General features: G+C 36.9%; 1 long non-coding RNA gene across 1 annotated transcript; it reads right to left on the bottom strand.

Annotated features, from left to right (window-relative positions):
- Window positions 1–22413: 22413 nt before the first annotated feature.
- On the bottom strand, window positions 22414–47963 carry LOC145667877 (uncharacterized). Its single transcript, XR_014127921.1, has 3 exons — window positions 47807–47963; window positions 33099–33261; window positions 22414–23289 (listed from the first exon to the last, which is right to left on the bottom strand). It is a non-coding gene; the product is annotated as an uncharacterized LOC145667877 (long non-coding RNA).
- Window positions 47964–72089: the final 24126 nt, after the last annotated feature.

The following is a 72089-nucleotide window of genomic DNA, read 5'->3' as shown; positions in this document are numbered from 1 at the left end:
AGTGCAGAAAATACTGTTCATGATCCTTTTCTAAGTTCAAAGACGAAAGAAAAATAACGAAACGTGGTCAGCATTGCAACCAGTTTAAAATTAGACATACCTCCCTCCTATACATATTCGTCTATATCAACCGATCCTCGTAACATTTTATTTTAAGACCTCACTTCCCGATTTTATTAAACTAAGCTGTTAACAATTTACACATTACTCATAGTAACAAGGAATAAATTCAAATAATTAGTTATGAATTAATTGCCTACGCCATCACTTTACAACGATAATGTATATTTTTGTATGTACTTACTAAGTATTGTTAATATTTACGGGCAAAAGTGTTATTTTAAAGGCACAAGCACTTAAGAAGAAGAAAAATAATATAAAGAAATAATTTAAATATTTGTATCATATCAAGATATTTTTTAATTTCGTTGCTATGGCTACTTGTTTATCTGTTTGATGTTGTTACGGTAACTAAGAAATATATATACGAAGAACCATATTGTTAGAATTAGATGTATATTATTTTAATGTGGCAAGTACGGTATATGTTGAAAAATATAGAATCTAAAAGTGAATAACTGTGTTATGTAATTCATGATAATCTCGTGAACTGTATAAATGTTCAATATATACATTTGGAATCAGGGAATGTAGCGTAGCAGAAGAAATAACGTTACAACTTGCAAACCAAGCCCATAGCCAAAATATTAAGACAAGGTGGCTGAGACAATTTCAGGGGGGAGGCTTGATTAATACATAATTAGGAACAAACAACCGAAGGTTTCCTGGAGGGGAGGTGGTATTGAAGTTGGTCGCAAGAGGGCTTTACTTCCCTGGCCACCTTTTAGCTACGGTCCTGTTGTAAACCTATTTTTCTCTTTCAACAACAACAACAACAACAAAAAAGTGATTGTTCTAAAAGTTTTATATTTTAAAAAAATGCAAAATTGTTATTATTAAAGAAAGAAAGGAAATAGAACAAATAATGTGCATCATTTTGAACCTTGAAAATGGAAAATGTGGCATATTTCTGTTTCCACCAGAATTTAAAGAATGCCTCCAAGGTGCAGGGTCCAAATACACGTGGGGTAAAACCAGTTTCGCTGCCACTGTTTGTATACACGACTCCAAAAGTGCATTACCACCTGCAATTCTCCTTTTCCTGCAATAGCAGGCAACCCAAAAATCTCGGCGGTTGGGTTGGTTGCGAATTCGAAAGGCGTCGGACAAAACCTCAATTTTGTCACAAATATATCAGTGTGGCAAACTGCAAATAAGGGAATAAAACAAATTGTTAAGAATGACAATTTTATTATTGTGATGGAGTTGGATGACATCAAAAGTTACAAAATGACTTACTTAAGCAGTTCAAACAAGATGAATGGTAAGAAACAGATAGAAGAAAGCATTTCTCTCTTTCCCCCCGCCCCACCCAAAAAAAGAAACTCATAAAAAGAAAAAGTTACATAATATAAAAGTTTCATACGAAAGCCTAACAGCACAAAAACAAATATCTACACGAAACGAAAAAGAGACAAACACAGGATAGGGGACACCAGTGGCGTAGCAGACTTGCGGCCTTCCCATGCAAGATAAAGAGACAAGACCCTAGTTGTAAACCCCATTGTTATAATAATAATAATAATAATAATAATAATTATTATTATTATTATTATTATTATTAAAAAGTCGTTTCCTTTTCTAAATCTCTGACTCTGCCTCAGAGCATAAATGCATATAGCGATCATGTGTGCACCTTTTGTCAATTAGCGGTTCCAAAGGCCAAAAGGGATGGAAATCTCCAAGGAAGAGAAACAAAAAACTTTCTTACGGTAAATTCTAGTTCAAAGTTCGAAGTACTTGCTTTTGCACGTGATTTTTTGTTTCTTTCTTCAGGGAACAAAGAAGTTCTAGCGCCTAAGAAATTACATCATATAATATTGCAAATTTGCAAGTGGATGTATTTACATTGCAATGTTTGGTAATAAAGATAATCCGCCTTATGCAGAGTAGTTTTGATGTATGATTAGCATCATACTAAAGGCCTGACTACTGCAGGAAACATATGTTAGTCGAACTCTTTAGTACGGCACTAATCAAGCGTCAAAACGACTCTGCATAAGGCCCATTATAATTAGAAAACAATCTTGCAAAAAGTAAGTTTAATTTCTTCATCCATCGCAAGTCTTAGGGGACCTTTATACCTCGCATCCCCACTCCCCGAATATCGATATCGAAAATTTAGAATGATTATATTCATGTCCATATATTTGCGATATCGAATGTTGATATATATGATAATATAGATATCGATGATAGCGATATATCGACATATCACAGGCCCAGATTCCGAGAAGTGATGCTTGAAATATACTGGAATCAACAATCAAATTCTAAATAAGTTTTTAATTTCCGTATCCAATGTTGAGGGGGAAAGGTGGGAGTCTACTTAGCTACAGAGGCCATATCAATTGTGTTCTCAAACCAACCATTACACCAGCTATTATCAAAGTGTTAAGTCAGCCATTGTCTGCGAGTTACCCCAGTTCCATTTGAAGTTTGAATTGAAAACCTGAATTACAAAACATCCCAAGTCCACTCTTTTTCTTCGTATTTTTCGTTTTCTGTTTTTTTTGTTAGCATCTATGTTTCAGGGCTATTCACTTGCATAATACGTAAGTCCAAGTCAAAACTTAAAAAAAAATCAAAATAATTTCAGCTAAACAGAATAGCATTCCAAGTATAATCTTCTTGTCTTTCTTCTAAAAACAAAAAAGTACTCCGGTGGACTGCAATTCAGATCTTCAATTTTATTTACGGTCTTTAACCATCTTTAAGTCGCAGGCTCCTTGCTTTCATAAAAAGCATTTGTTGTGTAGATTAAAATAAAAAATGAATTAATCTATATTCTTGGGAACTTATTGTTGCACCAACACATATATACAGGGTGTAACAAAAAGGTACGGCAAAATTTCAGAGGTGGATTCCTTATGGGTAGACAAGCAAAATCGTTCATATGACCATATGTCGGGAAATGTATCATTACAGAGTTAAGGCCATTGAGCCGATTAATGGTGGAAATAGTCATATCCTGGTCACTCCTTAATGTGACTCAATTTAAACCTCAATAACTCAGACCCTAATTAACCTAGGAAGATATTTTTGATATCTATGTATTTCTAAAGGACGATGCTTTCCGCCTATATATATATGGTGAGTCAAAAGTCTTGGACACCTGCATAAGTTTTAAAATCGACGGGAAAAGTAAAAAGTGATGATGGGAAAAGAGGTTTGATGAGGGGCTGCAACTTTTGGAGTGTATGTCATTCATGGCCTCCATCTCGAAATCCGCCATTCTGGATTCAAGTCTTTTTTTTAAATAGGAAAGTGTATGTCACATCAAATAACACTAGCTTGAGCTCAGAAATTTAGTGGTGTAATTTGTTTTTTTCTATCTTGTACAGTTTAGAAGTTATTAATGTTCAAAAGTGGGAAATTACCTTGATACTGACCCAGTTCTCTCTGTTCCAGGTGATCTAAAATAGGTCTGACACGTGAACAGAAGATCAAAATCATCCTTATATCAGTGGAGCGCAGCTACCGAACAATAGCAGCTGACTACAACCAACGGCACTCAGACAGAGAACCGGTATCGCACAGTACGGTGGCTCACTTGATCACCAAATTCCGAGAGACGGGCTCTGTTCAAGATAGGGCACGTAGTGGGCGACCAAAGACTGCCACCAATGACGAAACTGCAACGGCGGTTGTTGCGTCGTTTGTGAAAAGTTTTACACGAAGTACCCGTCGTGTGTCCCTAGCATGTCCAATAAGCCAATCCTTCGTTATCCGGATATTGCACACCAATCAGTGGCATCCTTACAAGCTGCACATGCAACATAAACTGAACGAGGATGACCCTGATCGCCGGTTGGAGTTCTGCATGTGGGCTACTGAACAACACAAACTGGATCCTGCGTTTGTCAAAAGCATACTGTTCAGTGATGAGGCGTATCTCACTTTGAATGGGGAGGTTAATCGACATAATTGTCGACACTGGTGTGACGCAAATCCGATCTGGGTTGACGCGAGTCGATAACATAGTCCAGCGAAGGTGATGGTTTGGTGTGGCATATGGGACACCCGCATCATTGGGCCATTTTTCAGTTACAACACCTTAACTGCACCACAGTATCTGCTGCTGTTGCAGGACTTTGTGTTCCCTGCCACACTGAACGCTGACGGCATTTTCCCATCTTATTTTCAGCACGATGGACCCCTCCACACTATAGACTTGGTGTCCGTCAATGGTTGGATGAACAACTGCCACGGAAGTGAATTGGTCGCTGTGGTCCCGTGGAGTGGCTGCCCAGATCCCCTGACTTAACGCCCCTTGATTTTTATCTATGGGGACATCTTAAGCAGATAGTGTATGCTGAGACAATCAGTGATTTGAGACACCTGGAGGAACACATCCAACAAGCCTGTGACCAAACTTCAGGAGACATCTCCTCCGTGTGAGACTCCAGTCAGAGTGGTTGCAGGGATTACAGTTGTGCATTGCACGAAATGGACAACACGTAGAACATGTGTTGTAGCATTCAGTATCAAGGTAATTTCCCACCTTTGAACATTAATAACTTTTAAACTGTACTAGATAGGAAAAACAAATTACACCACTTAATTCCTGAGCTCAAGCTAGTGTTATTTGATGGGTCATACACCCCCTTCCCATTTAAAAAAATGACGTGAATCCAAAATGGCGGATTTCAAGATGACATACACTTCAAAAGTTGCGGCCCCTCATCAAACCTCTGTTCCCATCATTACTTTTTACTTTTCCCGTCGGTTTTCACTTATGCAGGTGTCCAAGGACTTTTGACTCACCCTGTATATTTTATGTATGGGTGGGAGTACCACGGTGGACATGGGAGGGTAATTACTTGTTTTTTTGTTTGATTTTTGCATCATCATTTTGGAGATGGCATTCCTTGGGGATACACTCATAAAATGCATATCAGCGGAAAGCTTAATTTTTGCAGAACACGTTGCTACTAAATTTACCTTCCTATCTTAATCAGAGTTTGATATATTGAGGTTTAAATTGAGACACATTAAGGAGCGACCAGAATGTGACTATTTCACACCAGTAGTCGGCTCAAAGGCCGTAATTCTGGAACGATGCATTTCCCGACATATGGTCATCGAAACGTTTTTGCTTGTCTACCAATAAGGAATCCACCCGTGAAGTTTTGTCGTACCTTTTAGTTACACCCTCTATATACAAGATCCGTTTTGTTGATTTACGAAATCACTCTTTTTTCCTCAAACAATTTACAAAAAGGGTCTTCAATGAGGTGGTCGCACTAGTAATGACATCCCGTAGCGTCGTTACGTAACACACACAGTATAAATAAAGCTTCAAAACCACAAATTGCAAGTTCTGCCGCAGATAATTCGGTAAGGTGTCTGCTTGTTGAGTGGGCAACCCAGATTCATATCACGGCTAGTACGGTTTGCTTTTTTTCCCTTTCAAAATACGTTTCTATATGTTTATATTCCTTCTTAATAATTACTTTCTTGCAATCTTAAATTAGTCGGGGTTAAGTAGTCAGAAGATTAAAATACATGTATGACTACTTTATCCGTGTGTGTGTACTCATATATGTATCTTTACATATTTGTTTCTTTCTTGGGGCCGCGGCGGCTCAGTGGTAGAGCGTTCAACTTTGGTGCTTGGGGTCCGGGTTCGATCCCAGTCCCCGACAAGTGAACTTTGTGGTGGACAAACACCGTGTGCGTGGGTTTTCTCGGGGTTCTCCCGTTTTCCCGCTTTGTTCATTCCACCATTTCATTCATTACTCATCATCACCGTTTCCTTTAGCCTAACCGGCATAACCGTGGGACGTAAAACCCAAAAATTTCATTAGTTTCTTTCTTTCAACTAGTGTTGCCACGAAACCAGACAGAAACCTTTGATACGAGACACGAGACGAGACAGACTACTTGTCCCGTCTCGTTTCCGAGACGAGACGAGACGTCTCTTCAAATTCCTCGTATCGTCTCATATCTCAAAAATGAAAAGACAGTTTTTGAAATTGTTTAAAAATTTATTAACTCGGAATAAATTATTGCCTTCGAAAGTATACCAGCGTTTATTATTTCAAATGAGGACTATCCTAAAAGAACAAGGAAGACCTAAAGTTATTTTTTAAATGATTCTTACAAACAGCTTTCATTTCTATTTTCCAACCGATTCAAGTTTAAATATTTAGTGATACTCTTCCAGATTCAAGTAAAATGTTAAACCATTCTTTGAGATCAGTGTTTCAGAATATTTCATTCCGAGGGCTGGTGGTTATATCTATGTATAAAAATCCTTTATAAAAATACAAGTTCTCTTAATGCCAGTTTCATCAGCAACTAACCATTGTTCATGAGTTTTCTCGTTCCGAACAAAGACAGAAACGTGTTGGCCTTTTCCTGTACTGAGTTTGAAAGGATGCTGGTTTGACAATAAAATTTAGTTTCGTTTTATTGTTTTATGATGTTATTCGAACCAAAGTCATTTTTGAAATCAGAAAATCACATGGGCCTTCTTATATTTTGAAGTGGCGCCAGAGGTTTTGAAAAAAGGACTTCAGAATAAGTGGGGAAGGCTTGCCTTTCGACTGTACCGACGATATTGACAAATATTCCTGTCGTAATAATTCATTACTGGAAACCCTTGGCGCCCGAAGAATTTTTAAGGGAGTCATCTCCTTGATTGCTATATTACGCCTGATATTTAATATACGTAGTTTGCTATATTACACATATATTTTCGTGAGCAAGGGCGGCTGGGCCCCTTCCCCCTCCCTTCGGGCGCCCGTGGTCGAAACTAAGTAGTCGTTGTTTTAAGCAGTGTTTCTTCCAGACATGTTTTTGGGGTGCTGCCCCCAGAAACTCTAAGAGTACCCCCCACGGGGAGACCAAAATAATACATCTATAATAGAATAATACCAGCAGTACCCCCGGAATCCTAAATATACCCTCCCAGGAACATTTTTCTGAAAGAAACACTGATTGGAAGATTGTAGTCGTGTTGTGTGTTGTGCTGATAACCAAACAAAAGTGGTTAAAAGCTGTAATTTTAACCACTTTGTATAACAGCTCCTTTTTGTGGGCCTCATCCGCTCGTGTTGCCACGAGATGAGACATTTCTCGTGTCTCGTCTCACGAGACTAGACAGCTTGAAGTCTTCTCTCGTCTCATCTCGTGGAAACACTACTTTAGACCATGTGGGTTACTGCCTCGATCTTGGAAATGTCCTCGAAGGGATTGTTCTATGAATAACAGATTTTATTCGAACTAATTGACTGACTCCGATGCAACATTGTTCCAATTTCGCCTATTCGCAATGTAATGGAATAGACAAACATACGTTTATATGGTTACATGAAGGCGGTCCCGTGTTCGATTCCTGGTGGGGGCACTCGGTCGAAAAATTTAAAAGTTTTTCAGGCCAGTCACCTTGAATGAGATTTTTTTTGGTTTTCCACATTCACACCAGGAAGATGCCAGGGTGATACCTTAGGTTTCAGATCACTTCCTTTCTTCCCCGATCCTTTCTTCCTTCCCTTTCCCCGGAAAGTGTGTTCGCCTAGAGATGTCATCCCTCGAACGTGACGGGTTAAATGGTCTCAGATGCCGAAAGCCCAGAAATCTAAATCCTAAATCCTAAATTTACAAAGTTACTTCTGGGAAACATTGTTCTTTCATATTTCAATATATATTTCTATATATTGATATTTATTATTATTAATTGCTTTCTTGCATCTTTCCTACATTATTCTAGATTAGTTACCATCGGTTAGTTTAGTCACATTATCTATAGTTAAATACGGTTACGTATGTTTACCGTTTCTTTTCTTTTTTTCAAAATACATTCCTATCTGATTACATGTATTTTAATAATTTATTTGTTGCATTTTTTAATAATTTATTTCATACACACAACAAATAAAACAACTCATACATTTTAATTACACAGCACATAGTTCTTTGACATGGAGGGAAATCTCCTTTGGCTATAGGAGCATATAGTATTACCAATGGGGATTTCTCTCATCCCCCTTGTAATTCGCAGATCGTCAACAGATATAGAACATTGTTGAACATTTCTTGAACCATTTCATCACACCTTGGCCTTGTGACATGGTGCATATTTTGTCGAAAAATGCCACTACCGTTGGGAAACATGGTCGTCATCAAGGGGTGTACGTAGTCTGCAAGCAGTGTGCGATACGCGTCGGTCGTCTTGTGTCTTGCTCGAGCTATATTAGATACATGGTCACGTGTATGTCCCCCAGAGCATTATTATTATTATTATTATTATTATTATTATTATTATTATTATTATTATTATTATTATATTTGAAGTACAATCAAATATCACGACATTAATTATTAGTTTTAATTAACGGAATTGAGCTGAAAATTAAATCTTGATTTCGAAAGATTAACCATTAAGTTTATGCGTTCGGTACCTTTCTAAAGTAATAAATACTGGAATTGTTTATTTTTTAATAGTGTCAAGCGAGAAATATTTATTTTATTATGTTTATTATGTTTCGAAACTAAAAATCTTGCCTGCAGCGCCCTGACAAGATTATTTGTGTGAGTGCTTTAACCAGGGAACACCAAGGAGGCGGCACACATAGACAGAACAACCCCTAGCATTTCTTACACAGTACAACGTTGTTTGGCATATAACGTTGCTCCTGTACTAGTGAGTTCCAGCTAGTTAAGCCTTTTATTAACAGCCGGAGGCAGCATTCTGTTATATCGTTGTAGTGAGTGGCGTGTTAAAATACTCCTAGTATCAGTTTTTTCATTGTTCGATTGACCTTGAAGGACCAACAAATGCCTTTCGAGGAATACAAGTTCCCTTTAATTCATGAAGTTAATATAGAAATGACCTTCAAACCTATGCTGTGCATAAATGCTGGAAGTCTTATAAAACGGTTTTATCCGTGTGTCTGTAGACCAGAGCCCTGCAAAGCCAGGCCCGTAGACGGCCCGGATGGATCTGTATTCTGTGTCCGTCTCGACCCGATCCGGCCCGAATCTCGAGCCGGGCAGAGAATGGGCCGGACTCTAAACTGGCCGGGCACAAAGGAGTCGGGCTCTAAACGGGCCGGGCGTAACCGGCCTGAGAACAACCAAGTTGATAAATCAAGTCAATCCTTCAATATGTAATGGAAAATGAGAAATATGTCGTCATAATATTGCACTGTCTATTTGTCCTTCTCAAATAGGAAAATCGTGTGAAAAGTTACCCAAGGTTTGTTTTCTATATCTCTATACTGTCTGTCTATTTGTTATTTGTGCTTGCTCTGTCCAGCCATGTTTGTTTATTATACAATAATACAGCTCATGGACGTAAAAGTCTTATACTACACTCATTAATGCATTACAAGTAACAGAGAAGATATGTAAAACTTCTACACCGTATGTGATACTAATACTACAACTACTACTGCTAATACTATTATTACTATTGCGATTACGAATGCTATTGCTAATTCCACTATTGCCGCCACTGCTACTACTGTTACTATTACAACTACTGCTACTACTTATTACTATACTAATACGACAGCGAATACCACTACTGCTATTACTAGTAATACGAAAACAAAACAATGCAAATGAAATCTTCGAGTTTTACGTCCCACAGTTATGCCGGCTAGGCTAAAGGAGACGGTGATGATGGTGGAATAAATGAAATGAAATGGTGGAATTGATAAAGTGAGAGGAAACGGGAGAACGTCGAGAACCCCCACACACCGTGTTTGTCCACCACAAATTTCATTTGGCGAGACCTGGGATCGAACCAGGGACCCCATCCACCAGTGGTGAACGCTCAATCACTGAGCCACCGTTCCAGGAACACCTAATCCGCCCTGGCGTCTTGGTGATTTATTTTATCATAATATTTTGTTACATTTGTAGTATCATACTATGATATAAAGAATACAGGAACATGTAACATCATTTGGTATTTGGCTTGCTAATTGAACATAACTACAAATTACACTGATCTTATGAGCACGCCAGTTCACGGTTTTGGCCTCCGTGGTCTAAAGGTAGCGTACCAAATTCTACTTAGTAGGTCAAATACTTAACTTTATCATACGTTCTTTAGGTAACTACGGCTCAGGCTATATGGATGATGGGATGAATTGGTGGAATGAAAACAGTGGGAGGAAGCGGGACCACCCCGGAAACTCCCACGCACACGGTATTTGTCCACCACAAAGCTCACATAGCATCTGGGTGGTAGTTCTGTACGGATCCAATGAACTACGGAATAACGTAGCAGAAACTTCCTACTCTGTAAATATATACTGCTAATATTCGTAAGTTTCAAGCTTGTAAAAGAACGTAGCTGTTTTGTCTTTCTATTAAGGTTTACGATATTTCTATCGTATCTTGTCTGAGCTGCAAAACGAGAGTTAATACGTTTATCGATTTATGGTTAGGGATTGGTCCTTTAAAACATTTAATTAAATCGAGACGTGATAGAAACATACTATCCCGCGAGAAACGTACATTTTCTTTTGTGACAGATGATAACACTACTTCAAGTTTCACTATTGAATTCATATTGTTTGGAAATCTTCGTTTCATACTGTGAAACGATACTCACTTCTTTTAGTTTGGTATTGGTACTGGTAACTCCTCTAATATATGCAACAAGTTGAAACTCTTAGTCATAGATTAAAAATGTAGCAATACACGTTGAAACCGAGCTTGGCTAACTTCAGCTACTTCTTTTTTGAATAGGAATTGGTGGAAAGTATTCTTGGGATGCTGAATTCTTGGAGGAACATTTCCTTACGACCCTGAGTTGATTTTAAAAAGTCGTATCTTGATATCTCCTATTGTTTTGATTCCTGGAAACAAGAATTGAAATAGGAAATGATAGTTAATTGGAACCACTTCCTGTTGAAAGTAAAAAAAAAAAAAAAAAAAAAAAAAAAAAAAAAAAAAAAAGACGTATCCTGATATCTCCTATTATTTTGATCTATGGAAAAAAGAATTGAGATAGGAAGTAATAGTTAATTTGAACCACTTCCTGTTCCGGTAGGGTGTTGACAATAATTATGGTATGTTGCCTAGAGACGGTAAATCGTTTGGACAAAAATGTTCTATCTGTTACTGTTTTTGCTCTATGGCGAGGAACGTTCAAACATAATATGGCTAATTTTAACAAATTCTGCTTTGATCAAAGCTGCCACGGAAATGGAGGAGGCTATTCTTGAGACGATGAATCGATTGCAAAAAGCCACTTTTTAATATCTTTTACCATTTTTGCTCTACGGAAATCAGTATTGGAACAGGAAGTACTAGTAAATTTGAACAATTTCCAGTTTTAGTAGAGTTATATGGATAGTAACGATATGTTTGTTGAGAGGCTGAATCGTTTGCTTAAAACTGTTTCTAGCTAGAAATATCTGCTGCCGTTTTCATTCTATAGCGATAAACGTTGAAACCGTTATTGAAACCAGAAGTTATAATAAATTCTAACTACAGCCGAATTTAGTATTGTAGATATTTGTCTTTAGACTCTAAATCGTTTGCAGAAACCACTTCTCACTATCCGTTATCATTTTCTTTATATATCGACAAACGTTGAAATCGGAAATGGCTAATTTGAAGCAATTCCGGTTTGAGTAGAAGGTTAACGGAGGAAATAAAATCTATTCTTTGGATACTGAATTAATTGCAAAAGACCACATCTTGAAGCATTTACTATTTCTATTAGGCGCAAATTGGAAATTCAAACCGGAAGTAATAGTAAATTTCAACCATTTATAATTTCGGTAGAATATTTTATGTACCCATCATGTTGACTCTAGATGATAACTCGTTTTCAAAAATCAGTTCTCGCTATGTTACCGTTTTATGCTATGACGATGAAAGTTGAAACTGTTGTTGAAACCGGAAGTAATAATAAATTTAAACCATTTTCAATTTTAGTAGAGATTGTGAATGACCATGATATGTTGCCTATACACGCCCAATCGTTTACAAAAAAAAAAACCGTTTTCATGTATGTTACCGTTTTCATCTATGGGTTAAATGTTAGAACCGGAAATTGCTAATTTGAACCACTTCTGGGTTCAATATAAAGTTAACGGATGAGATGGAACCTATTCTATTCATTGGATGAAGAATCAATAGCAGAAAACCATTTCTCTATACAGGGGCGGATCCAGGACCGACTTCTGGGGGGGCGGTGGGTTGTCATAATGCTACTTTTAAGGGTTCCAAACTCTGGGATGGATTTTATTTATATGTAAAAAATAAGAAAGTTTCCTCTTCTGGGGGGGCGATCGCCCCCCCCCCTAGGATCCGCCCCTGTCTCTATATCACTTTCTGTCTTTGCTTTGGTATCTGTCAACAGACACACGGATGAAACCACTCTATAAGATTTCCGACTTTATGCACAGCACAGTTTGGTAGTTTAAAACCTGTCTTTGGTTCCATAAATATTATTAACACTAACATATCAATGATACTCTTGTGTATGATTCAAAAAGTTAGCCGTGAAATTTAATCTAGATTGGAAGTAGTTGTGGAAAGGCCTCTTGCTATAACAGATTTGTAGGTGTTCAGATAAAACCAACATAATATTTCTATTTCACAACGGGCGAGTAATGCATAGGTCATTTCTACTGTATATCAACTTCACGGACCAAAGCGACTTGTGACTTGATGTGAAACCATTTGTTAGTTCTTCAAGGTCAATAACAACAAAATAGCTAATACTAGCACTACACGCGACCCATTACTTCGATAGAAGAGGCAGATTCAATAGACGTGTTTACTTATGAAAGAAGCCCTCCGGCACTTAGGCTGGGTGGAAGCAACAACATTCTATGCGAAAGAACGCTGTTTGTTCTATCTGTTCGAGTTTCCTTGTGTGTGTCTGTCTGTGTGCGGCCTGGGGATCAGACGAGTTGACAAAAAGTTACTAAATTTTAATAACGGATACTTTTGTCCAGGCCCCAGACCAGGACCAAGTGGTTTTTATTTTAAAAAATCGAACCAGGGGTCTCAGAGGAGGGGGACGTTTACCGAGACATGTAATAATATTAGAAAATTGCCGATATTTGTGTCGAATTCATAGTTTTCACGGTCACTGAGATCAATGGTGACACTTCAATTAGCGATGACTTTCAAAATCAGCTACCATTGCGTGCGGGCCGGGGTCACCGGGAGGGGGAGATGTACAGAAACACGTAAAAATAATCCAAAATGACCTATATTAGTATCAAATCCTTAGTTTTCACGGTCGCTGAGATGAATGGTGATTCTTCCAGAGGCGTTGAATTCTAAATACAACTCCCATCGCTTGAGAGCCAGAGGCGTTCTTTTTAAATTTTGAACCAGGAGGTCTCAAGGGGCGTTTCCCGCGATATGTAAAAGTAGTAGAAAATTACCGATATATTTTCGTTTCGTTGTTCAGTTTGTTTACATAGATATTTTATCTGACCCATGCGAAAAGTGGTTATTTTCAGCTAGTTATAATTAAATGCAAGAAATAAATTATTAATAATATACAGGGTGGCCCAAAAGTACGTATACAGTACCGTACTGAACAGCTCATTGCATTTTATATAATTTCTTACTTTTATCCATCAGGTAGACTTAGTTTCTTTATTATTTGTTCTTAATATGTTTTTACTTACATCTTAAGCTCAGAAGAGCCGAAGCAAATAAACTCATACACTAGAATGTTATAGTTGATCAATACAGAGGTGTATGCCTACGTTTGGACTACGTGAACAAATAGGAGTGCATTTTGAAAAAAAGAAACGAAAATGTAAACATACATAACCGTATTTGACTTTACATAATCTATCCTAAACTGCGGTCACTAATCTAAGATAATGTAGGAAAAAATACAAGAAAGTAATTAATAATAATAATAAATATGAACATATAAAAATATATTTTGAAAGAAAAAAGTTCCCCTGGCAGAACTTGTTTACTCCAGACGCCGAAACGTTAACCAGAGTTGGAGTGGGTGAGTGGGTCGAGTTTTCTGAGTGGGACGTGGGTCAACAGCATGTGACCCACCAACCACCGTGACCCACTGTGACCCATCACTCACCATGACCCATTCTGCTCACTGCATTGTAAACAGCATTTTCTGAACAGCATATTTTTTTCACCCTCGACTCTAGCCATAGAAAGTAAAAACTAAAAAGAAGAAGAACATTGAAGAAGCAGTTGAAGTTAAATTTATATCATGGCAGTCACGGTGGTTCATATCAAGGACTGCCTAATATCAATATTAGGCAGTCAACTAATATCGATCGTTTTCGATTATTTTTAGAAATCAATCCTATATATAGAAAATGCCCCCCAACAAAAGGGAGTTTTAAAAAATGATATTGAGATTAGGGCCTAACTATGTATATGCCAAATGTAATTTCAGTTGACTTTGATGTTGATGATCACACATACATAGTTATATTAAATTTTTATATAATAATTCATACATTATAGGTGATTCAAAATGAAACAAGTAGTTAGCTCCTCTAAAAACTCTTAGGCTGTGTCTGAAAAGTCTAGAAGTAAGTTCTATTGCTATTATTACAATTGCAAATATGATCAATTTCCTAAAGTTCTGCAAGAGTGCCTGGAGTTCTTTCTTCAATAGAAACAAATGAAAAAGAAGAAAAAAGAAGGCCTTGAAAGTAAAACGTAGACAAATTCAACAGTGCTCAGAAGCTGTCTACAATGCACTGAGCAGAATGGGTTGGTGAGTCACAATAGTTCGGTGGGTCAGCTTGGGTCAGAACGGATTGTTTGGTCAAAGTGGGTCACGGTGGGTTGTGTGTCGCAGCGAGTCATATCCTGTTGACCCACAACCCACTTAAAAATCTTAATCCAATTGACCCACTGACACTCCATTATTTTAGTCATTTTTACCGAAATCTAGAACATCAACATTTTCGATTACTTTCCAAAATTCGCCCTGTAGTGGCGAAACGGTCAGTGAGTAGTGGTTGTGCCTATTAAATCCTTTTCTCAGAATCACAATATCTACAACATATCACAGTTTCAGTCAATTTTACCGAAATCCAGAATATCACCATCTTTGGTTACTTTCAAGTGGCCTGGTTGTGGCCAAATGGTCAGTAATTATTGGTTGTACCCATTAGGACATTTTCTCAGAATCACAATATCTACAACATATCACAGTTTCAGTCATTTTTACCTAAATGCAGAACATCACCATTTTAGCTTACTTTCAAAAAAGTCATCTCGTAGTGTCCAAACGGCCAGTGATTATTGGCTGTGCCTATTAAGACTTTCTCTCAGAATCACAATATCTACAACATATCACAGTTTCAGTCATTTTTACTGAAATCCAGGACATCAACCTTTTCGGTTACTTTCAAGAAAGTGGCCTGTAATGGCCAAACGGAAATTGATTAGTGTGTGTGCCCATTAAGACCTTTTCTCGGAATCACAAGATTTACAACATATCACAGTTTCAGACACTTCTGTCGAAATCCAGAACATCACCATGTTACGTTACTTTCAAGAAAGTGGCCCGGTAGTGGCCAAACGGTCAGTAATTATTAGTTGTACCCATTAGGACATTTTCTCAGAATCACAATATCTACAACATATCACAGTTTCAGTCATTTTTAGCGAAATCCAGAAAATCAACATATTCGATTACTTTCCAAAAAGTGGCCCTGTAGTGGCCAAACGTTGAGTGATTAGTGATTGTGCCCTTTTCTCAGAATCACAAGATCTACAACATATCACAGTTTAATTTTTTCGAAATCCAGAACATCATTTTCGATTACTTTCAAGAAAGTGGCCTCGTTGTGGCCAAAGGTCAGTGATTAGTTTGTGTGCCCATGGAGACCTTACAAGATCTAAAACATATCACTTTTCAGTCATTTGTACCTAAATCCAGAACATCACCATGTTCCATTACTTTAAAAAAGTGGCCCTGTAATGGCCAAACTGTCAGTGATTAGTGGGTATGCCCATTCAGACCTTTTCTCGGAATCACAAGATCTACAACATATCACAGTTCCAGTCATTTTTACCGAAATCCAGAACATCAACATTTTCGATTACTATCCAAAAAGTGGCCCTGTAGTGGCCAAAAGGTTACTGATTAGGTGTTGTACCATTTTCTCAGAATTACAAGATCTACAACATATCACAGTTTCAGTAATTTTTACCGAAATCCAGAACATCACCATCCTCACTTACTTTCAAGAAAGTGGCCTGGTTGTGGCCAAACGGTCAGTGATTAGTGGGTGTGCCCATTGAGACCTTTTCTCGGAATCTCAAGATTTACAACATATCACAGTTTCAGTTATTTTTTTAAGAAATCCAGAACATCACCATGTTCCGTTACTTTCAAAAAAAGTGGCCCTGTAGTATCGAAACGATCAGTGATTAGTGGTTGTGCCTATTAAATCCTTTTCTCAGGATCACAATATCTACAACATATCACAGTTTCAGTCATTTTTACCGAAATCCAGAAAATCAAAATTTTCGATTACTTTCCAAAATTGGCCCTGTAGTGGTGAAACGGTCAGTGAGTAGTGGTTGTGCCTATTAAATCCTTTCCTCAGAATCACAATATCTACAACATATCACAGTTTGTCATTATTACCGAAATCTAGAATGTCACCATCTTTGGTTACTTTCAATTGGCCTGGTTGTGGCTAAACGGTCAGTAATTTTTTGGTTGTTCCCATTAGGACATTTTCTCATAATCACAATATCTACAACATATCCCAGTTTCAGTCATTTTTAATGAAATCCAGAAAAACAATATTTTGGATTAATTTCCAAAAAGTGGCCCTGTAGTGGCCAAACGGTCAGTGAGTAGTGGTTGTGTCCTTTTCTCAGAATCACTAGATCTACAACATATCACACTTTGTCATTTTTCCCTAAATCCAGAACATCACCATCTTCGGTTACTTTCAAGAAAGTGGCCTGGTTGTGCCCAAAGGTCAGTGATTAGTTTGTGCCCATGGAGACCTTTTCGTGGAATCACAAGATCTATAACATATCAAAGTTTCAGTCATTTTTACCTTAATCCAGAACATCACCATGTTCCGTTACTTTAAAAAAAAGTGGCCCTGTAATGGCCAAACGCTCAGCATTTATTGGTTGTGCCCATTAGGACATTTTCTCAGAATCACAAGATCTACAACATATCACAGTTTCAGTAATTTTTACCGAAATCCAGAACATCACCATCTTCGGTTACTTTCAAGAAAGTGGCCTGGTTGTGGCCAAACGGTCAGTGATTAGTGGGTGTGCCCATTGAGACCTTTTCTCGGAATCAGAAGATCTACAACATATCACAGTTTCAGTCATTTTTACCGAAATCCAGAACATCACCGTGGCCCTGTAGTGGCCAAACGCTCAGTAATTATTAGTTGTGCCCATTAGGACATTTTCTCAGAATCACCACATCTACAACATATCACAGTTTCAGTCATTTTTACCGAAATCCAGAACATCACCATGTTCCGTTACTTTCAAAAAAGTGCACTCGTAGTGTCCAAACGGCCAGTGATTATTGGCTCTGCCCATTAAGACTTTTTCTCACAATCACAATGGTTACAACATATCGCAATTTCAGTCAATTTTACCGAAATACAGGCCATCAATATTTTCGGTTACTTTCAAGAAAGTGGCCTGGTTGTGGCCAAAGGTCAGTGACTAATGGTTGTGCCTATTAGGACGTTTTCTTAGAATCACCACATCTACAACATTTCACAGTTTCAGTCATTTTTACCGAAATCCAAAACATCACCATGTTCCGTTACATTCAAAAAAGTCGCCCTGTTGTGGCCAAAGGTCAATGATTAATGGTTGTGCCTATTAAGACTTTTTCTTATAATCACCACATCTACAACATATCACAGTTTCAGTCATTTTTACCGAAATCCAGAACATCACCATGTTCCGTTACTTTAAAAAAGTGGCCTAACGGTCAGTAATTATTGGTTGTGCCCATTAGGACATTTTCTCAGAATCACAATATCTACAACATATCACAGTTTTAGTCATTTTTACCGAAATCAAGAACATCGCCATCTTCGGTCACTTTCAAAATAGTGGCCTCGTTGTGGCCAAACGGCCATTGATTAGTGTTTGTGCCCATTAAGACCTTTTCTCGGAATCACAATATCTACAAAATATCACAGTTTCAGTGATTTTACCGAAATCCAGAACATGGCCATCTTCGGTTACTTTCAAGAAAGTGGCCTCGTTGTGGCCAAACGGTCATTGATTAGTGTTTGTGCCCATTAAGACTTTTTCTCAGAATTACCACACCTACAACATATCACAGTTTCAGTCATTTTATCGAAATCCAGAAAGTGGCTATCTTCGGTTACTTTCAAAATAGTGGCCTCGTGGTAGCCAAACGATCAGTGATTAGTGGTTGTGCTCATTAAGACCTTTTCTCAGAATCACAATATCTACAAAATATCACAGTTTCAGTGATTTTACCTAAATCCAGAACATGGCCATCTTCGGTTACTTTCAAGAAAGTGGCCTCGTTGTGGCCAAACGGCCATTGATTAGTGGTTGTGCTCATTAAGACCTTTTCCCAGAATCACAATATCTACAACATATCACCGTTTCAAGCAATTGCTATGAAATCCAAAATAACGTTAAGTTCTGCTGTTGGCAAAAATGTGGCTCTGTAGTTACCAAACGGTCAGTGATTGGTGGTTGTGCTTATTGAGACATTTTCTCAGGATCAGAACATCTACAACCCATCACAGTTTTACTGATTTTCATTGAAATCCAGAATATCACTATGTTTGGCTGTTTTCAAAAAAGTAGCCCTGTAGTGGCCAAATATCAGTGTTTGGTGGTTATGGCCATTAGGACCTTTTCGGAATCACAATATCTACAACATCAGGGTTTTAGTATTTTTGTCCAAAATCTCGAATGTTGTTTTCTTCGGCTTTTTTTTTTAAGAAAGTGGCCTCATGGTGGCCAAACGGCTAACGATTTTTGGTTGTGTCCATTGAGACTTTTTCTCAGGAACATAATATCTACAACATAACACGGTTCCAAGCAATTCCACCGAAATCCAATTTCCATAAAGATTGTTCGGAGTCCTTTCTCATTTCGAAGGAGCATTGCCTCTGCAAAACTTCTCTGTAAAAAACTTCAAAACCCGTATTTTGTACTTTGAAGTCATCTTTGCATCGGCAGAGTATCGTTCGTTGAATTTGGTCCTTTTAAATCAAAGGTACCCTTTTTTAAAAGGGACTCTTTGCCTCCTTTAACCTGTTCTCCAAAAGAAACAAAACAAAAAAAAACATGTGTGCATTTATTTTCGGTCTAGTATATATGTGCCAAGTTTGAAGAAAATCAGATGAATAGAAATCCTTGTGAAGCTATCTCCTTTATAGTTTCACTTTTTGGACTTGACAAGTCGTTTGTCCCGAAGTTCTCAATTTCTTTATTACCTCAAATTGCATTGTAAATAAATGCACTTGCAAATTTGCAATATTATATACTGTAATTTCTTAGCCGATACAATTTTCTGTTCCCGAAAAACAAGAAAGCACCCGTCAAAAGCAATTCATCGAACTTTCCCCTAGAATTTATCATAAGAAAGTTTTTTGTTCCTCTCTCTGAGATTTGCATCCCTTTTACCTTTAGGGCCACTCATTGACAAAAGGTACTCACATGACCGCTATATACAGACATGCTCTTAGGTAGGTCAGAGATTGGGAAAGTAGACGATTTTTAATAATAATAATAATAATAATAATAATTATTATTATTATTATTATTATTATTATTATTATTATTATTATTATAACAATTAGGTTTACAACTAGGGTCCCATCTCTTTATCTTGTATGAGAGTTCCGCTAGTCAGCTAAGCCATTGGTGTTCCTTATTCTGTGTTTCTCTCTCTTTCTGTGTCGTGTGGATGTTTGTTTTGGGGTGTTAGGCTTTTATATTAAACCTTTACATTATATAATCTTTTTCTTTTCTACGAGATTTTCTTTTGGAAAAGGAAAGAAACTGCTTTCCTCTTATGTGTGTTTCTTACCATTCACCTTGTTTGAACTGCTTAGGTAAGATGATTTTGTAACTTTTATGTCATCCATTGCCATCACGATAATAAAATGGTAAGTCTTAACAATTTATTTTATTATCTTATTTGCAGTTTGCCACACTGATATATTTGTAACAAAATTGAGGTTTGGTCCAACGCCTTTCGAATGTGCAACCAACCCAAGCGCTGAGCTTTTTGGGTTGCCTGCTATTGCAGGAAAGGGAGAATTGCAGGTGGTAATGCACTTTTGGAGTCGTGTATACACTTAATTCTTGATAAATTGACATCAATACTCACACATGCTTAATTAAATGGCATGGGTTCCTGTATTACGCATACATCGATTGTATTATGAAATACCATTACAGAGATCTTAAATACATTAAGAATATGGATACATTATGATATGGAGTACACAGTTTGGTGATTTTTTTTACTTCTGTCACTTTGAGTGTATTTTTTTTCACTGTTAAGAATTTTATTTTTATTTTTTTATTTTTCTGTACAGGTTGTATCGATAATTGACCTAATCGTGAAGGGGACAAATACCCCTTCTGGTGGCGTCTCCGTTAAACACCGTAAACAATGAATGGCAATATATATATATATATATATATATATATATATATATATATATATATATATATATATATGTTCTCTCTAGGTCAGGCCGGGTCACCGGTCACGAAATGCGTTACCCGATCCACCACTGTCAGATATAGTCTTGATTAACACGTGTTGTTCATCCTCAGTTTGTATATTTTCATACCTTCGTTTACGAATTTTATTAATTTCAACTGATTTCCTCCCCTTCCCCCCACAAACGCGCTTAAAATTTCAATGACGCACTGTTAGCCAGAACCCTCAATGTGGGAACTCCAGTCATTCTGTATACCATTGTTGTGTCTAATTTATCATTGTCATGTCTAATATAATTTGGAGACATAAGGCCTTCATGAGAAAGGGAAGTCTAATTTATGCAAATTCCTGTATGATTATGAAACATGGTCGCGCTTACTGTGAAGGAAGAACGCAGACTGTAAGTATTTGATTACATTTTGAATAGGTCTATGACTTAACACAGGATCCGAACTTCATAATCTCCCACCGAGAAACGAACTCTGACCTCTCATCCGAAAGGCGCGTACGCTGACCGGTTAGCCACGAGGGAGCTCTGAAACTACTTGAGAATAAACTCCGGATGTGAATACTCGGATCCAGAGGAGATGGGGAAACGGAATGACTATTAGCGGAAGCTTCATAACGAGGAACTGCACCATTTACGCAACGTTGTTAGGATCACTAAGTCAAGCGGTCTCAGGCGAGCATATCATGTGGGCAGATTAGAAAAAAGTAGGAACGCTTTCAAAATTTTAACCGGAGGCCTAATCGGAAGAAACATCATTAGAAAGACCTAAACACAGGCAGGAGGATAGTATTAAAATTGATCTTTCAGAATTGGATCCAGTTGGCTAAGCACAAAAGTCAATGAAGAAATTTTGTGAATGTGGCATTGAACCTTCGGGTTCCATAGACCATAGCGTTAGTTACTGATTGTTAAATATTGAAATTATAACAATCAAATTTTGCTACAATTTACAGTTTAATTTAAATTTAAATTTAAATTATTAACCCAGGTACTTATTCAGTCCCATATGAATGTCGCCTAATATACATTGGACGAACGGGACGGACAAGCAAGACTAGGTGTGAGGTGCATGTTAGATAGATACGATTAAATGAACTAGAGAAGTCAGTGCAGAGTGCGCTAGAAGAAAAGCACAAAATTTTGTTTGAAAATCCGTCGGTTGTATATGTAAGATGCACTCACTTATGAATATGAAAGGTTGTTAAGAGAAGTTACAGAAATACAGTTACGCGATAGCACATTGAATGGATTAGGATTAGGAATTAGATTTCTGGGCTGTCGGCATCTATGACCATTTAGCCTGTCACGTATATGAGGGATGGCTTCCCTCTGCGAGCGTACTATCCGATGAAAGGAAAGGAAGGAAATGGCCTGAGACCTATGTTATCCAGTATTTGTCTAGTGTGAATGAAGGGAAACCCAGGAAAACCTCTCAGGATGGTTGACCTGAGAAGCTTTTACACTTTTTCGACCGAGTGTCCCCCCCGGGAATCGAACCCGGGACCGCTCGCACCAAAGTGCACATTGAATGGAGAGGAAGATTTGAAATTGTGAAATTTCAAATATTTTATTATAAAAAAAGTAAAAAGAATGAACCCATAGTAATAGTTTGATTATAAAACTTTAATATTATAAATTTGATTTGAACTGTAAATTGTAACAATTTTTGGTTAAGTATTGAAATATAAGATTATAACAACGTAACAAGTTGAAATTATATCAAAATAATTGTGCAATTCTCCAGATTAGTACAACTCTGAAGATAACACAGTCAGTGCATTTGAAACTTCAGACTAATAAAAATGAACACGGGTTGAATATCAAATCCTGTTTAATAAATTACAAACATCTCAGTGAAACTTATTGGAGTGTATAGATTCATGCATAATTACAAAATGTTTGCGAGCACTTTTATTCTCTTGTCATTTTAATGACCAATACTATTTCTGTGCTTTTTGAATGTAATGTAAAAGTATTTCTTCCAACAAACTCCTACTTTTTGTGGTAAGAGGGAAAAGGAGGCAGAATAGCAACGAAAATGTCAGTGAAACTTTCTCATTCCTGTGGAAGAGGCTCATTAACCTTAATGGGGAATGCTGATATGCGTGGTTTTGGGTTTAGGTTTAAGCGTTCTCCACGCTTGATGCAGGTCTTCCTACCTTCTTCTTTGTGTCGTCGTTTCAAAGAAGGTTTGTTTCTCGAGTTCGTGGTAGACAATGTCTGCGGAAATGTTTTATCTGCAGGTGTAAGTGGAAAAGACTGTATTCTGCGATGCATTTTCCTCTCCCTATCCTTTACTTTGCCATGTTTCCAATGTTTTTGGTCGACAGTATCTTTCACTCATACGAGTATGTTGGTTGGGTACAAAAAGAGCAACAGGTTTTTGTGGTTTACATGCTGGATGCATTTCATGTAAAATACACCCACAAGAGTCGTTGGTTGTGAATTGTTACAAAGTTCTCCAGCGAGCAAAATAGTTGTGCATTCTCTCATACTAGAACTGAAAAGAAAAAAAACGTTCTTTAGAAGAAAACTGAATACAGAATACATAATGAATAAAGTATCCAAATGTGTTTGTATATAGTGAAGGGTGAACCATTTATTTATAAATACCACAAGTAACTTCTAAACTAATAGATTAAAAACTCAGAAACTTTGTACAATGCAAACATCGACAAGGGGACATTATGTGACGTACTCTGCAAAGTTACCAGATTAACAATGTTGCCAAGCCACCACGCTTTTGTTTTTTATGTTATTACGTCAAATTCTTACGTTTCAAATCCACATACTAAACGAAAACTTGCAATGCTGCATTTATTTTGGAGTATTACAAACTAAGGGCGCCACAGTATAACAAACATCCAAAATTTGGGTGGCCTCTACAACAGTAATAACATAAGTGAGATGGATGAGGCAATGTACACTCGTCCAAAATGATTATCCCATATCTATAACTGTTTTCTTTTAAGAATATAATTTGATAATGATTTTTCAAGGGTACTTTTAATACTGGAACTGTGTATAATCGGGAAATGTTTATTTGTGGTAAATTTCATAGGAAAAGAATTATAAATACGAAAACTATAATGAGTAAAATATAATGAGTAAAATAAAATGTTGCTAAATGGACAAGAAAATTTTATTTTCGTTTTGTTATTATTTACTGCTGTTTTGACATGAAATTTGCTACATACATGTCTTTGCCGATTCTACACATACTAACATTATAAGAAATACTAGACGAATTCGTTATCAACTTATATTCCTAGAAAAAAACATTTATAGACATGCGACAATAATTTTGGACATGAGTGTACATTGAAAGTACCTTATCGTCGAAGACTATGAACATGATATGACGTATTTAGAATAAATAGACGGTTAGCATACGCGCCTTCGGCGTTGGAGACTCCCGGTGGGAGCTCATGAGGTTCAGAACCCACGTTTTAAGTTGCAGGTTCACCCACGTCTCATATAGCATCGCTGCTGAAAAGGACGCTAAAATCAAATCAAAACTCGAACAAATAGATACAAAGATTACGAGGAATTGCTTACACAACATCCAATCTCATAGTTTTCAATAGAAGTAAAGGTCATAATACTTTTTTTCTTTCAGCAATATGATACCTCAAGTCGTTCAAGAGATACGAAAAATATTGCTCGACATTTGCCATATTGCTTGAAATGATATATTTGTAGAATTTTCCTTTTCAGAAATTTGGTTCGCGTATAGCATTGTAGCAATAGTCTTTGGTAATTGTAACTATAAGTTCTTGCAATTACATAATTTTAAATAGTGTTGCAAACTTCAGTAGTTTTTATCGTATCTCCGAAATGGAGTTTGAAATCCGATAATAGCCTAACAGATCAAATACTTCTTCTTTCATATTTATTGTTACATATGTGTATGAATTGCCAATATGTCTGCCAATTTAGTTTATAAATATAATCAAATAACGGCAGTAACTTTGTAATACATATGCATGCATAGATGGAAATACTGTAAATAGTCGAATATTGTCTTGCGATACGACGATGTTAACTACAACTGAAGAATGAAGGCATGATGGCTCAGTGGTAGAGCGCTCATTTCTAGTGCGAGTGGTATCCAGTTCGGTCCTAGACCTTGAGAGTTTGTGGTGAACATCGTGTCCATGAGTTTTCTCGGAGGTTCTAGATTCTTCCTACATTATCATTCCATCCATTGCTTTCATAGTCATTCATAATTAATTTCCTTTATTTTATAGGGCATAAAGTGGAACGTAAAAATATTCTCATTTTCCATCTACAATTGAAGAAATAAATCCGTACATATTTATTTATTTACAATTTCTGTATGTTTAAAATGACTTTTCTGTATTATTTACTTAGTAAATATTTCTTTTCATCTTAAAACTTGTTCACTATCCTAAACTTCTCAGACAACGCGATTTTACATAGCGCAGACATTCCTTGAAACGAACTAATCACATTGGGGAAGGTATTCATGTACTTCATTTCCCTTTTTATTGCATGTGACATAATAATAATAATATACCAACAATTTTACACTGTTACATTTAATATATACTTTCCTTCCGGTATTAACCCTTTGCGCTTTTATGTCGGCCATGAGCCAACCCTGTAAATTTCTTTGTTTACTATTGTGTCGGAACATTCCCGACATCTGCAGTTTCCTGTAATTTGCACTTCGATATCTTAATCTGGGCAGACTTATAGAGGAATTTATGGTGGTTTTCATTCTCCATTTTTTTTTTCTACAACAGCTAGCAAGAGTGACTCCAATAGTCGTATATATATAGTCGTGGTAGGTCTCTTTTCAATCGAACAAAAAAATTATATGTTTTTAGGACGACAGGAAGACAAATGTTGAAAGACGTTGGGATACCAGATCTTTCAACATTAAGCGATTGTTAAAACTATCAATGTCCCACGTTTATATTCCAAGGCGAAGGGAAACTGTGATAATGATAATGAACGAAATAGTGGAATGAAAAGTCGGAGGAAATCGTAGGGCTCTGAGAAAATCCACGCACATTCTGTTTGTCCACCACATAGCTCTTTTAGTACGATCTGGGATCGAATCAAAGACCCCAATCACTAGCTGTGAGCGCTTTATCACCTTGGCCGTAGGAGAATGATCAAGAAATTGCCGTTATTGATTCGGGAAGTGACTAAAGCTGTAGTAGGGAGAATAGAGGTGAAGAAAGTGCTACCAGTATTTGTCTCCTTCTAGTACAGCAATTAGTTATTGAAAGCGAGTGGTCCTAATTTTCACAAATTTCGTTTTAGTATTTCAAAACAAACTTTCCTGTTAGATGCAAAGAATAGTCAAAAAATACGGAGTAAAATATAGTTTCATAGTTCCGCCATTATCAAATTATTTTGAAACATTTTTATAGTCGAATTTTTTGAAAACTAAAAAAATGTGGACAACTTCTGTGACATAAAGATGAAATTCAGAGGAGCAATACAGAAAAAAAATCGTGGTAACAGGATTTGGTAACAGGTAATAAAGGATTTGGGTGGTAACAGAGGCTAGCATGTAACTAGACCATGTTATGTTGGCTGTTGTGGGTGTCATTGAAACAAGCAATTATTTCAGATTACAGCAGTCCAGAAATAGAGTTCGTTAGTTCTATTTAAGAAGTCCTTTTTCCGCCTTTGTACACTTTAAGATTGGTTCTCTTCTTTGTCTTGAATATAGCTTTCGGACGAAACTACGGAAATGAACACGTGGGCTATATCATAAGCAATTGTTGCTGTTGAATGTTGATTATACCGAATGTAAGTCTAAGTGGAACAAACACATTGTGTTCTTTATCTATCCAGGCATTCGTTGAGTCTGTTTTCCGTTTTGTACATTGTATTTATCTCCAGAGCGACGCCCGGTAACATACTTGAATCCTAAATCCAGACATTGTAAACAAGATAATGAGTTTTTTGTTTTTTCTGTAAGATATAAAAACATGGGCTTCTTCTGGGTGTGAAGATTGTTTTTATTGTTAGTCAACAAAAGCCATGAAAAAAACTACGTTGTTTCTTTAGAGTTCTTTTGTCTAGCTCAGTGGTCCCCAACCTGCGGGGCGCAAGCCATTGAAAGAAATAAACTGAATTACGAAGGGGCCGCTGTAGCTCAGAGGCAGAGCGTTCACCTTTGGTGCATGATGCCCTCGGTTCGATCCCAGCTCGCGCCAAGTGAACTTTGTGGTTTTTTCGGAGTTCTCCAGTTTCCTCCCACTTTCTTCATTCGATTTATTTCTCATAATCACCATGTCCTTTAGTCTAGTCGACATAATCGTGGGACGTAAAAACTCAAAGATTTCATTTCATTTTTTTTTCGTATATTATGAATGTTGTAAGAGAGAGGCGTTAAATTACAAGCAAAAAAAATAACTAAGTGCTATATTTTTGTTAAGGACAAAATTGATGAAACAATAAATAAATGCATTAACAGTGGTATACAAAAGTCTGATTGAAATAATTACAAGTTGTTGAATATTTTTTTTTTTATTATTATTGTTTAAATTTGAGAATATAATACTGTATCTGAAATCGTAGAATAGACGATAAAAAATACATGTGTGGCCAATGAGCGGTACGGAGAGGGGCGTGAAGTATACAGGCTTCATGATGGGGGAGCGTGAAGTATGCAGAGCTTACGAAGGGAGGCGCAAGATAAACAGGGTTGGGAACCACTTGTCTAATTTGTTTCATTATACAAACTAATAGTGATTAACGGTCTCGTATGCTCTCCTCACTGAGCTTGTGGTTACACCTCTTGTGCATGGGATCCCTAGTTCGATTTCTAATGGAAGAGCATTGAACGCATTACAATGATTCGGATTTCATCGTGAACTGTAATTCCACGTTTCATATAGCCTCAGCGCTGAAAAGAAAGTCTTAACAATACTGTCTTACATACAGGAGCATATTAACTAATTGAAACTAATTCGAAACATCATAACTTTGTTACCAATTAAATTTATAACATTGTGAAGAAGAAATTGAAGTATAGTGTCCCGTGTTCCAAATTTCTGATGCTAGTGTAACTCACACACACTGATTTCAGATTTCCCCTAGAGGGAATTTCAGTTCACTTGGTGTAAAACGTAATATTAAGGATTCCATATTGAGCACGACTGCTTATACATATAGGTCTATATAATGTGCTCTCTAATAAAATATCCATTTTCAGATTGACTTGTATTCTTTAAACATACATTAGAAGTGAAATTTTTGTGCAGTACACTCAATATGTCTAAACATGTTTAGTCCACTTATAAATACACGTAGTATCTTCAAACGATCCGCTGCAATCTGGCATTTATCTTCTAGGATAGAAGTGAAGGTCATTTCTGCGTATTTCAAGGAAACTACAACCTTGCAGCACTTTTCTTTTGGAAGCCAGAGTGACTTTTATTTTGCTTCATGCAAGCTTTCTGTAAGGCAAAGATGATATGGATTACATTTGCCACAAGCTTGTTTGTCTTATTCTGTAAGCCAAATAATTCATTTGACTTGACATGCAAGATGCACAGGTCATGACGCACTTTCATATGATTTAACATTGGTTTGCCACGCATGCTTCAAGCTTGAACGGAAAGTTTACTGCAAAATTGCTTGCATGTTGGTTACCGGAATCCGTATTCTTTCCGTGCCACCAGCAGGATGCAACTTTGTCAGAATTGCAAGTCAAGCTTGTGTCCAGCTTAATGCAAACTTTCTCTGCTGCTAGAATACTTTTATGAATAACGATCTAAATGATGCATATGTAATAAATCCTAATAAATAATGGCAAAGTTATCTGTACTTTACATTTAATCCTAATACTAAAGAGTTGGACTAATAGATGTCGTTAGATGCACTCTTGCTTACCTGCCTAATGCTAATAGATGTCATTACCTTTGCTACTGCTTCTACAACGAAAATCTCGAATAATTGCATAAAATGGTATATAGTTTCTGGTGTTTGGTCGGCAAACGTAAATTTTAAAAATAAATGAACTTGGTTAAAATCTTGTGTAATTAATTTTTTTTACAATAGTGTACAGCGGATCAAAGGCTCGGGTGGAACAAGTACCGTATATAATATGCAAGATTTACGTCCGTACAAATATTAAAAGTAAGTTCTACATGAAACCTCACTTGGATGGTGTCTATAACATTTCTTCCATGTTTATTTACATTAGTGACGTATGAAGTCAGATGACAACCCCTTTTGCCTACTTTAATAAGACTTCATTTCTTTAATACTGCCATCCACGAATATCATTTTCATATTGAAATGTAATGAATTGTGATGTTCAATTCCATTTTCCCTGTTTACTTTCTATAATAATAAATATAATCATGGATATATATAATCTTTCGTTGAAATTAATGTAGTGAGCGCATATATTCGTCTTTAAAATCCCATTTATGGTTACAATCAGACGGTTTTAGCAGTCATTGAGGTGGCATTTAACTAAGGTATTCAAGATATTACGCCGTTAAATTACCACCACGAAACATTTGGAATCCACACAGAAACTGATCGTTAACAAACATTAGGGATTTAATTCCCTTACGTTATTTTGAATTCTCTGCTCCCGCAAGATGAAAGATGTGCTTTCGAGAATTACATCTCAATACCCAGTCGTTCCATTGCTTTGTCGGCAATGCACTCAATTTAGATTCATATTCATTGACGTAGAAGGAGAAGTCGTAATTGCCAGGAAGGGGAGGAATTATCATGTTAGAAGATTGAGGAAGGAAGGCAATTACCAGTAAAATAATCGTGAATTCTGGAGAGAAAGAAATTATCTTAATTATTGAGCGTGGTGAGAGATTAATGAAGTATATCATTTCTAACTTCTTTACAAAGAGACAAGAAGTAAATGAGTTTGGTGTGCTGATTAGGAGATAATGCTGTTGAGGGACAAAACTGTTCTTAATATAACAAATGCAAAGATAGATATTTTAAACAACTATGGAATTAACTCCTAAGAATGTTGCCACCAATTTTATGTAGTGTATTGCCGTCTAGATAAACCTAGGTGTCTGTAATGAATTCTCTGGAGTTTCGACCCACATAAGGGTTATGACTGGCCACTTAGTTTGATGACGTTGGTCATCATATAAGATTTCATAATACGTAGTTATTTCAGGTTTTTTAGACAAGAGTTTGATACTTTCTAATTCAAGCAGCAACCAGTATTTCATTAAAGTGTGTCAGTACCAAAAACTCTGTGTCACATGGGGGTGGATCTTAAGACGACAGGTGCTCACTTTGACCTTACCTCTCAGAATCTCATGCTGACACTAGTCAGACTCAACGCCTACAACATCTTCACACCATGAGTTAGAAAAAAGTGAACATAGTGAGTATAGAACTTATGCTAACTCAACCTCACGAGTGACCGTGAGTGACACATAAGCTTGCAAGCGCCGACATCATGAGTTCGGGCACCTACGTTCAGGGCCACATCCACTAAAGGAACACGAGGTAACCATCCGGCAAGATATTTACACAGTTGTGTCCCTTCGTTCGCTAATGCATGAGGTTTCTGTGTGCGTTGTCATTGGCTCAATGTCTAGTGGGAGTACTTGCGTCAGGTAATTATCCTAATAATGGTTCGAACTCACTGTAAGGTGTAGTCTGAAGAACAACGCTAAATTGCAATCTATCAAATCAAGAGGTGTAAATTTATTCACTATAAGATAATACTCATACACACATTACAGTGAAACCTATCTTACTTTCACACTCTCATGGCGTGCCGTTTCCAACTGGCCGATGTTTAAGTAAGATTACAGTTTGAAGATCGAACGGTTAGGTGGAACAAAAGAGGTGAGGAATAGAGGTAGGGGAAACTAAATACAGCAAGTGTTTGCAGTATAGTTTGTCAACAATTTGACGAAAGGTCGTATCTCAAAATCTCACTTTTTCAGACATAAAGAAAGAAACCTAATTCCACAGAGAAGGAAAAAGTTAAATATACAATAATAGATCATATATTCCACGTAATTATCTGGAAAAGGTGACGAGTTATTACATATTCAACTGCTTTCCTGTCTACATAAGTATTGTAGTCATGGATCGACGAGTAACATATCTGCGAAACCATCCATAGCGCGATCAACCATCTCGTTTGCTTGTCACCACTGTAGCTTTCAACTTCATATTTGACTACTGCTTAATGTTGTTTCTTACATGATTGAATCAGAATGGGAGCAGCGAATTATGACGTCACAATCCCTGCTATTGGTTGTACAGAAAAAGCACACAGAGGGAAGTTATCAACTTGCAGAGTAATAACATGTAACCATATTTATAAGATTCCATGTTGTATCCGATCAAAATAAATACGGTAATCAACTTTGCGAGAAGGCACACATGAAGTGCTTGACTGTATTTCATACTGTATCAGTTGGAGTTTAATCTTCCTTATCAGCATCGATACTATATGAGACGGGTTGTAATGCTGAAAGTGGAATACGAACCCGGGACCACGCGCTACCTGAATATGAATGGGCCCTACTCTACCCTACTTGTTTGTTTATTTTAAAATGGTTTAAAACAAACCAGTTGAATTGGACGACGCATTACAATCTGTTGAGTTGGCCAACTTGGTAAGTTGATCGCTTGCTCACTTAGGCCAACTTTTTGTAGAACCAAGAGTGCCTAAAACCTGTTTCGTTGAATGTCTAAAGTTGACAATGTTTTAAGTGTAGGCAATATTAGACGTTGCATTGAAGTCCATGATTGCTCAGCCTACGAAGGATTGTAACTACTTCGGTGAATGATTTGTAGTCAGATCATCAGCTGACATCGGTGTTACGTCTAGCTTCGTAGGCTTAAGTTCATTATTTATTTTTAGGTATCTTCCAAACTTCTTGGATGTTGAATATATCAAACATTCCTTTACTTTTGTCCCCATCAGTTACTCGGGACTATTCGTAGGTGTTCAGCTACACGAAAGTGTAACATGACGTATAAAAAAATTACATTTAAAAATCATACTTTTGAGCATCCTATAGAGGTGTCAATAGTTGTGGACAAGTACTGAAAAACTAGTAAAATCGAACTGCTTGATACGCTGTTTCTTTCAAAGGATAACCGGGAATATTATCCTTACATGACTTCGAGCTTTACCACCCCGTCAGAAAATTATTATTGCCTAGGATAAGAGTATCTAGTTCCCAAAATGAGAGAGAAGAATTTGCATGTCAATCCTGAAATCTGTAGACAGTACTATACATTCATATTTTAATCTGATATAATTAGGGGAGCTGGAAAGTTGTCGGCCTGGCCCAGAAATACTTTAGCTACAAGCACAAAAGCTTCGGACTATTCAACGTATTCTCAGTGCCGGATCTAGCCCGGGGCCAGGGGGGCTAGGCCCCCCAGTTTTTCGAGTGACAAAAATAATTGAACCTATTATTTATATATTTTTGAAAGTTTATGATAAACTTATGATATACCTTCACAGTCAGGGTTATTGCTGCTACCCCTCCCAGTTTTTACTTTCTAGATCCGCCACTACGTATTCTCCCGAAGATCAATAGACTTGGCACGTTGTTGCTTCAACTTCTCTAACCCATCAAAAAATGGAACATCCTGTTCTGCAGCTTCTATAACTTCGTTATCAATGCTAAATTTATATCCTTTCAATTTTTTTTGGGGGGGGGGTCTAGGGAAGAGATTAGCACAGGGCGCAAAGTCCAGCAAGTGAGATGGGTGGTCAATGTACTGAAACGCTAGGTCCTTCAAAAAGTTGTTCTTCGAACCTTGTGACGAGAGCATTGTCCTGCAGAAACAATACATCTCTTAACCTTCCCCGGTGTTTTATTTAATGGCATCTGTAATAATACGCTGATGTTATGGTAAGTACCTTTTGGAAGGTAGTCTGATAACAAAACATCTTTATCCCAGAATATCGAAGCAAGCACCTTGCCTCCAGACCTCTGTACTTTGAACTACTTTGGCCTTGAAAATCCTGAGTGACGCCACATGTGTGACTGCTATTTGGTCTCGGAATCAAAGTAGTGGAATCAACTTTGATCCTAGGTAAGAAGCAGATTCAAAACATCGTCTTTGGAATTCGCAAAATACCATATAATCAACTGAGAAGACATAGTACATTAGCATTTCTCGCCGGCGTTCAAATGTTTGGACAGACATTTCGCGGAAAGCCTGATAATGGATTATTTACAAGAACTTGTTTTTTTTTTGGGGGGGGGGTATATGCAAGGTCTCAGCTATTGCTTGAAGTAAAACTCGTTTGTTATTCAAAATCAGGTCATCGTCTACGGTTAAAGTTACCTCACTTAAAGTTCGAGCACATCGTGTTCACAGTGGAATATCCGTGTAGCAAGCAACCATGGATTTCCTTTGGTGGCTCCTGTTGCAGAAAAAACTATATGATACCTCGAAACTCCTCCTTGATGAATTCAACATTTGACTGGACCATGGTTCAATCAATGATCTGTAAAGGAAAAAAAAAAATGTTAGTGCTACGATGATTCTAGCTGGCACTTAAATTTACAAAAGATCAAATTTTCAAATGCAATGAGTGATTTCATGTGCGGAACGGAGTCGGGGTGAGAACTTGTCGACGGCTATGTCCATGTCGACAGCTACCAGAGGGGAAAAAAAAAAAAAAAACATTGGAGACAGCGAAAAAAAAAAACTTGATGAATTGAGCACCCCAAGAATAACTATCATCTTGACCTTTATCCTCCTATACAACTCAGAAATGTTGAAAATCCACAATTTTCGGTTTCATTAGAGATACTGACGAGACCATGCGTTCTCTGTCTCGTCTAGAGTCTAACATCGCCATCTCTGTCTCATCTTGATTAGTAGGTGCTTGTCGCGATCTTGTCTCGAAATACATAGTGTGAAATTGAACGTGTATAATTATGATTCATTTGCATCCTGTCGTTTCTCGTTTTTTCGTTTTCTCATTTCATTCTTGACTAGAGAATTACTGTAGGTTTCCTACTCATTCACAGCCGAATGACGAACACTCGTGCTTTGCGTTCGTGAATTCAGTCCTCAATGGGCATATCAAGCCTTACGTATAATTTGAATAGTGAGTCAAGATCCATTTTCAGTAATATTGTAGCTCTTGCTTCATATAACCACGTACAAACTATACTATAATTAAACTGTGATTGATAACCTCTAGTACTATAGTTTATTTCCTATTGAAGCAGTGTCATTCAATCCCAAGTTCCAAATAACGCACTGAATCACACTACACTACAAGTATTGGAGTTGTATTTGAAACTACTGTCCGTGTAGAAATAAGAGAAAATATTTATAGCGCTTTTAGTAGTTAGTATTTTTTTTTAGCCATCTGTTAGCAACTGAATGAACTAAGTCTAGTCGAGTGATGAACACATGGTCACGTGCTGCGCCGAGCAAGCGTATCAGGAGCTTTCTAGACGTAATGGCTGTCACGTGACTCCCCAGTTTGCTTCACGACGCTCTGTGGACACCGAAGATTGGGAAGTACCGGCCGGGAATCGAACACGGTACTGCATGGACGTGAGTCCAACGCTCTAACCACCAGATCCTAACCTCAAAAGTAAATTTTTAGAACTTATATTCCCTATTTTGAATAGAAAAATCAGTTGTCAAAAGACACAAGAAATAACACCAAGTTTTTTCTAATTTATATTAGGTGTTACTTCAGATGTAGATTAGATTTTCTGAGCAAGACATGTAAAAAAAAAAAAAAAAAAAAAAAAAATCAGCTGCATTTTATTTTGGAGACATCAGAACAAGTCCTTTCCCCCTCCTGTTGTGAAAGTGACACAAAATAAATGTTTGACCCTTAAAGCAACATGGACCTTCACTAAAAAACATACGCATATCTCTCCAACATGTATAATATAACTAATAAAAAAAAAAACACGAAGTGAAAGTGAAGTTTACGCACGTGTGTGTTTCGTGCGTATTGTTGTATATTATGCACAGTAGCTTATATGGTGAGTGCAGAATTCAACTAGAAGCTGGAACTGCCTGTACCTGTTTCTACTAAGTCATTCTGCATATATACACACACATATATGTTTCTTTTGTTCCTTTTGGTGTGTTGTAACAAAGTACCTTGTCATGTTTTGTGCTTCTGCTACATCATTCTGCCTTGTAAAACGTCCTGACTGTCATTCGTTTCCATATTCTTTGCTTTTCACAATAGTGAATGTACGGTATGTGCGCTTACGCATTCGTCAAATACTAAAATTCTACAATAGAATAAAACTCCACTATTACGTTAAACAGAATATGGGAAAACACACGTACCCCAAACTCAGATGTTATTGTAGTAAGTAATTACAAATAAAATAATTAAAAAAAATGTGCCTCAAATTTGAAACTGTAATTGATTTTATAAAAGACTATTTGTAGGCTGTATCATCATATAAAGGGCGATTCTCAGCGTTACGCACGGGACATTCGTACACAAAAACTGCTTTTTTAAACAAAAATGTATTTGCAAATAAAATAAAAAGTATGTCAAAATTAGGGGGAAAATTATTAGTGCATAGTTAAATAAAATGAAACACACAAAACAATTGCAATTTTGAGTTATAAGCCAAAATTAAGCGTTACGCACGGGACTCAGACAAAAAGCTCATTTGACAACCTCAATTTCATTGGACATTCTCTGCGATTTATGGCAGCATTTTCATTTTATATGCCATTACTTATGTTCTACATTCATTCTCCTTACTGTGCATTATATTTTTTAAATTGGAAAATAGAATTTAATTAGCTTTACACTATGTTTTCTTTTTCGACTCACCGTTACGCACGGGACGTTACGCACGGGACAGAAAAGTAACCATGCAATTGTTTGGCTGTTCTAAGACTGTTAGTATGCAATATCCTTACTAAAAAGATTGATATTTTAAGATTAACAATAGGACATTAACAAGCACAAAAAATTTGCATCCATAATTTAATTTAAATGCATTAAATTACATTCCAAAGTATCAAATTCGAACTTTGCTAGGCAACTCTCTTAGTGTTATTACCATGTCTTTAGAGTATTTGTCTGAGCGCTGATTGACGGCGTTCAAACCACATAATGTTGTACAACTGTTAAGCTGCTCGATCCTCTGTGCTACCTAACATTCATTCTTTTGAACGCTTCCATTGTCAACTGAAATACGGGAAAGTGAATTGAAGTGAAATAGTTGGGTTTTGGTTATTTGGTATGATTCTTTTTTACTTCACAGTGAAGATTTGCTTGAGGGTTTTTTTTTTTATTTTTTTTTATTATAAGTAAGTAAGTAATATGGATTCACAAGCAAGTAACTCTGTTCCAAGTAATATTGTCAGTGGTGAACTGAATCGATCAACAAAAGCAATGAGCGAAGCTGAAAGGGCTAGAAAATTAAGACTTAAACATAAGAAGGTGAGACTGAAAAATAAAGTGAGAATGCAGCATTATAGACAAGTTATAAGATTAACTCTTTTCCTCTCACATTCCTTTTGCGAAACTCATTCTGCATTGTATATTCCAACCCACCAACTGTCGAGCTCAGAATGGACAATATTAGAGCAGGTGGATTTTCCCTAGTGAAATTTGATTGTGGTTCTTCCAGATATAGGATTAAATATCGGTATGTGTCTGAAAGTGATGTAGAAGATGGGGACATTAGAGTAACAAATCTGAAATGCAAGGATAACAGTTGTGCAAATTTTTGTTTCGATGAAAAGAACAGATCTTGTGTCTCATTTGATCAAGTTTTAAATATACTTCAAGCATCTAATTTGCTGATAAAGAATGAAATAATATACTATAAGGTCCCAGAACCAGTAGCCGTTTATTGCAAAGAGCTAAAGAGTTTTGAAGCGAATCCATTTGCCCTCTACAAGATTGTGAAACCAACTTTGATACCCACGTTTCTAATGAAAAGAAAAAAGTGTGATTTATCATGATAATTTCTTTTTAAGCCTCGTGGTAAATGTCTCTATGTAACTTAACGTAGACATTTTGGGTAGTTATGTTTAGTTATGTTTGGTTTAGTTTCTTACGGCAAATTCATGTTTCTTTGAGTTAATATAAAAGTTTATTCTTCATTGCTTAACCTTAATAACAATAAACACGTATTGAAATCTTAATAACTTAATTTTATTAACTTCCTTGGATAAATCTGTAAATGTCCCGTGCGTCACGTTACGCACGGGACAACATTTCTATACCTTATGAAATACATAAGAAGGATGATAAACAAATTTAATAAGTACCACTAACAGGCTAATAATAATTCTACTTTGGAGCAAAAGTTTCAATCCTTTATCTTCTACAATTACAAAGAAAACACGAAAAATACATGTTTTCCGTTACGCACGGGACAGCAAAACATGACATGAGAAAACTACGTTTTTTGCCTACCAGAATAAAATATTAATTAAAACAAAATAGGCAAATTTTTGCCAAAGGCACACTTCATATTTTTTACTATTATTCATATAACTATAGATTTAGAATTGAGTTTGAAAATTATTTGAAAATTGGGATATGTGAACAGCATTGAGCATGATGTAGAACGGATAAAGTTTGTGTGGTCAAAATCTTGTAAATATATTTCATAAAAAGATTTTAAATATCTTAGTATATAGTTACACTATTTCTTAATAGGAAAACATAAACATCATAGTTTCAAATTAATTTTGAAAATTTACTGACAATGGACCACTTGCCAGAGAATCGCCCTAAAAACTAATTTGTATAAGATCATTTTTTTTATATACTGATTATCATTTTCGACTTTTTGTTGTCGTGGCCAGTTTTCAGTTTCAAGCGACGACAGAAGAGAGGGGAAAATATGGTAATTGTGAAAAAAAAATCGAATTCTCGATTTCAGTGGATTTACGCGTTTCATGGCCCATACATTAAAAAAGAAAATGTTATCCCGTTCGTTTGTCCCGATTTATGTTCACTCGTTTCACATTTTGACCTAAAGAGTTCTCCCGGGGGAAGAGATCAGAATTTTCTTCCTACCGCAAAATTAATAGTTTACTGAATGCTGCAAATAAATGCGATTTTTTTTTTTTTTTCAAAAATAGCTCTTACAATTTTCTTTATACAGTTCGACCACGATAGCTCGAATACAGGGTTTGTATGATAAGTAATGAGACCAGGTCTGGAAACATTGTTTTATTGATCTGATCTGTACAGGGACTTAAAAGCTTTCGAAGTACTCTCCTCTTGCGTCGATGCACTTCTGCAATCGATGTTTCCACGCTGCAAACGCCCCCTGGAAGTCAGCAGCCGGCATGTCCTTTAGAAATGTGGTCACGGCTGCTTGGATGGCTGTGACGTCTGCAAAACGGGTTCCTTTCAAGCGTGGCTTCAGCTTCGGGAAGAGGAAGAAGTCGGCCGGGCTCACATCTGGGCTGTAGGGTGGTTGTGGAAGGACTTCCACCCCAATCCGGGTCAAAAAGGAGGTCACTAAGAAGGCGGTGTGGGCAGGGGCATTGTCGTGATGCAACTTCCACCGGCTAGCGATCGCCGGTCTTTTCCGCTTGACGCTCCTGTGCAGTCTCTCAAGGACTTGTTTGTAGAAGGCGGCGTTGACGGCTTGTCCTTGGGGTACAAACTCCTTGTGGACCACCCCCACATTGTCAAAAAAAACAATCAACATTGTTTTCACCTTTGACTTCGACATTCTGGCCTTCTTGGGGCGCGGGGACGCAGGAGTGTGCCACTCCGCGCTTTGACGTTTCGTTTCAGGGTCGTACTGGAACACCCACGACTCGTCACCTGTTATGACGTCATCTTCAAAGTTAGGGTCACTGTTCATGAGGTTCAACAGTTCCTGACAACAATCAACACGTCGTTGCTTTTGTTCGTCAGTCAACACTCGCGGCACCAGTTTCGCACAGATTTTTCTCATTCCCAATTGTTCCGTCACAATCTTGTGCACTGTTGTGTGGTTCATATCGAGTTCATCAGCAATCAATCTCAACGATAATCGACGGTCTGAGTTCAGGAGATCCCTCACTTTTGCCACAGTTTCGTCCGTAGTCACTGTTGTCGGGCGTCCAGCCCTCTCCAGATCCTCAACGCTTTCCCGGCCGTTCCGGAACGCACTGTGCCAACGAAACACCTGGGCTTTGGATAGGGCTTCCTCTTTGTAGGCCTCCGTGATGAGAGAAAGCGTCTGAGTAGCCGTTTTCCCCAGGCGAACGCAAAATTTGATCGCATAACGCTGTTCGATGGAACCCTCCATGTTTGTTGATTTTCCGCCGTGACAAGAATGTTCACAAGGGCTTTGTCCAAGGCTTGTCCGCGCTCCACTAAGGCTCGGAGCCAACTGACGCGCGGTGCGTTGCTTTGCTCGGACCCCCCCCCCTACATCCTCCATCACCGACAAACCCGCTCCAGCGACACGCGCGCCGCGGCGCGGCGAGTCTCATTACTTATCATACAGACCTTGTACCTTGATAACTCGAAACGTGGTCGACATGAATGGATGTACGCAATAACTGATCAACAATGATCTTTCTATAGATAGGAACAGTCATGCTGCCCTCAACATGCGATACTGGGCTCATGGCCGACCATATGAAGTTTTCCCCAAATCATAATAAAGCCACCACCGGCCGCCCCGTCGTCAACCTACTGTGCATGCCTCGAGCAGCTGTTCCCTTGGAAGACAACGGATTCTGATTAAGGATGGGCAAAACCGGTTTTATAAAAACCGGAAACCGGTTTCTAGAAAACCGACATCGGTTTTTCTCCAAAACCGGTTCGGTTTTCACCAAAACTAGTTTCGGTGAAAACTTTTGGAAAACGCATAAAATTATTTCTGTGGAAACTGAATCGGTTTCCGGAGAACAACAAAACTATTCTGGTCGGAAGTAGAACAAATTAAAAAAACGGAACCGGTTTTGAAGAAAACCGAAACCGGTTTCGGCGAAAAATCGATAACCGGTTTTGGAGAAAATCGATAACCGGTTTCGGTGAAAAATAGGATTTTTGAAAATTTCCAAAACCCGGTTTCGTTTTTTTAAAAACTGAAAAACTGGTTTTTGTGCCCACCACTAATTGTGATCTCACCATTGATTCATGAACGCAGTATGTCCATTATTCATCGTACCATGCAATATGGTGCAATTGTTGTGCGGTCCAATGACTGTGGGCATGTGCCCATCTCAACTGTAATCGATAATACCTTGCAGTTAACATTGGTATAACGGCTGCGGATGCCCATATCTAACAGTGTACGTAAACTGTGCGCTCAGATGTACTGTTTCCAATGTTAAAGTTCGTTGTTAATTGTGCCACGGGTGGCACCCTTCAGTTCAGCTCATTTTCAGTTTAGCGTCGCTTTCAGCAGCGAAGCTGTATGAGACGTGGATCTACTAATTAACATGGAATCTGAACCACATGAGTTCCTCCGGGAATCGAACTCGGATCTCCCACGAAAAAGACGCGTACGCTAATCGCTTAGCCACGAAGGAGTTCAGGTTTGCGCACCTATCCTGTTTACCAAAACGATAGTCCATAACGTCCGACATTTTTAATGAGAGTGGCAGCCCCGTGTCTTGTGGTTTAGTCTTGGTTTCACCGTCCGTTTCCCACCTTTGGAAGGAACTGATCAGCCAGCAAGCGACCACCCGACAAATCGTGCTGTTTCGGAGATACTAGTTTTCGAGCCATCTGGCCATCACAATCTGGTCCCTATTAAACTCTGATATATGAGGTCTGGCTAAAAAAAAGGGACTGGTGCCAAAAGTACAGTTTATCACCAACTTACAAATTAAGGGTGATCCCTATCGACGTACATCCTCCCGGTCTCTCTACACGTTTCCATACGAAATTTCCTCCCGTACGTAACGTTATATTATCATCATATACACCCTGCAACAGTTTCACACACTCAATCGGTGATTTTTCTAATGTCACGAGGAATTTCAAGTTAGTGCGCTGCTCACTTTTCACATTTGCCATTCTTTCGGCAACACAATTGCATATCCTTTTCAATTACTGCTGATGGATTAACCTTCTGACAGATTGGGAACTCAAGTATATCATTCTCGTTTCGAAGATTCAAGGTTATCTGCGTGAATGCGCTTCCAACTGCTCCACGTATACAAGTGACAGGGTTGCCATTCCCGTTATATTTTAGCGATGCATCGTATTTCTACCTTTCCCTTATCTGTACGCACAAGCATCACTCTAACTGATCAACTAAGATCCCTACCACAATCTATCGAGAGGTGCTGTTTTCCGTACCGTACCTCTTACGTCAGCCCAGCGACTTCGTTTAAAAAGTAGCGGGTGGTCATAATATTTTATCTGGCCAGTGCATCATTATTTCATTAACAATCTTACACTATAGTATGTCATTTTTGAAGGAAAACTCGATGAGGGGTAGTTAATTCTCGGTTATTGGTTTTTTTTTAATGATTTTTTTCTTCTCAAAAATGATTCAGGCAACGTTGTTCATATTGCAAAAATATTTCATTAATACCTTGATAATATGGTATAACTGAAAAAAAATCTACAAGGGGTAGTTTATCCTTTAAGGTGAGTTTATTTCTGATAATTTTCTCACAAACTACTTAGGCTATTTTGTTCATATTTCATCAACAAAAGTTTCATTAATAACAACACAACCCAAAATAAGTCGCTTCTGAAGAAAATATCCATAGTAGCTAGTTAACTCTTGGGAATGAACTTTTCAGACAAATGTCAACGACTCAGATAATTTTGTTCATATTTTATAAGTGAACATTTAATTAATAATCTTATAATGTTATGCAAATCAGTTCGATGAAAGTACCCACAAGAGGTAGTTTACTCTTACGAGTGACTTTATATAATATACCAGGTTGTTACGTAAGGGAACGGTGTAGAGGACACTTTAATCTGCAAAATACAAACCATTGTGCTCTATAACGGATACCCATATTTCTGCCAAATTGCGATTACCCTGTGTGTACCATTCCTTGGACTTCGAGTCGAAAAACATTTTCACCCCACGCCGCACATCCTCATTGACGAATATTTTACCACGAAGAAAGTGCCCCGTTGCACAGAACAGGTGGTAATCTAAAGGTGCTAAGTTAGAATTGTACAATGGATGTGGGTACCAGTTCAATACTTCAAAGCTACTGAATTATTCTTGGGTAACACAAGGCCTATTGCCCTGCTGCACCAACAGATAAACATTGATTAAATGAGGTTGATTAAATATGGGCATTTTTGTACTGCAACTTGAGACTTGAATTCAATTTGCTCACAGTTCATTTCAGCGTTCACAGCACGACCATAAGGAACCAGTTTTCAGTGCACGAGATCTTCAAAATTCCACTATACATTAAGCATGACTTGTGTTCAAACAACTCCAGTTTCACCACGGGTGCTGAGTCCTGCTCTGGGTCCAACCATTAATTACTGGTGTCTGGAGTCCGATAGTAAACCAATTTTTCGTCTGACGTCACAGTTTATTTAATGAAACGCTGATCCACGGGATTGTTCAACCGTACACTTTTATCCTTCGTTGTTCTTGCTCAGGAATGAAATCGTTGGAGACAATTCGACATCGTCTGTACACCTTGCCAATGGTAGTGAGTATCCTTTTGTATATTTGATTTTGTGGTACCTATCTCGGTATACAAGATACGAATGGTGGTTCTCTGATTTGCCTCCACAGCTTGGCTTATAGTCTCCATGTTGAAGATGGGGTATCTTTCTGTGCGGTCTTTTTCCGGTAAGTCATAACACTCACTTTGAATTTGTGACTCACACCTTTGCCATGTCGTACTTCACCGCATAGATACTTCTTGCTGCTTCACAAACTGTGTATCTCAGTTGAAACTCAAACAGCAAGAACTCACAAATATTTAATATTTCAGATCTGAAGACCACCTGTCATGAGACTAAAAACGGCCTAGAATGAATATATACCAGTGAAAGAGTTCTTCTGTACATTGGCGTATTGCTTTGTATGTTCTTCTGAACCACTGATGTTTCTAGAGATGCCCAAAGTTTACTTCCTGACATGGCGGAAAAGTTACGGGGCACCTTGATATATAATTTTCTCAAATACAACTCATGCGATTTGATGTTGTTTTAGAAACAAATATTTCATCAGTAACTACACACACACACACACACACACACACATTATATATATAATATGGCAGAAGTAATATCTGATAAAAATTTACTTTCGGGAGTGAGTTAGTTCTCCTCCAGCGGAGATTTGTTCAAAATGTTTTATAATCTTGTTCGTATTTCCACAAGAAAATGGCAGCATACATAATTTAGTTTAAGGAATTGGAGCAAGAAGGATTAGTGCGGTAATCCTTACTTTGTTTTCTTTTAATTATCACTAGAGTCGGGGAGGAGATTTAAAAAATAATTCCTGTTCGATCTTTAATTTTACTTTTTAAATCGCTGAACATAAATTGATAAAACGTTATTACTTGGTGGGGTGATTCAGAAAGTGTCATTGACTTGTAGAAATTCAATGTGACTGATGCAGGGGCTAAGTTTATTTTTGTGCCCCTTAACGCACTAGCACGAAATTCGATACATGTATATGAATTTACAGTGGCGGTCACAAGGGGGAGGGCAATAATACAGCCATTCTGCGTTGTTTCACGGACGCCGAGAGAACATGAAGGCATAACATAAGCCGAAATGTTAACGTGTGCACAAAATTGTGCGCAAATGTCCGTACTTCGGATTGCATTGATAGATTCAAATCGTACACCTTCCATAGGCTTCTTTTCTAAACTTAACTATTAACCTTGGTATCTTTAACTTGCACAACATTTCAGTACAAATGGAGGAAAATTTAGATAAACCTTACGACACCGGCGCCACAAGACAAGGTTGATTTCTGCCACTTAGAGTGTAAGATGGATGGCGATATTTTGGAAAAGAGGACAGAAATCAATGATTTGGGGTAATACTTAATCATACGTTAAGTATAGTCTTACGTTTCATTATAACAAATGCAAAAGAAATAAACAATATAGAGTCATTAACAGTTAGAAGACCCTTTTTACTAGTGCTGTATACACAAACTCCAATTTTTTAAAAAAAATCTTGTTAACTATATTATATTATTAAAGATATTTTTTAAAAGAAAATCGTATAAGAATACATATATTACATATGAAACTACTAGAAGAAATATTCATGAACAAAGTTTATTATCAACGGAAAGTCAAGAAAATTTAAAATTATTGCAATTCAATGTGAACAAATATAGAGTACATGTTTACTATTGTACTTACTTTGCTTTCACAGTAAATTGTACATTCATCACGTCATTTACTAAAGGTGTTGTAATATATAAATGTGAAACTGTGTAATATTTCGTTCTGTATAAATATAGGGAACAGAGAACGCTGCTTTGTCATCCCTTTTATTCACGAATCCTAAAACCGCTTGCTTGTATGTATGTATGTATGTATGTATGTATATATATATATATATATATATATATATATATATATATATATATAATACAAACGGTTGGTGATAAAGTAATGAAACAATAAGTGCTGTAGAAAAATTTTTGAGAACGCGTCGAATGGAAGGTCTATGTAGGATCACCCGAAAATTTTAAATAGGAAGATATGCTATCTGAGTGCATCATTTAAAAATCATGAAAAGAAACGTACGTTTTTAAATTTTCATATGGAGGCATCATTCACGAAGTGGCCATCGGCGCTGCAATGGTTCAGTAGCAGAGCGCTTAACTGTGGATGCGGTCCCTATTTCTATCCTATAGCAGGACCAACAAGAGGTGGTCTCTGACGTTTCTTACTGCATGCTTTGGGGCAATGCAGAACCTACTAGTGCCACGAAGAAAAACCTTGACGCGTGAGTAGTGGCAGTGTCACTGCGAGCTGTCAGAAATCTTCTCTTGCTGGATCTCCTATCACTGCCGCCAAGTGGGCTTTGTCGTGGACAAACACCCTTTTTCTCGGAGTTCTTCCGTTTCCCACACTTTCATTTCACTGTTATCTCATTATCACAGTCTTTCTTAGTCTCGGTATGTAATCGTAGGACGATAAACTTTTAAAAGAGAAAGAAACAAATTGCCACTAATTAAGTTCTTGCACTTTAAGGTAACACTAAGTTACGGTGAGCTTAAAGAAGCTTTATTAACGAATAGATGATAGCATAACTTCCCGTCTTTCGAATGTATTTTCTAGGGAAAGGTAACATAGGCAAACTTCTGTCAAATTAAAGACATTGAAATTTTATCCAAAATCAAATTGAATCAGAAATTAAAGAACAATCCATATGAACAAAAACACCAGAGATGCAAAAAGTGCAGCCAAGTTCGTCAGCCTCAAAAAGTGTTGAGATGAGGATGGATGAGCCAAGTTCCTTGGCCACTGCATCTGGAAGGAACACTGAAACTTGGCGCGAGGTGTCTAACATATTCGAATACATTAAGATGTCTGTTCCTAGTTTCACGGCCGGGACATTTCAGTCCTAAGGCTAGTGGTGACTCCCAAATCCACCACGCTCACAAACACCATTCCTAAGGCTCGTTAACATCATTTACTTTGACACTTCGTGGAGGAATATAAGTTTTCCTTGTCTGGGTTTCGAACCACCAATCTTACTGCAGTATTCTGTATATGTGCCTTAGCTCATTAGCAAAGTTGATATTCCTAAGGTTGATGGTGGTCCCAAACCCACCACGCCCACCACCACTATCCCGAAGGTTCCTTAACATCATTTTCCTTGACACCTCGCGCCAAGTTCCAGTGTTCCTTTCAGATGCAGTGGCCAAGGAACTTGGCTCATCCATCCTCATCTCAACACTTTTTGAGGCTGCCGAACTTGGCTGCACTTTTTGCACCTCTGGTGTTTTTGTTCATATTTCACTTCTTTTTGTAGTTCACCATGTCAATATCGTATATTGGAATTCTCAATTGTGGCATATTGCTGGATTTAAATTTAAAATTGTACATTTTTAAAGGAGTCATAATGTGTCACATACAACATTAGTTCCCAAGGGCTCTCCCACCGGGAATCGAACCCAAGACCTGTACAAGAAAGGCGCACATGCTAGCCACTAGAACAGCGGGGAGGATTTATTCTATCAAATATCTGTCAGAGCGTTATGTCCAAACGAGATTCCAATTCCCGAACTACAAAATCACGATCGCTAACATCTCATTTTTCATTGCCTAAATACGAAGAGTATCAACAGGGCCCAAAACCCTTGATGCCGAATCCTCGCTGCTACATCACTAGACATAGCTGGTGTTTCAATATACCTAGTTGTTCTCTACTTTTTCACATTGCGAAATTACGGAGTTCATTACATGACGCGCATGTTGCGCAGTTTCATACTGCCTCGGGTTTTCCTTCCAATGATATACACCTTTCAAATAGCTTGTAAACTTAATAATATTTGCCACCAACATATCCTAACTGTATATAAACCTACATGAACTGGCATAAATTAAAGGGATGCTTCCGGTTGACGTGGAAAGTTGAAATGATGAAGGGGGATGAAGAATTTTCGCATGTTATTTAAAAGGGTCTTTTTTTGGACATATAATCTCATGTTTTAGGAACTTGGAATTGGAATAAAAAATTGAAATTCGGTATGCTTGTACGTTTTCATTAGTATTACCTAAGTAAATCAGTAAAAATAAACAATTTCAACTTTAGAGTGGTTTTGTGGGGAACTGTAAAATCTTTCCCATGGTACGTATTTATATGGGACACCTTTTACACCCCAAAATTATACGGCACTTCTTGTAGGGCTACAATGATTAAATTTGACGTGATTGTAGCTTTTCGGAAGTAACCGACAGAAAACTTGCCAAAAGTGAATATTTTTAATTTTTAGGGAGTCTAAAGGGGAGATGAAGAAATTCCCCATGCTATTTAAATATGCCTTTTTTTGGACACATAATCTCATATTTTAGGTACTTGAAATTGGAATACAAACGTGAAATTTGGTATGCTTCAACGTTTTCGGTAGTATTACCTAAGTAAGTCAGTAAAAATGAAAATATCCAAATTTAGAGTGGTTTTATGGGCAACAGAAAAACCTTTTCCATGTTATTTATATTGGACGTCTTCTAAACCCCGAAATGTTTAGGCACTTCCGGCAGGGTTAGAATGATGAAATTTGGCACGATTGTATCCTCCCTGGACTAACCTACACGAAAATTGCTAAAATTGAATATTTTTAATTTTTAAGGAGTCTAAAGGAAGATGAAGAAATCACCATGTTATTTAAATAGGCGTTTTCCTGGAATACAAAATCTTATCTTTTAGATAGTTGAAATAGGAAAAGAAACTTGAAATTCGGGAATTGTAAGCTTAAGAGGTGTGAGGAAGTAGGACGAGCAAAGGTGAGGGTGTGGGGGACGAACCCCCGAAGGGCAAATTCAGAAAATATGAAGAGCAAAAGGCACGAAATTCACTGTTGATGAAAAGTCTGATACGTAAGAGATTGTCCCACTGTTCACAGATAGACACACGAAGTATCAAGAACATTTTTACATAACAACTGTGGTAACTATAATATAAATCTGGTACCAATATATTTACGAAATCGGTTACATTTTGTTGCTGGTCTTACATAAATTCGAACAATTGGATTTCTCATTTCTTCGAAAACTTCATTAATTTTAAACATTCTCGCCTCTACATTATCTTACTTATCAAATTAATTTCAATATCTATTTAATAGGAATGACTGCAATAAAGGAAAAATATCCACCGAAAAAGACAAAATATTGGCTTTCTTTGTCTGGGTTTCCAACCACGTAATTTACGGCAGTATGTACGTGTCTTAGCCCACTGTTTTAAAAGTTAACTGATTCACAGAATGTGCCTCATTAACTTGCTTAACTACTTATTACTAGCTTTCACTTATTTTACTAGCACACTGAGAAAAACTGTATGTGGCGTACGTAAAAACGTTTGTTACATGTCTAAATCCTGTAGTTGTTGGACTTAACGTACACTAAACGTATAACTGAAAAAGTATATTTGAACGTACTTTCCGTATAAGTGTTCCCAATAAACGTACTTTCCACACGAACGAAAAGACTGTATGTAGGCGGTCAGGATCTCACATACAGATGGCCGTATGTAACTTATAGCTGACGCACGTAATGTACGGAAGACTGTTAGATATCAGACATCCTGCAACGACATTGTGTAACATCTAAGCGGGAAAGAGGGCAGTGCGTATGTAACATATGGATAACGTATGATAAGTATAGCCAATACACCAGCGAGGAGGGCACCAACTCGACCACTCAGACGATTGACAACATTATCACTATGCACATGATGTGTTCAATAACGGAATCATTCCCGATTTCTGATTGTAAGGACAGTTTTATTTATTTATTTATTTTTGCTAATGAAAAAATTTCCGTAGCAAATTCCTCAAATTTGATTTTCAAGCCGTTATAGTGTACCTTTATGGAGAGTTTCGCATCTTTACCTCATTAAAAAGTACCTAATGGCTATGGACAGTTTTTCGCCCATAAAAATTCCCATGGTACATTCCTTAAATTTGGAACCTTTATTTACACAGGTCATTACATAAGATAGGTACCATTATGCAGAGTTTCAATTCTCTAACTCATTTGGAAGCACCTAATCAATGATGAGTAAGTAGATGAACCAATCTCTGTTTGAGTAAGGATAATTTTTCACCCATAGAAAACTCCATAGCACATTCCTTAAATTTCGGATATTTTTCATATTCAAGCCATTATAAGCTACCTTCGTGTAGACATTCACATTTTCATCTCATTGGGAAGTACCTAATGGCTACGGACAATTTTTCGTCTATAAAAAAATTCCCATAACACATTCGTCACATTTCGGACTTTTTCCATACTCAGGTCATTATAAGATACCTTTATGCAGAGTTTCACGACTTATCTCATTGCAAATACAAAATCAATGTGATGAGCGAGTGAGTGAACCGATTTCTGCTTGACTAAGGACAGTTTTCACCCACAAAATTTTTCCATAGCATTTCCTTAAATTTCGGACATTTTCCATACTCAAATCATCATAAGGTACCTTTATGCAGAGATTCATCCTTCTATCTCATTGGGAAGTACCTAATTAATGCTATGAATGAGTCAATCATTGAGTGAGCCGATTTCTGCTTGGATACGGACAGTTTTCACGCATAAAAATTTCCTTTAGTACATTACTTAAATTTCAAACCTTTTCTATACTCAAGTCATTATAAGGTACCAATATACAGACTTTTACGTCAATATTTCATAACCAAGTACATAATCAATGTAACGAGTGAATGAATGAACCGATATCTGCTTGGCTAAAAATAGTTTTTCACCCATAAAAAATTCCCATTACACATTCCTTACATTTAAGACTTTTTTCACACTCAAGTCATTATAAGGTACCTTTATGCACAGCTTCACGTCATTATCATTGGAAACTAACAAATCAATGTGATGAGTGACTGAATGAACCGTGCTTTGCTAAGGACAGTTTTTCGCCCATGAAAAATTTCCAATAGCACATTCCTCACATTTCGGAATTTTTTTTTTACACTTAAGCCATTATCAGGTACAGTACCTTTATGCAGAGTTTCACGTCTCTATCTCATTGGAAAGTACCTAATCAGTTTGATGAGTGAGAAGACGAACGTATTTATGTTTTGCTAAGGACAGTTTCTCGCCCATAAAAAAAAAAAAATCCCATAGCACATTAATCACATTTCGGACTTTGTCTGTACTCTAGTCATTATAGGGTGTTTCTATGCAACGTTTCACGTCTATACCTCATTGGGAATTATCTAATCAATTTGATGATTGAGAGAATGAAACTATTTCTACTTGGCTAAGAACAGTTTTTCGCCAATAAAAAATTTCTTAACACATGCCACACATTTCGGAATTTTTCTATGCTCAAGCCATTATAGGGTAACTCTGTGCAAAGTTTCCCGTTTCTGTCTCGTTGGGAAGTATCTAATCAATTTGATGAGGGAGAGAATGAACCGATTTGTGTTTGACTAAGGACAGTTTTTCGCCCATAAATAACTCCCATAGCACATTCCTCACATTTCGGACTTTTTCTATATTCAAATCATTATAGGGGCCGCGGTGGCTCAGTGGTAGAGCGTTCACCTCTGGTGCTTGGGGTCCCGGGTTCGATCCCAGCCTCCGCCAAGTGAACTTTGTGGTGGACAAACACCGTGTGCGTGGGTTTTCTCGGGGTTCTCCCGTTTCCTCCCACTTTCTTCATTCCACCATTTCATTCATTACTCATCATCACCGTCTCCTTTAGCCTAACCGGCATAACCGTGGAACGTAAAACTCCAAGATTTCATTTCAAGTCATTATAATGTACTTTTATGCAGAGTTTAACGTCTCTATCCCATTGGGAAGTACCTAATTAACTTGATAAGTGAGTGAGTGAAGCGACTAAGGACAGTTTTTCTTGCTTGACTAAGGACAGTTTTTTTTACCTATAAAAACTTTGTACCTGTAGAACATTCCTCAAATTTCGGACCTTTTTCATACTCAGGTAATTATAAGGTACCTTTGTGCAGAGTTTCACGTCTCTGTCTCATTAAAAAGTACCTAATCAATTTGATGAGTGAGTGAGTGAAACGATTTCTTTTCATGGCTAAGGACAGTTTTATGCTCATAAAAAATTTCCCATAGCACATTCCTCAGATTTCGGACTTTTTCCATACTCAAGTTATTGTAGGGTACCTTTATGCAAAGTCTCAAGTTTCTATCTCATTGGGAAGTACCTAATCAATTTGATGAGTGAGTGAGTGAAACGATTTTTTTCCTGCCTAAGGACAGTTTTTTGCCTATAAAAATTTTCCATAGCACATTCCTCAGATTTCGGACTTTTCCCATGCTCACGTCGTTATAGGGTACCTCTATGCAAAGTTTCAGGTTCCTATCTCATTGGAAAGTACCTAATCAATTTGATGAGTGAGTGAGTGAAACGATTTTTTTCCTGGTTAAGGACAGTTTTTTGCCTATAAAAAATTTCCCATAGCACATTCCTCAGATTTCGGACTTTTTCCATACTCAAGTTATTGTAGGGTACCTTTATGCAAAGTTTTAGTTTTCTATCTCATTGGAAAGTACCTAATCAATTTGATGAGTGAGTGAGTGAAACGATTTTTTTCCTGACTAAGGACAGTTTTCTGCCTATAAAAAATTTCCCATAGCACATTCCTAAGATTTCGGACTTTTTTTCTTACTCAAGTTATTGTAGGGTACCTTTATGCAAAGTTTCACATTTCTACCTCATTGGGAAGTACCTAATCAATTTGATGAGTGAGAGAGTGAAACGATTTTTTTCCTGGCTAAGGACAGTTTTTGGCCCATAAAAAATTTCCCATAGGACATTCCTCGGATTTTGGACTTTTTTCATACTCAAACTGTTATAGGGTACCTTTATGCAAAGTTTCACGTTTCTATCTAATTGGGAAGTACCTAATCAATTTGATGAGTGAGTCAGTGAGCCTGAAAACTGCATATTTTGGGGATCCAGTACTCGAATATGATTGAAGGTAGGAATATGAGATTTGGCATATGAGTACATCTGTGGGATATCTCCTTATATTCTAAATTTCATGTTTCTACCTTTAATAGAATCGTTTTTACAAAGCCTCGAAATCGGCGATTTTACCCAAAACTCTTGTTCGTGTATAATATGCTTACGGCAGTGCAGGCCAGTTTTCATTTGCTTCGCGGAACTTGGCTGCCATGCATGTTGATACATTTTTTTTTATCGTACTGATATCTTTGAGAGAACTTATTGTTAGTAACATGTTTCTGAAGAGTAAAATTACGTGCTGTTAACAACGGACAAAATAAAAGGTGTACGAATAATCCTCTCATTTCTTCTACTTGTCTTTGGACGAAGTATAAATATTCAACTCTTGAATTTCATTGAAATATTCTATGCACGGGTTAATCCTTGACTCACTGTTGCGTCTTCCAAAATACATTGGAAAGACAAACGAAACTTCGTGCCATATGTAACTCCGCGTAGCGTAGTCTCTAACGTTCTTGCCTGTAGCGAACGATCCCGGGTTCGATTTCCAGTGGGAACACTCGGATGAAAAGGTGTAACAACTTTTGCATGCCAGCCATCCTGAGTAAAGTTTCTTCTGGGTCTTTCTCATTATACCAGACAAATGCCGGGATGGCATCTAACATGAAGATCCCAGTTCGCTCCCATCCTTCTCCTGGATAATGTGATCGCAGAGTAACTTAGTCCCTCTTAAGGCCATAGATGCTGATAATGCTTAGAAATATGTATAAATAAATAAGTTTAGAACGATGCTTTTTTTATCTACTGGATCTAAACTTCGGAAAGCAATGCCTATTTTGTAATGTTCCTCTAAAGAGCCTTGCTGTTTAGTAACTGCTCAAATAAAAATTCTTAATTTTGGTTGTTCCCTCAGTAGTAGTGTTACGTGAAGAATCTTGAGTAAAATGCGTAAAATAGTCATTTTAATAAAATACGATGTAGTGTTATTGGACTGTGGACATTTCCTAATGAGACTTGAAGTACCACTATTATTTAAGGAAAAATCTCCATTATCATCAACATTACGTATTCCAGCCTTCAAGGATATGTTGAGTGTTGGTGAGAACAATCATCTTACAATAACAATCGAAGGTGTTGGTTTCTTTAATACATTAACAGCAAGAGCTTTCCTCCATACATTTTTTTTTTTTTTTTTTAACGTGAGAGCGCCAGCCACGTGTATGTTGCTTTTTAAGGCCATAAGGTGACAAAGGGTTAAGATTTTTTTTCATGTTTTCTCGGTAAATAAAGGGAGGCTTTTATACAAACAAAGGTACAACAACCAGCAGATGATGAACATCATTAGATTACAACGAAATGTATTCCCAGGAGGGCCTTTTGTTCTCTTGTGTCCGAAGAATTTCTCTTCATTTCTGTTTCATAGTAAAGATTTTTCGTTTTGTCTCAGCAGGAAGTGGATGGAGATACCGTTCTCCGTTCTTTCCTTGCATATATATAGAGAGTGTAACATAACAATGATAAATTTGGGTATCATTCACACAGTCATGCACATGAAGTGAATTTTAAAAGAAAGACCATACTTTCTCGTAGTGGGAGGAATGTCCGCTTGTTATTTGGAAATCGGAACAAGTCTGCGGGAATAGGTCAAGTATACTACCTTGATATTTTTGGTGTTGTAACCAGAACGTACATAAATTACACGGGTTACTTACCTTTGGGTTGACATGTTGTTACATAGTACTTTATACTCTCTGATTATGAAGTCAAACACGAATGTAATCACAAACGTATGATCATGTGTATCCAGGTTACGTGAACTGCAGGAACTGTGATAACGATTCAACACATTGCTTACATTATGGTCATTAAATTCTACAACTTTACATATATTTAGACTACTTGGGAATTTCACTTCTACATCTTCTACATGAGTGAATAAATAGAGCTGTTCTAGGTAGGTTAAAAGAAGGTTTATATCTCATTTAAGAGTTTTGTGTATATTTAGTGTGTATATGAGGCGTCTGTCACCGAAGCAGCTTCTTTTCTAGCAAGTGGAGAACCTTTCCAAATCAGCCTGTAAGCTACTCAACAGTTTATGTAAATAAAATTTGTGCCACAGATTCCTTACTAAATTATTACATCAGAACTGTACAGTACCTAGTACGATAAATTTTTCGTCTTGACAATTAGACTAGAAGTGAAAATTTACTTGAGACAACACGAGGAAAATGACACATCTCATCTCTTTTTGGGTCATCCACTTGAAGTGATCCAATGAGTGTTGCTTGACAAACATTGGAAGCACAAACTTGTTTCCTTTATTTTTAAAATTGTAATCACAGCTCGTTTGTTAGTTGTGGCCATTTTTGTTGAGTAGCGCGTACCAATTAGTGACTTTGCAGATATGCGTCAAACACCATTTTCTTTACCACTTTCTCTTCTTTAATATTGTCTTCTTGGATGAAAAGCCTTAATTTAACTCCAATACGTGAAAATTGCTCTCTACGTTTAATATCGAAATTTAACAAATTCCACTTTTTAGAGCTAAAATTTATGACGAAGAGTAAATTCACAAAGTTTATTTTTTTTAATATGTATAATTACATATGACACTCACTGTAGCTACTTACAATGTTGGTAAATGCTTCCTACAGTTTTTTTATGATTTTTAAAATTTGAAATTTTATATTTTTTTACAACGTTTGAAGTATATCTCTGGTGGATCATAGAATAAAAACATAAATTTTATGCAGAAAACTTCTTTGTATATAAGAGGGGGGGGGGGAAACTACTGTAAAAACTTCTATATTTGAATGTGAACGAAGTCATGAATTTTTAAATAGATACCGTATATTTCACGGAAAACTAATGTTAGCGCTACTCTTAACAGTTTGTTTTTGAACTAACTTGAATCAGAGAACACATTGCTTTAATTTGTTGTTTGTAAATTATTTTAATGTTGAATGACTTACACATTCGCAATAAACTTACAAGATTCAAATAAAAAATAATAATTTTGAAAATTAAATAAAACAGATAACCAATCACAAATAATTATCAAAGTATTTAATAAGGTAAGAAGTAAAACGAATATGGGGAAACATTAAACTGGTTATTGTAATTCAAAAAGGAATAAGTATAATAGGTAAAGGACCATGTCTCTGGACACTCATTATTTAATTTTCGTATGGAAGTGGAAGCCAATATAAAAATAGAAAAACAATTTTAAACATTTGCAACCACAAAATAGATTTTGGACGAGAAACTGAGTGTTTTTTCCCGTCATGCTATTGCACGAATCCTTGCGATTGAGTGGAAAGTACAATAAAGCATGAAGTATGTATGGTAAAGCCATGAACAACAGATTATCAAATTTTCAGTGTAGAGTAAACGTTCGATTTCTGCAGAGGAAACATTAAAGGTATTGTCCATTTTCTCGTCACATAATAATTGTTATTCATGTCCAAACACTTAAAATCACATTTGAAAATTGTATGCGAGTCAAAGAAACAAGAAAATATAAAATAGGAGCTGAAACTTTCCTGGCGACGTGATGCAGGTAGTATATATATAATATACCGTATTTCTCTGACTGGTTTCTTTATATTGACCCTGAAGATGAGAGCAATGTCTGTTCTTGAAATATTAGACAGCAAAAACTTCACTTTTTTGATATCCCAAGAAGATATATTCACAAGAAAATATGTTTTACTATGTTTCATGATGTACTTAGGTGCTATGTAACATCGAAAGCTGACATTTACAAAGATCCATTGTGTTTGTCAAATTGCACCCTTGACCTTACAAATGGCACAGTCGCGTGTGTCTATGATGAACGGAGGTGGTTGGCAGAGGTTGAACAGCTCAGTTTGGAGAAGAATGATGTTTACGAACGACTTCATCATTCTGCAGGGTCTAGAATGTCATTCAAGAAGTTTGCCAATGAAGTAATGATTGTATGTAGGCTCGTCTTTAAAATATTCTAAGAAAAATATCACATCTTGAACTTAACAACTGCAACAGGTAGATCACATTGCATTCCAGAAAACTTCCCTGAAAAAAAAATTGAGTTTGCTCCTTTAACAGTCATTTAGATTTTCAAAATGTCCATGTTTTTTTCAATTTTTTAACTAAGATTAGTAGATTAATATTTCTTCTCACTATTATTATCTGAAATGTCCGTTCTTTGCACGAATAGAATAGATTTATAGAAAATACTTCAACCCCCTTACCCCTTAGGATACACATTTCAATGCAAGTGTAATTTTAAAAACCCATAAGATACTTTTATTATTATTATTATTATTATTATTATTATTATTATTATTATTATTATTATTATTTACATACATTTTGAACTCCACTACACCCGTTCATCAAATATGACATGCTAAAACCTTGTGGTAAGAACTGTGTTCCAAGAGCATGTTAAAGGGTAACCCTCTTCCGTGATGCTATTACAAATTAATCACATCTATTCCAATATGGCGGGGAAAGATATAGAAATTGCTCCTCCCTGCTTAAAGCTGAAATTTTGGAAAATGCTTGTACTGAGTAGTTTATATTTTCATCTTCCTAACTTCAGGAACTCGTGAAATGCTCTATGTCTCGCATTAATTTTGAATCCGTACTTGTTTAGGATATGCTCTTCAATCAAGGTTGTGATTGAAATCTAGCTCTAGGTACATACTAAATACGCTTTGTTTAAAAAATAATTTCAAAGTTTTCAACCATTTTCCCGCTATGTGAACACAAACAACAGAAAACATTGCTTTCAATATGGAGAAGAATTCTTCCCTTTCCTCTTAAAATGGGAATTAAAAAAAAATGTTGGGACAAGTGTCCGCTTATTTTTAATGAGAAGTTTATATGCCGAATTCCATCTCTCTAACTTCAGGGATTTATGCGGTACTCTATTATCGGCAAAACATTTGAATCCTCTTTACGCCCTTAGCAACACATTAAAAGACAAAACTTTATTATTCATCATTCTGGTAGACTAACAAAGAAAGTTGAATTTTACTGCATATATGAGACACAAGGTTTCCTCGTCTTGTCTCGTAAATTTTGATGAAGTTTCCTAAGAATTATATAGGAAAATTCACTGAATTACCGATCCATTGTCTAGCGCTTCGCGATGATTTAATTCTGTCTTAATCAAACCAACTTACAACAATGTAGTACTTTGGCTTGAAATAAGGACCTATAGCTAAATAACATTCATATTTATTTCATATACTTTCGTTTGTTTAATTTTCAAACTATGCTATGCATAAATATAAAACCTCTTCGTAGAAAAATATTATATCTGTTCGTCTGTCTGTCGACAGATATCGGAGCGAAAAAAGGGAAGAGTTAGCGAGAAACCGTCTTTTGAGACTGATTTCGTGTCCTAACACGAGACTCCATTTCAGCTAATACTCTGCCTATTGAAGCCGGAAGTGCTAGAATTTAGGATTTCAGTATTGATTCGTATAGAGCAAAAGGGTAAGGGAGAGCAAGAAACTACGTTTAACTTGGGTGATAGCATTCCAAGAAAAGGTTGTTTCTCAGATCTTATTTATCTGTTGAAACCAGAAGAGAGATCTAATACTTCCGGTTACAACATTACTGTGATTGTACGGGTCATTTGGGTCACGACTTTTGTCCGGATTGTCTGGGTGTCGCTTCTCAGATACGGTGTCCCGGACAGACCTAATGACTCAGAAACAGCTAAAATATAAATTCTACATCATTACTGCAGAATTTTATAGTGGATTAATTAATTCCACTACTCGAGTTCGAATATTCAAGTGTTAGACTCTCGGTATCCCAGTTCTTAATCAAGGTACAAATATCTTGACTACGTCGAGCATAATTTTATTTTTCGTCTTTCAATACTGGAAAGTAATGCACAGAACATTTAAAATACTACTGTTTGGACTATGCGATATCTCTTATATTCTACACAAGTTTTGCATGTTTACTTGATTTAACGAATCCTCATAAGAAAAACGTGTAACCATTCATTTCAGTGATTCTCGTACGTTTATACTATAATAAACCTTGTAGTTATCTTTCAGTGGAATGCTTTGACACGCGCATAAAAAAGAGTGGATTGTGATTTTGAGTTTAACGTATCTTTCAGCAGCGAGGCTGTGTGAGACGGGACCTACTGATTAATGTGGAATCCAAAGCACATGAACTCCCCCCCGGAAATCGAACCTAAGTCTCCCACGCCAAAGGCGCGTAAGCTAACCGCTTAGCCACGAAGGAGATCCACACAGAAAAGAATATCGATTTAGAGAGGGGGGGATAGTATTCGTTAAAATTACATTACTAGCTTTATAAATACTTTCAACATATATGACGATATTTCATAGTCTCGGAGTCACTGAAATTGTCTCACTAACAGATCAGTCTCTGTCACTGCTCTGGGGTCACGAGATCCATCACTGCACGGGATCCCCCCATACTTTAGAAACCTACTGTTAGCTTCACAATGTGAATTTGTACACACTCGTGACTTACAGATAAAAGTACGAGTGATTTTAAAGAGCTGGATGACATACTTCACTGGTTATTGATCTATTTAATAGCATTTACTAAATTTAAAAGACACTAACTTATTTTTGTAAGTTTTTTTTTTCTGATATTGTTCATTGCCTTGCCTTTGGATATACATTATTCTTAAAAATATGGAGTTGCAATAATTCAAATTGTAGTTCGATTAAAATAAACTTGAAGCAGGTTTTATACTCGTGTTTTGAATAGATCCATCGTAATCACAAAGAGGTGACTGCACTTGGTCGTGTATGCAATCTATAATATACGTAAGTCATCAGAAACTGCTTTGTACCGCAATTTTCTTTACAAATAGGGTTGGGTTATCGATCAAGGTCATAATCACCTTACATGCATTGGAGTGAATAAAGGTCACAATTCCCTTTTTAAAATAAATGTAAAATATTACATTTCGCAGAACGTAATCATCTAAAGAGAATGAACTATGTTCAGCAGTTATCATTCCTTCTTTTCTTGTTTTTGATATAAACTCATGTTGATTGTTTTAAAGACGCCATGAAATATAAACAGTCTAATCGTAAAGGGTGGGGTAGTATAGATGCCGTTATGCAACCAAATATACACGAAGTTGCATCAAACAGTGATATTAGTTTCCGAGGGGACAGGAGGCAGAGGAAAGGTTTTTTTTTTTTTTTTTTTTTTTTTTTTTTTTTTTTGTAATGGCTATCAAGAGAGAAATTTTAATGCTAACTGGAATCATTGATTACCTTTTCAAGTCCCGTACGAGTAGATAACTTAGGTATACCAAGGATTATGTATTACACTTGTTACAAAGTTCTTTATTATGTTACTTTCTTGTTTGTTATTGTCAAATCTTGCAACTTAAATTTCACACACTTCCATAATAACTCATCTCTGAAATTTTCTACAGGTACACAAACTCAGTGTGACACTACAATTCTTTTCACATAATTTTCGCTGTAGCATGGAGTTTTACTGTCTAATTAACTAGAAGTAAAACATCTAGTGCCTGCTGGTTTCAACCCAAACCTCGTAATGTTTTGTTGGTTGCAGACGACCAGGAGTTGCTGTTGACTTAATCTACCATATTATAAAATGGAAAGTGACTATGTTTTTTACTCTTAATCTCTTGAACCACCCAACCGATCTTGATCAAATTTTCAACATAGATGAGGTTTGATCTTCGGAATGTTTCTATCATTTCATCTTGACGGTGGAACGTAGGGAGGGGGAGATGGGGAAGTTATAAATAAAACTTTTGAACTAAATGACCAATTTTGATCACATTTTTAACGGATGAGGTTCGGACCTAGGATGTTTTTTCATCATTTCACTTTGCTGAGCAATGTAGAGGAGGAGGAGGAGGGGCACATATACAAAAATCAATATAAATAAAAGTGACTGGGTTTGTGACGTAATAACTCTTGAACCACCCTACCGATCTCGATGAAATTCTCAATATAGATGAGGTTCGGACATGAAATGGTTTTAGTCATATCGATTTGACGGTGCTAATTAGGGAAGGGGGCAAAGACATTTATAAATGACCAATATTAGTGTCGAACCCATAGTTTTCGGGTTCGCTGAGATTAACAATGACACATCCGATGCCATGCCCACTTTTAAGACGCACATTTTTCTTTTTTCTTTTTTATGAGATAAAATGAAATGGGAGTAAGACTAACAACATTGGATGCGATTGGTTGTAATGAATTTATGGTGAAACACTTTCCTGATACCAGAAAAACTTCAGCCTTTGACGTTAGGAAAAATGCTCAAAGCATTTAGTCTTACCCTCATTATTTGCCCCCCCCCCCCCAAAAAAAACATATGTTTAATGCATCTTAATTTATACCTATAGGATGCAATAATTATGATTACAACCACCTATCATTTTTCAAAGTGTCTACTGTTGCCTTTCACATGGATCTTAAGTCTCCTAGGACTTATATCAATCGCATTACGCGTGTTTGTCTCGGAAACTCATTACCACATTTTTTATGAATAGTTCAAGAATATGACAATTTGGAAGATGAACCATTAAATGTTTGTAAATAAACTAACTGCTGTTTGTAAGACCTTTCTTGGAAAGATTGGAAGCGGTTGATAATTGATTTAATCTCTCTTTGTACAGTCAGAGACCATATTCAGTATAAGTTGAAGTTATTATTTCGTATACCTTTAACCTATACTTAATATTGTTTCTGGACTGTACATACCAGCTTGCACATTTTCTAAGTTATTTAAGTACTTGAGGCAATTGATCATGAAAATTTAAAAGTGTCGTGGGGGAACATAGTGAGGAATAAGTTAACAACAATACTTGTCTCTTGTCAGAAGCGTAAGTATGGATAATTTATCTAACTTCGAACTGCTTACTGCCATATTTAGGTAATATGTTCGTACTATGCGTGACGGAACCCTTCTGGAAGCGATCACTGATATTTCCAACTTCCATTAATATTTTGTGCTTTGCTACACTAATATTCTTATAGTATTCAGCATGTTACTAGGAAGGATAGGGAGAATTGGGACAACAGAATGAAATGTTCTAGAGCTCTTCGTAGCCTACTCAGAACCATGTGCGCCGACTACGTGGGTGCTCCGGGACTCCAGCACTAGGGATGCGCACGAGACACGATTTGTGGTTGTCTCGTCTCGAAAATGTGCTGTAAAAGTGATGTCTCGACTCGAAAAATGTATATTTCTCTATTGGAAAAGCCGTGTCTCGACTCGAATTTTGTCAGGAAAATCCTGTCTCGACTCGTCTCGTGCGCATCCCTATCCAGCACCCACACAAATAGTATGATAGAAATAAAATAAAATATTTCTCACTTGCCATTATCAAAAAATAATAAGCAATTAAAACATTGAGATAGAAATTAAAATTTCTAACCTAATTGCTTGTTTCAAATGTGATAGTAGAGTCTACTGAGCTCTTTCTAGCTCTTTGCCGGGCAAAAATTCTCGCAATTTTCAAACGTGGCACGATTAGTGGACGGCGGACGTGTTTGGAAAGCTGAAAGACAATACTGAGTATCGCTTCTTCACATACTTTCTAATTCGAACAGTAGATTTTCAAGTTTTATGGATAAATTCGTCATACGTTTGTTGTCATCATAGGTGGATATTACTGACAGTGAACATAGTGAAAAGCATGTTCAGTCAAAAAAAAAAAAAAAAAAAAAAAGGAATTCGCGAATATGTCTTCTGCCAGTTACAGTGGTACTACAACTAGTATATTAGCAGCAAGTGTCAAGAAATCATCAGACAAGTCATATCATGAACAATGGAAAAAGACATTTCTTTGGGATTACGACACAGAATTGGACGAAGTATTCTGCACTGTGTGTGAAAACGCCTTTGATTCCAATGTACTGCTTCCATCGGTAACTGCTACTTCTACAGACAAGGATTCGTGTATTGCATTTATTCGAAATGGATTTTTCCAGTGGCAAAATACAATTGAACGTTTCAGGGTTCACGAAAAATGTACACTTCATCGTTCGTCCGTGACTGCTTTGGCAACTACGAAAGAGGGAATCAATGTGTCATCTCTTACCTCAAGTAAATAAGAAGATATGAGAAGTGCGCGCAAGGCGATTTTAAAGACCATAACATCCCTCCAACTTTTAAGTCAGCAAGGAATAGCAATTCTGAGTCACACCAATGAAGCAAATATTCTTCAGTTGCTGCTGCTTAGAGCAGATGATGTTCTGACTTGAAATCTTGGCTGTAGCGAACTACAGTAAGTAGGTTTTCACGATACATTGAATGAAATTTATTCTTTATAATCGCGCGATATACAGCAAAATATTGTGAAATCTGTTAAGGCGGCACAATATTTTTTTTCATTGTACCTAGATGAGACTTCCAAAATATCAGCGAAGGAACAAATATCAATGTGATTCAGATTTGTCGATAAATATCTGCAAGTTGAAGAATTGTTTACGGGCTGCTATGAAGTAGCTCCAACAACTTCTGGAACATTGTTTGAAGTTATTCACTATATCATAATGATTAAAAAAATGCTTAATCAAATTACATTTAGTTAGGTATGGTAGATGATTCCTGACGAACAGTATCCCACACTGTCGTATCTGGGCATAAGAGGTAGGTTCTAATCTTTTCTTTGTAGAATGCAACTAAAAGAACCTGTTCTACCTCGAAATGCTTAATGACAATTTTATTAACACAAAGAGAGTTCTAACACACACAAGATGATATTCATGCTGCTATTTGCATATCTGAGTTACTTGTCACAAAAACTAATTACGCTAGAAAGACAAACTTGGAAAGCTCAGAATGTCTTTCTTAGCTAACTTTTACAGGTGATAGCAATAGTAACCCACATGAGTATATGGTAACCTCTCAGCCGAAGTCCCACGTTAGTCTCCTCGCACATGGCTAAAAAAAAAAAAAAAAGAAAGAAAAAAAAAACGACGTCTCTGTTGCCTCCGTTTTCACTTCCCTTTTTCCAGCCTGAATCCCCATTATATTATCAAATTTTATCAGTCTTGAACTTCAAATTAAGAGCTTTATGATTTTTTCACGAATAAAAAGTCTCATTAATTTATCTCCGTTCTCCCTTAGGACAAGTTATTATAACAAAGAAAAAAATATTAATGGTTCCTCTTTTCAAGGATTTTTCTTATAATTCACTTAAGCGCTATCACTTTTCTACAAATTATCATATCCATTTATTCCTCTTTATATATATATATATATATATATATATATATATATATATATATATATATATATATAATATAATATAGAAAATCTGTTTTCAACACATGTTTCTCTCTCGACACGAAATATTGTCGTGGCCAATGTTATGATGGTGCTAGTAATGTCAGTGGATATCATCAGGATTACGAAGTAGGATTACTGACTTAAAGCCGAGAGCTATGTTTGTTCATTGCTCATAATTTGAATTTCGTAGTGCAAGATGTGATGTAATGAATTAATTATTATATGCGAGACTTTCTGGTCAGTGTTTCAATTGCTATACGACGGCAACGAAGTCGAAGTTGGTGTTTAAAAAAACGTTCCCAAACAGACTTTGCGAACATTCTGTCCATAAGGTGGTGTGTGAAGGTAAAATCACTGAAATTCTTGAAAAATAATTAAGACGTTCTCTTCAAATTTTTGGAAGATCCGTCAAAAAAAAAAAAAAAAAAAAAAGTGAAGTCGATGTGAAGGCTAGTGGATATTTTTCAAACCTACATCCTTTCAGATTTCTTATTTTACTGAAAAGGAAAAATGTTAATTTCAGTTTTCGGCAGCATTGAACAACTTGATTCTCCTTTTCAGAAAACGTCATTGTCATACCAAGTAATCCAAACTTCGGTGGAAATTTTATCTTCAAGTTTAACTTCACAAAGGGATAATTTCTTCAGTTGTGGAATGAAACCACGCAGAAAGCAGAGGAATTGAACACTGATGAACTCATTTTGTCTCCAAAAAAGAATGATACCAAAACGCTACGAAATGGTAGCGATCCTCATACATATCAAACGCCCGAGGAAATGTACAGAAAAATATTTTTTGAAATAATTGATGTGGCTGTGGATTCGCTAAATCGTAGATTTCAAACAAAGGTTTTGGAACTGATTTCAGAGTTGAAGATTTTGCTATCGATGAAAGTGGTGCTGATCGAATTTTGCACTTCTATGAGACAGACTTTGATAAAGACAAGCTAATATTGCATAGGGATATGTTTCTAGATGTGTATAGAACGAAGAGAAAGAAAGTAGTCAACTTTTCAGATATTACAAATATTTTAAGTAGAGAAAAAAAGCGCTCATATGCATTAAATACTCACGGAATTTGTGAAGTTTGTGCGGATGATTTTAATTATACCTGTTATTCTTGTACCTCTGAGTGGTCATTTTCAGCACTTAGACGATTGAAACAGTTTTTGCAGTCAATAATGATCCGTAAAAAATTGAATGATTTGCAAATTTTGCATGTTCATAAGGAAATTCCCAAATATATTGACATTAAGAAAAGTTATTGCATTCTGTTCAAGTTCGCTATTGCCATTTAAATCCATGGTAATCTATTTTAGCTCTAATTCTCTTATCATGTGAGATATCGTTGTGCTCTTTTTTTTTTTTTTTTTTTTTTTTTTTTTTGTTAGATAGATTAAAATGTGTGTAACAGTTGTCTGTAGTTCTTTCCTCCAATAAGCATGGTAAAATAACTTTAATTAATAAAAGTATTAATAAAATATCGAATTGACAGCTTGTCTGTCAATTACTCTTCAACAGAGAAACAAATTATTGCTTAAAAGAAAAAGTAAAAACAGGGATTTGTAGACTGTACCTTTTGCTAAACGTTCCTGAAATCAAAATCTATTTTGAATGCATATTAGCAAAACTATTACGTAATAAAAAAAAAAAGGGTACGTTAAAAAAAAATCTAGCCAGCACAGGCGGCGTTTGCTGCAAGCATAGACCCACCCACTTTCTGACGTCAGCGCGGAGTGATACTATTCCTTGCAGTCTGCCTCTCTCAACTTCTTGGAGGCGCGAGATACGAGTTCAGTTCGTTCGAAATCGGCTGCTTATGTTACGTTCGGGAATCCTTTTCCCTGTTGGTAGGTTTGTAATCTCCGAATTCCAGGGCGAACGCATAGTGTGTTTTTGTTTTGCTTCCGCAGTGTGTTTGTGCAGCTTTGAAGAAAGTAATCCTTAGGAAAATGCCATCTCAGAAAAGGAAGAAAAGCGGCCTTTATCTTTCTGCAAGAAGGAAGAAAAACCGAGGCGAAAATTTAGCTGCCTGGACAAAGTTAAATGTCATTTGTAAATTTTGAAACTATTGACAAAATTTTCTTCTTAATTTTTCATTCATTACTTGGGTAGATTTTTAATTAAATTTTTAGATAAGTTGTTAGTTTAAGATTTTGATTTGTGATTTAGTGCACCGAATACCCTAAATGTTGATGGCTTTTTATCAACTGGACGTCTTTAGCATAAAAATTCTGTCTTTTTTTAAATCAAGTATATCACTGTTATTTTTATCACTCATCAGTAAAGCCTCCCTCCAAGCCTCCAAATTTCTTCCAAGCCTCCCTCCCAAATCTCACACAGAAAATACTATATATATATATTGAGAAATTTATTTCAAAGGTAAGATTCTAACACGTCCTCAGTAGACTCATGATATATTGGGTTGCCTTCTTTTTGCTTCAACAAACAGTAACGCGTTCTCTATAGAATTCTCAATGTGAAGTTCAGTCTTCGGCGAGCGACTACAGATACTTGTTGATGTGTTAGATTTAGCTGAGAAAAGCGATAGCTATTATGGCTATGACGTAATCAATGGCGTATTTAGGGGGACTTCCGGGCTTAAGCCTCCCCCCGAAATCTTACTTACTATAATAAAATAACTGAAATATCTTGCAGAATTTTCACATTTCCAGGCAAAGCTCCCCCACCCGAAAGTTAGAAAAGCCTCTTCTGAAACAAAATCGTAAATACGCCACTGGACGTAATTATGCTTTTCTATCGTATTTCTCACTTGGAAATACTATGTGAACTGAACTTCTCCTTCCTTTACTTCTTAGTTTCCGCAAGGTGAGGTCTCAACTATAAACTATCTCATGTGGCAAATTTTAGATGGATAACTTTTAAGAAATTTTATATGTTATTTATTATTGCCTATTTTTATCTTATTGTATTACTATTTCAGGCAGGTCAGAAGTCGAATATAAAAATAAGATTGCTGAGAAAGAAGTTTCTCATGAAGTATTTCAGTCAGGTCAGAAGTCGAATATAAAAATAAGATTGCTGAGAAAGAAGTTTCTCATGAAGTATTTTTAAGAAAAATAACTATCAAGAAAAGAAGGAAATGAAGAAAGAAAAAAATTGCGTGATTGTATCTGAATGAATCGATGAAGTACAAGAATGTGCATTTCCGTAACGATAAAAGTGAAACAAATAAACATGACTATGATACCAAAAATATGAAAGCGTAGAGCAGCAACAATATTCTCTCCCCCCCCCCTCCCTCGCCCAAAAGCGAATTTCATTGTGTCCTTGATTGAAGATGATTCTAAAATACTAAACGGAGTTTTTGGGTTGTTGGGGAGTATGCCCCCAAAAGATCTTCAGCCCCCCAAACAAAATATTTTAGTGACGCCACTGTATTAACATTTTTTGCGTGTGAAGTATTGTGATATACGTTTCTGAAATTGCATAGGGCATATGCTTTCTTACAATGTGAAACTAAAAAACAAATCTTCAGGAAACGCAACACAGCAGATCTCATTACGAAGTCTGTTCATCTTTTTGACAAACTGAAAGGTCTCCTCCACAGCTGGAAACCGTGTCAATGGACTGTGGAGTGCGGCAATAATTTTACTATCTGTCCGGCAGGTATCAAAAGTCTACGCGCGCGTTTCTATGTTCACAGGTTGTGAGTGTGTGTGTGTATTTGTGTGTGTGTGGTATGTCGCTTATTCATATCTCTAGCGCTGTTGCAGAGTACAGGGTAGTTTCAAAGACGACTACAATGCAACTTCATTGTCATTCAAGCATCGCGGAAGTATTGCAGTAAACTGTCCCACAAGTATAGGATTCATCGTTTATGCTGAGATCATTGTCTGTAGGGATGTCAGGAAGGTTCACTATGATTGTTTTCAAGCAGTGAAAAGTTTTAAAGAAAACTTATAACCGAAATTTACACATTTTATTGATGAGAACTATTTTGGACGGAATTTCAAGGTTACCATATCTGATATGAAAGAATTGTCTAAAGGAAAAAAATAATTCGACAAGAAAGTTAACGTTCTGTATGAATTCTGCAAGAAGAACAGTAAGAAATTTGTAGTATCTTTTGTGTGAATACGTCACCTATGAGAATGTGGTAGAATTTTCCTAACAACTGACAAAACAAGAGGAAAACGTGTAAGTACCGATAACGATATTTAATGCAAAGTAGAAACACTACAGGACGAGTTTGACTGACAGACGAATGGCCACACCTACACTACCCTTCTCCCCGCTCCCAGAACACTGAAATCTGACATGCTCGAGAAGTAGTGAGAGCTCTTAACAGAATTGCAAACAAATTCAAAAGCACAAATGACGTAAAAAGGAATGTGTTTTATATTTAAAGTTAGCATGTCACGATTATTACTGTTATTTGGTACATAAAATTAGTCATTTTAAAGTTTGTGTTCATAAAACAAAATCTGTGCACAATTCTTCCTGCAATACCATTAAAATTATTTGCTTTTATGAAGATTTTTTCAATTTAATTTGCATAAATGTGGTATTTTCTTTTAACAACGTCTTTATATCATTGGCTCTTGCAATCATTGTGCATCCATGTAAGTTGTTTAAAGTATACTTTTAATGTTACGATCACATATGTTGAGAACATTCATTACAGTAACTTAACCTTGAATCCGGGTTTGGACCCGATTCTCTTGCGTTTGTCAGCCGTGTTACCAACTGAGCTAGGGCAGTCCTAGCTTATCCTTATAGTACCGGTATATTTTACTTTACCACAGCATAGCCGTTTACATTCCAAACATATACCAAACCTTCTAGTTTGCCTCTTTCTTCCCATATTTCCTCTAAACTATTGAAAACTGACTTTCTAAATTCTTGAAATGGATTCATGACTTTTCAGTCGAACTCAGGTACCAAGATAGTAAATTATATAATATGTACCTTCCAAGTAACAAAGATGTAGCAATCCTAGTGCAAACATCTCTGCTAGTACTTGCAGCTACTTTCTTGGTAATAAAGACGCACCTATCTTAATTAAAAGCTCTCTGTTAATACTAACCTAAGGACCGAGTGACTAGCGTTATTACAAGGAAGTAAGTGAGGCTTTCGAGATACCTCCTTTCTTTACGCTTCTATAGGAGCATGACTTATAGAAATTATTAACAGATAAACATGCATATTCTCTTCGTAACTGCTTGCATATGACCAGAAGCAGAGGGAGAAAGGAGAGGATATGGAGTGTCATGAGTGCATGAACCATGTTCCTCAATTACAACGTTTGCAGAGGCCTTTTGTTGAGCACGTGTCGAGTGACTGTACAGTATTGCGGCTTTGGTGTGTCGCTCACAGTACTGAACTTAGGCTCGGCTATTCTGTCTTCTGGTCTAGATGCGGCCGGGCTAAAAATTGTCCACGTACCATAGTTACAGAATGCTTTACTCGCATAACAAGATTACTTACATTTTAATACATCTTATAGCATCTGAAAAAATCAGGCGAAATGAACTATACTGTAATTAATATTAAAATTTAAAATCACTATTTTGTCGAGTATAATTCGCACTTTTTTTTTTAAGCAACATTTTAGAGAAATAAGAATCCGCGTCATGTAAGAGTAACACTAATCCTATGTGTCTTTAATTCTCACTACTCTCACTGAGAGTGGCATCTGGTTGTGGAGGCAACAATAACAACTACTTGAAATGCCAAGAGAAGGCAAAGAATTAATATTATTGTTTTGTTACTAAAATTTGGGCCCAGGTTTGCTTGTGCATTATACAACTTGCTTATTCTTGCAAATAATAGCTTGATTCAATAATAATAATAATAATAATAATAATAATAATAATTACAAATCTCTTGCCGTAACAGCCCTTTGTGGGCCTGAGCAGATGCAACACCATCTTTTAGCGACTGACGGAACTACGTCCAGCATAGCGACGAATGTGGTCAGCACGCTGCATCATCCTGTCTTTTAAGGGTTTTCACTAGTTCGAATTTAAATTACCGCTAATTTTAGAGTTTTTCTTTAGTATCTTCAAAACAAATAAAAATATTCGAAAAGCAGAGACGTAGTGAAGTAGACAATTGGCTTTTGCATGTGATACCTTTACCGCAATTCACCTATCTGCTTTCGGTATGGCGCTATTTACAGAATCCGCAAAAAAAAAAAAAAAAAAAAAAAAAAAAGCTAAATCTATCTACAGTTGCAAATCGAAAGCGAATAGATGAGTTGTGATAATGGTACCACATGCAGAAAGATATTGCCTAGTTCATTACGTTTCTGCTTTTCGAATATTTTTATTTGTTTTGAAGATATTACAGAAAAACTCTGAAATTAGCGGTAATTTAATTTCGCTGTAGTGAAGGCTCTTAACAGGCATATCAGAAGCTCCCTAGACCTAATGGCTGGCACGACTTTTATTCACGTAACTTCGTACGTTGTCTCACGACGCTGGGTGGACGAAGGAAGTTGGGACGCACAAGACGGGAATCAAACCCGGGACCACATGGACATGAGTCCAACGCTGTAACTACTAGACTACAGAGTCCTCAATAATAATAATAATAATAATAATAATAATAATAATAATAATACCTAGGTAATATACTGACTGCAATTATCACTTACGAGTAAGAAAAACAAAGAAAATTGTCGAAGAATTTGGTTTCCGTGGAACATTTTGAAATGCGCTATAGTAGGTAATACGTACGTACTTTAAGTACTACTTGTGTATGTTGTGACGTAGGAATCCCTAATGAATTTATTCTAATTATTTCTTATTTTTATCTAAACATTTTCCTTTCTTTTGTTTCAAGGTCAGAAGATAATTTCAGAAAAATAAATCTTGTAATTTGAATTGTTCTCACTTGCTGACCTTGAATAATGTAAAATTAGTTCAGCATAATTGTTGATAACATTTTGTAACAGGCAACAAATTACTGATTAAAACACTTAAACACACAAGTAAGATGTGTTAAGTTAGCGTATCTATATAGACAAAAAAAAAAAAAAAGCACATGTTACCGCGGTGGCTCAGTGACAAAGCGCTCACCTCTGGGAAGTCCGGTACCTGGTTTGATCCCAGTTCCCAAGTGGGCTTTGTAGGGGCCGCGGTGGCTTAGTGGTAGAACATTTACCTCTGGTTTATGGGGTTCCTGGTACGATCCCAGCTTGCGTCAAGTGGACTTTGTAGTGGACAAACACCGTGTGTAGGGGTTTCCCGGGACGTATGGCAAGATAGCCCCTCACTTTAGAAAATCGGAACAATGACTAAGTCATTCGTTTGTACTACGTTTGTACCGTTTGTATCGAAAATATTTTCGTTTGTACAATTTTCCTTATAGGGTTACTTGAGAGGTTACTTGGCGCCAAGATACCCTCCCCCGCCCCCGTATCAGAGCACAAAAAATTGAAACACACCATTCGAAAGCAAATCGTTTGTACTGAAAAAAAAATTGTATCCTGATAGTTTTGGAGAAAGAGGGGATGACATCTTGGCGCCAAGATAGCCCCCCCAACTAGACGGGCACCCCTAGAATCCTCACTTATCACCCGTTTCCTTCAACCTTAAAGGGTATTACCATAGAACTTCAAACTAGATATTTTATGTCATTGATTTTGTCTGGTGCACTTAAGCTTCCTACTTTAATGTATTATTATTATTTAATCCGGTAGCCCCAAAGTTATTCTTCGAAATTTACTATTTCAGTAGATTAATACAAATTTGAAGCCACTGCTTTAAGCATACATTTTCTTTAAAGCATTGTCACTTTTTTTTTCAACATATAAGACGGTTCTTTTTCCAGGCGTAAGGGGTATTTGAATGGAAATGAAAAAGAAGCGAGGGAGGGCGAGAAAATAGAAAAAGCAAGCGGGGTGATGTACAAAGAACTCATTTCCGCTAGCAGTATTGAGCACATCACATACTCTCTCTCTCTCTCTCTCTCTCTCTCTCTCTCTCTCTCTCTCTCTCTCTCTCTCTTTCTACCCCGTCCTGTTGTGTTCTGTATCATCACTAACACTCACACATTTGCTTCCTCTTTTTTCCTTCTATTTCTCTTTCTCTCTCTCTCTCTCTCTCTCTTCCTTCTTACTTAGATTTTGGATGATGAAACGTGATTGGCTGGTGTGGCGACCAATATACGATGTCCTTTCCAGTTTCCAAGGGAATAAACCTGCACCAGCAATGCGTGGTTACTGCTATTCCATTTCGTTCCGTTCCGTTCGTCCCTAGTGTGGTGGTGTCGGGTATGTTACCTAGCTACTAGGATCAATGTGTCTTTCCAGTCTTGTATGATTGTGTGTGTGTGTGAGAGAGAGAGAGAGCGCGTGTGTGCATTGTCCATGACGGACGAATTCCTTCCATGATACACTGAAAGAGGGAGAATTTCCGGAGATAGTAAATGAAAAACAAAATAGGAATAAAACTGGAAGAGGGGAAGGATTGTGAAAAAAAAAAGGCTAATATAATACGAGAAACAAAATGAAGACAGATTCTCTCTCCTTCCCCTTATTCTGTCATTCACACTCTATTGTTCGAGAGAAAGAAATAATGTGGATTGAGGAGGGAAGAATTCCCTTTTTAGTTCCCACAGGTTCCACGTTCCCCGCAATTAGTTGCCTTCTAATTGTCTTGCAGTTGCTGATCGAATGAGATGCAGGAGAAGACTTGAACAACAGGTGTATAATGAATTAGATAAATTCTCCCCCTTTTCCTGCCTATACGTACCTGTACCTACCCAACACCCAGCCAACTTTCCCGATGTCAATTTGTCACTGTTCAATTCTCCCTCGTGTTTCTTTATCATTTCTTGATACTTTATCGCATTGTTCATCCCTTCAACGGACAGTTCTTTATTGCTTCTTTTTTTCGTTTACGAGACTGCTAAGGGAACTTTAATGTTGTTTATTAGAATCACGCATTGGGTCTTTATAGGATTGTAATGTTAGTACAGTGATCAAAAGTCCAGTTACTCCCTATCGCGTGTCCACTGTCCACATATTTATAGATGGTCGCGTTGTATTAGTGGGATCATGGCAGAGGACAACTTTGAGGTTGTGTGACTATTACTACTTATTCCAGTGTGTCTGTGTGTGTACGCCATCGTATTCATAACAGAGTATAATCTTCTCCATGTACTATTTGAAAGTACCCTCAGCATTGCTGACGTGATGGCAGTAAATGCATATCGAACAGCATCCTTAAGTTCGTCAATTATCTCGTAACGTGTGGCAGCAACCTTTTGTTTAATGAATCCCCGTAATGCATTGTCACAAGACGACAAATCAGGACTTGTCAGAGTGGCCTCTCCAAAGGTACAAGCAAATGGACAGAACCATGTCCAATCCATTTATAAAGAAATACCTCATTGAGATGTTCAGTCATACGGCAATAGCATAATGGGCTGGTGCTCCATCCTGTTGAAACTATACACGACCGATCAGTACCCGATCTTGCAGGTATGAAATAAACCAATCACGCAACTTGATGA

This window comes from Thermobia domestica, chromosome 1 (assembly GCF_964235325.1).
Source record: "Thermobia domestica chromosome 1, izTheDome1.hap1.1, whole genome shotgun sequence".
Taxonomy (NCBI): Eukaryota; Metazoa; Arthropoda; class Insecta; order Zygentoma; family Lepismatidae; genus Thermobia; species Thermobia domestica.
The sequence above is the reverse complement of the archived record's forward strand: the minus strand, read 5'-3'. Positions and strand labels throughout refer to the sequence as shown.